Source organism: Trachypithecus francoisi, unplaced genomic scaffold, assembly GCF_009764315.1.
Source record: "Trachypithecus francoisi isolate TF-2019V2 unplaced genomic scaffold, Tfra_2.0 Lachesis_group11, whole genome shotgun sequence".
In the NCBI taxonomy this organism is placed as follows: domain Eukaryota; kingdom Metazoa; phylum Chordata; class Mammalia; order Primates; family Cercopithecidae; genus Trachypithecus; species Trachypithecus francoisi.
The window spans coordinates 85,539,274-85,606,062 of NW_022681456.1; the positions used below are offsets into that span (position 1 = coordinate 85,539,274).

General features: G+C 51.2%; 3 protein-coding genes and 1 long non-coding RNA gene across 7 annotated transcripts; 3 read left to right on the forward strand and 1 right to left on the reverse strand.

The window, feature by feature from the left end:
* Nucleotides 1–6,817: 6,817 nt before the first annotated feature.
* Nucleotides 6,818–16,539, forward strand: RND1 (Rho family GTPase 1). The gene is made up of 5 exons (XM_033222240.1): nt 6,818–7,062; nt 7,857–7,944; nt 10,591–10,700; nt 11,581–11,715; nt 15,439–16,539. The coding sequence occupies exons 1-5, from the start codon at nt 6,943–6,945 to the stop codon at nt 15,682–15,684; spliced, it is 699 nt and encodes a 232-aa protein (XP_033078131.1). The 5' UTR covers nt 6,818–6,942; the 3' UTR covers nt 15,685–16,539.
* A 4,884-nt stretch (nt 16,540–21,423) lies between these two features.
* DDX23 (DEAD-box helicase 23) lies at nt 21,424–42,330 on the forward strand. The gene is made up of 17 exons (XM_033222241.1): nt 21,424–21,520; nt 27,504–27,712; nt 29,362–29,472; nt 31,670–31,763; nt 31,870–31,935; nt 33,688–33,826; nt 34,111–34,244; nt 34,377–34,489; nt 34,732–34,875; nt 34,975–35,200; nt 35,503–35,648; nt 37,289–37,466; nt 38,302–38,544; nt 39,540–39,691; nt 39,925–40,033; nt 40,779–40,953; nt 41,403–42,330. The coding sequence occupies exons 2-17, from the start codon at nt 27,504–27,506 to the stop codon at nt 41,624–41,626; spliced, it is 2,463 nt and encodes an 820-aa protein (XP_033078132.1). The 5' UTR covers nt 21,424–21,520; the 3' UTR covers nt 41,627–42,330.
* Nucleotides 42,331–43,148: 818 nt separating this feature from the next.
* CACNB3 (calcium voltage-gated channel auxiliary subunit beta 3) lies at nt 43,149–58,244 on the reverse strand. Of its 4 annotated transcripts, none has more exons than XM_033222243.1 (13): nt 53,394–55,123; nt 48,578–48,700; nt 48,241–48,363; nt 47,664–47,779; nt 47,295–47,359; nt 47,060–47,079; nt 46,782–46,862; nt 46,531–46,589; nt 46,255–46,364; nt 45,498–45,649; nt 45,237–45,332; nt 44,968–45,117; nt 43,149–44,506 (listed from the first exon to the last, which is right to left on the reverse strand). In XM_033222243.1, exons 1-13 carry the CDS (start codon nt 53,436–53,438, stop codon nt 44,192–44,194), a joined length of 1,455 nt encoding a protein of 484 aa, XP_033078134.1. In that variant the 5' UTR covers nt 53,439–55,123; the 3' UTR covers nt 43,149–44,191. The 4 variants fall into 4 exon arrangements, with proteins under 4 accessions (XP_033078134.1, XP_033078133.1, XP_033078136.1 ...); XM_033222242.1 differs by lacking the exon at nt 53,394–55,123 and adding an exon at nt 52,424–53,374; XM_033222245.1 differs by lacking the exon at nt 53,394–55,123 and adding an exon at nt 58,130–58,244 and having other exon boundaries at nt 43,157–44,506.
* Nucleotides 57,226–60,335, forward strand: LOC117090195. Its single transcript, XR_004439927.1, has 3 exons — nt 57,226–57,281; nt 58,010–59,340; nt 59,714–60,335. It is a non-coding gene; the product is annotated as an uncharacterized LOC117090195 (long non-coding RNA).
* The last annotated feature ends 6,454 nt before the right edge of the window (nt 60,336–66,789 follow it).

A 66,789-nucleotide genomic window follows, 5' to 3' on the forward strand; every position in this document is an offset into this window, starting at 1 on the left:
CTCCTGACCTCTGGTGATCCGCCTGCCTCAGCCTCCCAAAGTGCTGGGATTACAGATGTGAGCCACTGCGCCCAGACTTTGAAGTGCTTTTACAGATAGTTTAGCCAGTCGCAGTGGCTCACGCCTGTAATCCCAGAACTTTGGGAGGCCGAGGCGGGCGGATCATCTGAGGTTGGGAGTTTGAGACCAGCCTGACCAACATGGAGAAACCCTGTCTCTACTAAAATTACAAAATCAGCCGGGTGTGGTGGCACATGCCTGTAATCCCAGCTACTCGGGAGGCTGAGGCAGGAGAATCACTTGAACCCGGGAGGTGAAGGTTGTGGTGAGCCAAGATCGTGCCATTGCACTCCAACCTGGACAACAAAAGCAAAACTCCGTCTCAAAAAAAAAAAAAAAAAAAAAATTGCAGTAGATTTTTTTTTTCTTTTCTTTTCTTTTCTTTTTTTTTTTTTTCGAGAGGGAGTCTCTCTCTGTTGCCCAGGCTGGAGTGCAGTGGCATGATCTTGACTCACCACACCCTCCGCCTCTTGGGTTCTAGTGATTCTCCTGCTTCAGCCTTCCAGTAGCTGAGGCTATAGGCATGTGCCACCATGCCTGGCTAATTTTTGTATTTTAGTAGAGACAGGGGTTTTACCATGTTGGCCAGGCTGGTCTCGAACTCCTAACCTCAAGTGATTCACCCACCTTTGCCTCCCAAAGTGCTAGGATCATAGGCGTGAGCCACTGCGCCTGGCCTGCTTCTTTCTTGTCTCCCTGCTTACCTGTAAACTCCCCCAAGGCAGGACTGTGTCCTTAGAGTGCTCAGTTAAAAGATCAGCAGTCAAAAGGTCAGGTGTTCCCAGGTGCCAGGGACCAGAGACCCCTGAGATCACAAGTTATTGCTTAAGACTGAGGAGTGCAGCACCTGCGTCATATGAAGGGAAGAGGATAATGGGCCTTGTTCTGGGAGATGCAGGTGGCAGCGTGCCTGGGGGCTCTTTGCAAAGAATCCCTAGGGCAGAGAAAGTATGAGGCTTGTGTATTCTCTAGTACAAGTCAGCATGAATTTTAATTTGTTACAACCCTGAACATCTTTGTATATTATGCCACTGTCCCAGATAGGGAACTTATCAAGAGTAATCAGAACCAAAAAAGATAGGGCAGCCCTGAACTTTGAGCATGTGGTATACACACACATATTTGTGCTAGAGGGTATTATCCAGACCAGTAGTTTTATTTTATTTTATTTTGAGACAGGGTCACACTTGGTTGCCCAAGCTGGAGTGAGGTGGCATGATCACGGCTCACTGCAGCCTCAACCTCTCCAGGCTCAAGCAATCCTCCCTCCTTAGCCTCCGGAGTAGCTAAGACCACTGGCACATGCCACCACACCCAGCTAATTTTTGTATTTTTTGTAGATCCAGAGTTTCACCATGTTGCCCAGGCTGGTCTTGAACTCCTGAGCTCAAGCAATCTGTCTGCATCGGCCTCCCAAAGTGTTGGATTACAAGCATGAACCACTGTGCCTACCCTGAATTCACCAGTTTGAACTATACAATTTGATGGTTTTTCAGTCACTCCCCATTTCCTCCTCAACTCCACAGACCTAGGCAACTATGAGTCTACTTTCTGTTTTTTCAGATTTGCCTATTCTGGACATTTCATATAAATGGACACAGTCTATATGGTCTTTTGTGGTTGGCTTCTTTCACCTTGGCATAATGTTTCCAACTATAACCTTGTTTTAAATTTGTTTGATCTTGATAGGGAAGAGGCACCTTTGCTTTTTTTGTTTGTTTGCTTGTTTGTTTTTGTGAGACAGCATCTCCCTCGGTTGCCCAGGCTGGAGTGCAGTGGTGCAATTTCGGCTCACTGCAACCTCTGCCTCCTGAGGTTCAAGCTATTCTCCTACCTCACCCTCCCGAGTAGCTGGGATTACAGACACCTGCCACCAGCCTGGCTAATTTTTGTATTTTTAGTAGAGATGGGGTTTCACCATGTTGGCCAGGCTGGTCTCGAACTCTTGACCACAAGTGGTCCACCCACCTCAGCCTCCCAAAGTGCTGAGATTACAGGTGTGAGCCACTGTGCCTGACCCAGAAGAGCCACTTTAATGTATTAATCTGGCTACATACTTTTTTTTGATTTTTAAATTTTTCTTGTAGAGATGGGGGGGGTCTCACTCCATTGCCCAAGCTGGTCTTGAACTCCTGGTCTTAAGGGATCCTCCTACCTCAGCCTCCCCAAATCCTGGGATTATAGGTGTGAGCCACCACACCTGGTCTTGGCTATGGAGTTTGAAATAAAGTTATTTAAAAGAGGTTTAAACAAATTTGGAGGAGCGAGTCTAACCGCTAAATAATAATAATAATAATAACATCTAGGCTGGGCGCGGTGGCTCAAGCCTGTAATCCTAGCACTTTGGGAGGCCGAGACGGGTGGATCACGAGGTCAGGAGATCGAGACCATCCTGGCTAACATGGTGAAACCCCGTCTCTACTAAAAAATACAAAAAACTAGCCGGGCGAGGTGGCGGGCGCCTGTAGTCCCAGCTACTCGGGAGGCTGAGGCAGGAGAATGGCGTAAACTCGGGAGGCAGAGCTTGTAGTGAGCTGAGATCCGGCCACTGCACTCCAGCCCGGGCGACAGAGCGAGACTCCGTCTCAAAAATAAAAAAATTAAAAAATAAAAATAATAATAATAACATCTAGACCAGGCGTGCTGGTTCACATCTGTAATCCCAGCACTTTGGGAGGCCGAGGCAGGTGGATCACCTAAGGTCTGGAGTTCGAGACCAGCCTGACCAACATGGAGAAACCCCATCTCTACTAAAAATATAAAAATTAGCTGGGTGTGGTGGTGCATGCCTGTAATCCCAGCTACTTGGGAGGCTGAGACAGGAGAATCGCTTGAACCTGGGAGGTGGAGGTTGCAGTGAGCCAAGATTGTGCCATTGCACTCCAGCCTGGGCAACAAGAGAAACTGTCTCAAAAAAATTAATTAATTAATTAATTAATTAACGTCTAAAAACTCCTTCTCTGGTTAAATCCCTCACATTGCATTTAAGGAAATAGGCACCCAGAGAGGGAAGTAACTTACTCAAAGGCACATATTTTATTAAAGGCAGAGCAAGGTCCAAGGCCTAGGCCTGCTAAACTTTAGTTCCATCCTTTTCCTGTTACATCCCTGCCACTTGATCTAACACACACGCTTTCACACACATAACACGTTTTCCACCAAAACTCATAAACATATGACCCACAAAATATCTCTGGAGACACATCTTGGGCCTCCGCCATGGTAGAGGCTGCTCTGTATAATGGTTCGGGCCTTCTGCTACTTGACCCTGAAATGCAGTCACCCAGGGAAGAATCAGTGTTGGCACCAGCTCTCAGAATTTCTGTCTGGGAGGAGCTCAGGAATGGCAATGTTCTTAGAAGCCAGAAGAAGCTGTTTGTTTAGCAGAAACAGTTTTTACTTATTCTGAAAGTTTATTTGGAGTGGTGGATGAATGGTGTGTGTAGGAGGAGGCTGGTAGAGAACATGGAGAGAAGGCTAACTCCTGTGGGGCTGTGATTGGAGGGAACTCAGTTAAGAGTTAAGAGGATGTATGGGGGACTGGGTGAGGCGGCTCACGTCTGTAATCCTAGCACTTTGGGAGGCCGAGGCGGGCGGATCACAAGGTCAAGAGTTTGAGACCAGCCTGGCCAACATGGTGAAACCCTGTCTCTACTAAGAATACGAAAATTAGCTGGGCCTGGTTGCATGTGCCTGTAATCCCAGCTACTCGGGAGGCTCAGGCAGGAGAATTGCTTGAACCCAGGAGGTGGAAGTTGCAGTGAGCAGAGATCATGCCTCTGCACTCCAGCCTGGGCAACAGAGCAACACTCTGTCCCGAAAAAGAAAGAAAAAAAAAAAAAAAACAGTATGTATGGGAACTCTACTGATGCTTCCAGAACTCAGTCCAGATGAGACTGAAGGTAGGGGACAGGAGGATACAGAAGGAGAAGGTCAGGCTGTGGGAAAGGATTCCAGATTGAGGCAGTCCATGATCTTATAGCTGTTCCTGGAACTCTCCCAAACCCCACTTATATACAGCTCAGAGAGGCTGTCAGCCTGCTGGAAAAGGGCAAGAAGAGGACAAATTCTATCAACAGAACATTATCTGAGGGCAGAGGATGAGGGGAGGTAAAGGGCAGAAACCTTCCGAAAGCCTGGGAGAAGAGGCAGCCAGCTAATGGCAACACCTGGATAATGCCCTTTCCACCCTGAAGTTTCCCTCAGGCCATTATCCATCCCAGGGAGTGAATGAAGCTTAGGATAGGGGTGGAGAGCAGGTGTAGGCCTTGGCCCCAGAGCCATGAGGTTTGACTGGAGGAACACTGGCTAGGCTGTATTCTCAAAACAACATCCACTCTCCTACTGCCTATAGTGGGCACTGGAAATCTCACTCTTAGAGATCTGTCCCTTTGGGTCTGTGGAAGGCTTTCAGGCATCCTTTATCACAGGAAAACTATCCCTGGGTGGGGCAGCAATGACTATGAATTAAGAGTAAAGCTCAGGCTGGGGCACAGTGGCTCACACCTGTAATCCCAGCACTTTGGGATTTGAGGCAGGTGGATCACCTAAGGTCAGGAGTTTACGACAAGCCTGGCCAACATAGCGAAACCCCATCTCTACTAAAAATACAAAAATTAGCCGGGCATGGTGGCAGGCACCTGTAATCCCAGCTACTCGGAAGGCTGAGGTAGGAGAATCGCTTGAACCTGGGAGGCAGAGGTTGCAGTGAGCCAAGTTCGTGCCACTGCACTCCAGCCTGGGTGACAGAGCAAGACTCTGTATAAAAAAAAAAAAGAAAAGTAAAGCTCAAGTGAAACAAGTCCCAGGTCATGCTCCAGAGACACTGGGCTTGATAAGGGAAAGGGACTACTCTCAATTTTGCCCATAGTTGATCTTCCTTCAATCACAAATCCCCTGGAATCCTTATTTGGACGGTCTTGATTCCTGGACAATCAGTGGTTTATTTAAGCTGTGGACAGCCCATAGTTCCGTCTAGTAGAGAGCCTCCCCAAAATTCAGGGGCCCCACCGGACAGGGCGCTCAGCTGGGCGCGGTGGCACATGCTTGTAATCCCAGCACTTTGGGAGGCCGAGGCGGGTGGATCACCTAAGGTCAGGAGTTCGAGACCAGCCTGACCAATATGGTGAAACCCTGTCTCTACTGAAAATACAAAAATTAGCCAGGCATGGTGATGCGCGCTTGTAGTCTCAGCTACTCAGGAGGCTGAGACAGGAGAATTGCTTGAACCTGGGAGGCAGAGGTTGCAATGAGCTGAGATTGAGCACTGCACTCCAGCCTCGGTAACAGAGTGAGACTCCACCTCAAAAAAAAAAAAAAAAAAAAAAAGTTTTGTAGTTCATCTCAACCTTAGATTGTCCTCCAGCTTCTAATCCCAAAATCCTGGGTCCAGTCTGAACTTTAACCAGGTGACACAATTAGTGTGTCAGTTTCAGTGGGCGTTAACATGGAACTGGACCTGTGCCTGATTCATCCAGGAAGCTGAGCCTAGGCCACAGAACAAACACCCCTAAGCAGCTCCCGCTAGGCATGGGTGAGAGGCTGTCTGGCCAAACAGTGAGTGTGTTTGCTTTGTCTTCTTCCTCTCTCCCATCTCCACTTGCCAGAGTCCCTCATTTCTCTCTATCCGTCACTGGGTCAGGTGCTGTGTAGTTTTTTCTGGACGACTCTAGAAAGCGCTCTCTCTCTCTCTCTCTTTTTGGTGGTGAAGGTGATTCTTGAAGAAGAGAAGGCTTTAAAGGGGGCAGTGGCTGGGCAGGCATGCTGACTCACGCCTATAATCCCACCACTTTGGCAGGCCGAGGCGGGTGGATCACCTGAGGTCGGGAGCTTGAGACCAGCCTGACCAACATGAAGAAACCCCCTCTCTACCAAAAATACACAAATTAGCAGGGCATCGAGGTGGGTGCCTGTAATCCCAGCTCCTCAGGAGGCTGAGGCAGGAGAATTGCTTCAACTAGGGAGGTGGAGGTTGCAGTGAGCTGAGATCGCGCCATTGCACTCCAGCCTGGGCAACAAGAGGGATACTCCGTTTCAAAATGAATGAATAAATAAACACACAAATAAAAATAAAAATAAAAGAGGTACAGCAGAAGCTGATATTGGGAGGGGAAATAAGGGGAAGCAAGAACTGGTTTGGATGGGAGTTAGAAAAAACAAAAAAGTCAGACATCAGGCCAGGTGCTGTGGCTCATGTCTGTAGTCCCAGCACTTTGGGAAGCTGAGACAGGCAGATTGCTTGAGCCCAGAGGTTCAAGACCAGCCTGGGCAACATGGTGAGACCCCTGTCTCTACTTAAAACAAAAGATGTAAGGAAAGAAAAAAAGAAAAAAAATGTCAGAGAAGCTCTGAGCCACCTCCCCCACCCCCCACTCCTCCAACACACACACACACCTGTCTATAGTCTAAGCAGGTCCTGCTCTTCTAACCCACCCCGGGACAGTCCCTGCAACTCCAGCCTGACCTCACTTCCTGCTTCCATAGCTAGTTTGTTTTTTTGACACTTATTGGTAGACACTCCAGATCATTTCATTTTGCTTCTAGTACCCTTTCCCCTTCCTAATACAAATGCAAAACAACGTGGGAATCCCCTTTCTGGGGGAAGCAACGGTGCAGCTTTAAGAGAAAGGGAAGGGAGGAAGGGGGCGCTGACTCAGATCCTCAGATCCATTGGCTGCTGGAGGGAATCCCACCTCAGGGATTGGGCGTAACAGAGTCCGCCTCCTCTTGTGATTGGCTCAGCCAGAGAAATAAAAGGCGGCTGTGCCGGCCTCCTCCTCAGTTGGAGGGAGGCAGGGAATCCAGCCGGATTGTTGTGGTGAAACGCACCTGGCGCAACCCTCCCTTCTGAATCGAAATTCAAGTCCCGCGGACACTGCAACCATGAAAGAGAGACGGGCCCCCCAGCCAGTCGTGGCCAGATGTAAGCTCGTTCTGGTCGGGGACGTGCAGTGTGGGAAGACCGCGATGTTACAAGTGTTAGCGAAGGATTGCTATCCGGAGGTGAGCTGCCCGCCCGCCCGCCCGGTGGCCGGCTTTTCTCCCTGCCAGCCCGACTTGGGGTAGATTTCCACCTGCCCAGGAGACGTGACTCCCCCAGCCCCAGCCCCAGCCCATCCTCAGCCGCTTTCTGAGGCTTTCCCATCCTCCGCTGCTTTTTGGCTGGAGGACTGCCCTGCCTTAGCTTCCCCTGAGACCTGTTCCACTTCTGCCGCCCCGCTGGCTCCTCCTCATCTCTTCACCCAAAGGCCCCATCAGATCCCCTCCACCTTCCTGCGTGCCTGGAGTCTGCTCCCAGGAGAGGGCACTGGAGGCATTTGAGAGTCTGGGGTTTCTTCTTGACGTAATCCCTGCCTATCCGCTCACCTGCTCCTCAAAGGCTCTATGCCAGTGCCTCCAGGCAGGCTTCTGCAGCCCTCTGTTCACCATACTGGAGGGGTTTGAGAGGAGATGAGCTAGGATTGGCTTTGGCCTGTGGCTCTCTCAAACTGGGAAACACAAATCTGGGGATGGGAGGAATCTGTGTGTGTGTGTGTGTGTCCCTGATCGTCTAGGATATGAGGGGATTACCCCTGGTGCGGTGGTGGTGGTGGTGGGGGGTGTCATTCACATTTCTCACTGCCACAGAGCAAAGTGCACGGTCCTCCACATCCCTTCCCTCCTGACCCAGGCATCTCCTCTGGTTTCTTGTCTCCTGTGACTTTACTGTCTCTCTGGTGAGTGCGTGTGTAGCCAGCACTAACCAGGGGATCTGAGGGTAGGGGTGCCCGGGGTGAATGTTTCCTCTCTTTTCACAGACCTATGTGCCCACCGTGTTCGAAAATTACACAGCCTGTTTGGAGACAGAGGAGCAGAGGGTGGAGCTTAGTCTCTGGGATACCTCAGGTAAAAATTCGACTCCAAATGCCCCTTTCCCACCCCACTGGTCTGCTATGTAGCTGCTGTCTTCTAGAAATTGTTTTCCCCTTTGGTGGGGAGAAATGAAAGAAGAGAATCTGAAGACTCATTAGTTATGGGGAAGGGTGACAGTTGGTCGACTCAGTTGCATGGTCCAAGGGTACAGAGTAGGTGAAGCCCAGGAACCACTCTCTTCCCTGGGTCTAGTTCCACCCTTTAGAGGGCTGGGATGATGAGGTGAAGGGATCCATGAATATTCCTGGGGTGGGAGGGCAGTAAAACAGGACTTCTCCTTTTCCTTCCCTGCCACCCAACGCGTGGGAGCGCGCGCGCGCGCGCGCACACACACACACACACGCACACACACACACTTTTTACTTCCCCAGAGCAAAGCCAAATAAGAGGCAAGAGGCAGTGCTGCTGGAGGCAGTGTGGTTGGGGCGCGGAGACAAGTCTGCTTTGGGGAAAGATTGCTCAGACTCAGTTTCGTCTCCTGCATTCCATCTTGGGCCACTGCTGTCCTCCTGCCGCAGCTCAGCCCCACTCGTCACACTGCTGCAGCTCGGGGATGAAGCGATGCATCATCGATGTTTTGGAGGGTGGGGGAGATGGCCTAATATAGGGCATAGTCAGTTGTGAATAGTGGCCGGCAGGGCAGAGGGGAGGTTGGCTCTGACTGTTTTCCCTCTACTGGGGTGAGGTAGAAGATGCCCTGTCTCTCTAGAATGTAGAAACAATGTTTTTCCAGCCTCTCAGCCCCAAGCCCTTAGTGCTAGGCTATCCTTTGCCTTAATTCTGACCCCTTCCCATTATCTCTTTACCCCATATCTTTTTCAAAAGACTGACTCAGAGTCATAATAAAGGAGTAAAAGCCGGGAATAGGAGAAAGAAAATAAAATCTACCCCTCCCCAAAAATGCATATGCAGGCTGAGTTTTAAAAGGGACCGTAAATCACTGGGTGTTTCCTGCTACATAATAAATATGCTGTCCTGCTCCTCCAACAGTCATTGTTCCCATGCTCCAGTTCTGAGGTCTGAAAAGACTGGGGCTAGGGGATGGTTAGATAGACAATGAGCCTTTCCTCCCCAAACAAAAATTCCCCAACCTGGTGTGCTTTTCCCCTGTTGCAGTTTCAGGGCTTGGGAGGCAGGGTTCTGGTTCTCCTGGGCTGTGCTATGCTGGCTAGATCGGACTAGAATGCAGTTTGACTGCATGATGTATAATTTTTTGGTTGTTCATCAGCTGTACCCTCCCACCTTCCAATCTTCCCAGAATCTTACTGCAGCTCATCTCTTTTCACTACCACTGCCCAAACCCCCTCCCCCTACCTCCTCCCTCCTTCCACAGTCAGAATGCAGCCCTCAAATCCCAAACCAGATCATGGAAAATCAGCAAGTATAGTCTCTATTCCCTGTGTCACACCTCCAACCCCCAATTTCCGAAAGGATAAAGGCTATCAGTTATTCTCAAACTCCCTCTTTCAGATTAGGTTCCCATAAGGAAGGAAGAAGTGGCCGTGGTGTGTGGGATAGGGTTTCCCAATGTTGGGGTCAGGGTTGACCCTGTTCCCATTATTCACTTGCTGGTCTTAAGGGAGGGGGATTGCTTGGAGCCAAAATGGAGGCCTCCTCCCCTCCCCCTTCCCCAATGCTGCAGTGCTTCCGCTCCTCAGTGCTGCAGTGGTAAGACCCCACCTCAGAAGGGGATGGGGGAGGCTTGCTAAAGGAGCAGGCAGCTATCCCAACTCCCCTGTATTCCTTTTTTTTAATGATCAACATCCCCCCACCAGCTTGGATTCCCCCCAGTTTCCATGGCGATTGTGGTGCAGGGAGAGGGGCTGCTTGCTATTCTGAGCACGGATTGTCTGGGTTCCAAATCCGCTACTGCTCCTTCCCCAGGGTGGAGGGGGTAGGCTCAGCCCCTAGCATTCTCTCATATGGGACCACCTGGGTCTGCATTACCTGTTTCCCCCCCAACGAAGGACTCTTGCTCTAGCCTCTAAATCCCCAGCCATCGGTGCTGCTGTCTTTGAGACTGCCTTTCTGAGATGTGCGGGGGTCAGGGGGTACAGCTTTCCTTTTGCCCTTTTCAGTGTAAGCCGATCTGGGTGGGTGGAGAAGTGGGGCACTGAACCCTTGATTCTTTCCCTTCCCTGCTAGCCTCCTAAAGTTCTGACCCCATGGCAAAGCAGCAGCCAGGTTACATAACAGGCAGGTTTGTCTCTTCACTGGGGAGACCCTGGAGCAGAGGGGGCGAAATTGGGCAGCAGGCAGGCTCTAGAAGAGAGGAACCCTGAAATAAGCGCTGTCTCTCTGCCGGGCTGGAAGCATCTTCTGGGACTCAGAAAACTAGTAGATGTCCAATTAAGCTGCTGTAGGAGACCCAGACAGGGCCAAATTATACTCCACCCACTTTATTTTGCCTTCTTTCCCTTTTTCTGGACCAAGGGGGATGATATTCTTGCATGACCTGGCAGATGGTCAGGTCCCAAGCTTCCAGCCATAGCACATTCCCCCTGGGAGATGGGTGGATCCTCAGGGATCATGGGTGGTATTCCCAGGGCTTTAGGGCTTAGGCCTATTGGGGAAGGAAAGCAGCATGGCTCACCATCAACTCTTTCTGGCCTACACCAGGATCTCCCTACTATGATAATGTCCGTCCACTCTGCTACAGCGACTCGGATGCAGTATTACTATGTTTTGACATCAGCCGTCCAGAGACAGTGGACAGCGCACTGAAGAAGGTAAGACTAGATCAACTCTCCAATCTCTAACTCAGCTTGAGGATCAAGAAGGAATCGTGGGGACCTTGTCATGAATGCCCTCTTGTATAACATCAAGAAACGGAAGCCCGGGAAGGAAGAGATTTGCCTAAGGCCACACCATTAGCTACAGCTCTGGGACTGGAACTTGGGTCTGCTTACCCCGCTGCCTCCCACCCTTTTTGTTATCCCATGCTGCCTTGCCAGAGGCCCCACAGGGGAGGGTGGTGTTGAAGACTCAGGAAGCAGAGGACAGAGAGTCAGAGAACCTTTAAGTGATATGGTATGAGGGTCATGCATGGGATCTTTGGAGGCAGCTTCTATATATCCTGGTCCCAGTCCCACTGAGAATGGGCAAGCTAGGCAGGTCTGAGCTGAGCTGCTGGTATGAAATGCTTGGGTCTGGGCAGATCCGCCAATGCTGAGGAGTCCTAGGAAACCTTGTGTATCTAGTATAGTATAGAAGATGCTGGGATCACGTTCTTCCCTTGGGAAGAGACTGGTTGGCTTCCCCCTGGCATTCTGGACTTGTGAGGCCCTTTGGGGTGAGGGGGCAGATCCATGCTCTGTATGCTTGGTAGAGAGTGGGAGGAGAATTGCCCTTGTGCTCTCTCTGGTGACTGGGCCATAGACTGGGGGAACAGGCTCCTGGGTCAGCACTCTGGGGGCCCCAAAGGCCTCATGGGCAGGAAGATGATGTAATTAGTGCAGTGGCGATGCTGTGACTCAGAGGGAGGACTGAGCTGGTGATAAGCGAGGTGATGTGTGTGATGTTGCCAGCCAAGCTTCTCCTGGTATCTATCTACCACTAACTCTCCTCCCTTCCTCCTTCTCCTTCCCTTCTTCCTGCTCGACCCCTCAGTGGAGGACAGAAATCCTAGATTATTGTCCCAGTACCCGCGTTTTGCTCATTGGCTGCAAGACAGACCTGCGAACAGACCTGAGTACTCTGATGGAGCTGTCCCACCAGAAGCAGGCGCCCATCTCGTATGAGCAGGTATGTGCACGTGCAAATGCGTGTTGTAGGGTGAAGTGAGGAAGGCTAAAGGCAGACAGCTTGAAATATGGCCCTGGCTCAAACTCTTCCACTATGGCAAGAGACAACTGCTGTAATAATTAGCAAATGATTCACCTGGAGAGAGGTGGTGGGTACCTGCTTACCCAGATGTATGCTGTCAGTTAGCAGGCGAGTTATTCCTGTGTGTGCCCACATTTCTAAGACTGTATTCTGACCACCTGCGTTAGAATCATTAGAGGTGTTCATTAGAATTTCACCCACACAAAAAAAGAGACCCTGTCTCAAAAAATAAATAAATAAATAAAGGAGGAGGGGCACTGTGCACGGTGGCTCACACCTGTAATACCAGCACTTTGGGAGGCTGAGGCCGATGGATCACTTGAGCTCAGGAATTCAGGACTAGCCTGGCCAACATGGCAAAACACTGTCTCTACTAAAAATACCAAAATTAGCAGGTTGTGGTGGCATGCACCTGTAATCCCAGCTACTTGGGAGGCTGAGGCAGGAGAATCGCTTGAACGTGGGAGATGGAGGTTGCAGTTAGTTGAGAATGTGCCACTGCACTCCAGCCTGGGTGACAGAATGAAAGACTCTGTCTCAAGGAAAAAAAAAAGAAAAAAAAAGAGCCAGGTGTGGTAGCTCACGCCTGTAATCCCAGCACTTTGGGAGACCGAGGCAGGTGGATCGCTTGAGGTCAGGAGTTCAAGACCAGCCTGGTCAACATGGTGAAACCCCATCTCTACAAAAAATACAAAAAATTAGCCAGGGATGGTGGTGCACACCTGTAATCCCTGGGTGACAGAGTGAGACTCTGTTTCAAGAAAAAAAAGAAGTGATCTGCCTAGGCTGGAATGCAGTCGCATAATAGTTGTTTATGCAGCCTTGGCCTCCCAGACTCAAATGATCCTCCCTCTTGTCTCCCTAGTAGCTGGAACTATAGGTACGGGCCCCATGGCTAGCTAATCTTTAACATTTTTTGTAGAGACAAGGTCTCATTATGTTTCCCAGGTTGTTCTTGAACTCCTGACATCAAGTGATTCTCCCACCTTGGCCTCCCAAAGTGCTGGGATTACAGGTGTGAGTCACCACACCTGGCCTGGAATCTGCATTTTTGATAAGACCCCTTGATAATTTCTTTTTTTTTTTTTTTTTTTTGAGACAGAGTCTCGCTCTGTCGCCCGGGCTGGAGTGCAGTGGCCGGATCTCAGCTCACTGCAAGCTCCGCCTCCCGGGTTCTCGCCATTCTCCTGCCTCAGCCTCCTGAGTAGCTGGGACTATAGGTGCCCGCCACCTCGCCCGGCTAGTTTTTTGTATTTTTTAGTAGAGACGGGGTTTCACCGTGTTTGCCAGGATGGTCTCGATCTCCTGACCTTGTGATCCGCCCGTCTCGGCCTCCCAAAGTGCTGGGATTACAGGCTTGAGCCACCGCGCCCGGCCGATAATTTCTTATGTGCATGAGAGCATAGGGTTGGGGGACGGAGTTTTGCTCTTGTCACCCAGGCTGGAGTGCAGTGGTGCGATCTCTCACTGCAACCTTTGCCTCCTGGGTTCAAGCGATTCTCCTGCCTCAGCCTCCCAAGTAGCTGGGATTACAGGTGTCTGCCAACACACCCGGATAATTTTTGTTATTTTTAGTAGAGATGGGGTTTCACCATGTTGGCCAGGCTGGTCTCGAACTCCTGACCTCAGGTGATCCACCTGCCTTGGCCTCCACTGCACCTGACCTGGGGACCTCTTAAGAATACTAATGCTGGCTGGGTGTGGTGGCTCACGCCTGTAATCCCAGCACTTTGGGAGGCTGAGGCGGGTGGATAACAAGGTCAGGAGATCGAGACCATCCTGTTGTAACATGGTGAAACTCCGTCCCTACCAAAAATACAAAAAATTAGCCAGGCGTGGTGGTGGGCGCCTGTAGTCCCAGCTACTCAGGAGGCTGAGACAGGAGAATGGCGTAAACCCAGAAGGCGGAGCTTGCAGTGAGCTGAGATTGTGTCACTGCACTTCAGCCTGGGCACAGAGCAAGACTCTGTCTCAAAAAAGAAAAAAGAAAAAGAATACTAATGCCTTGGCTCTATACCCAGAATTTTTTTTTCCTTTTCCTTTTTTTTTTTCTCCCAGAGACAGAGTCTTACTCTGTCACCCAGAATGAAGTGCAATGGTATGATCCTAGCTCACTGCAGGGTAGAACTCCTGGTCTCAAGGGATCCTCCCTAGTATTTGAGACTATAGTTTTGGGCCCACTTCCAGCGAATGTTTAAACATTTTTTGAAAGTTGTTATTATTTTATTTTATTTTATTTTATTTTATTTTATATTTTTTTTTTTTTTGAGACGGAGTCTCGCTCTGTCGCCCAGGCTGGAGTGCAGTGGCCGGATCTCAGCTCACTGCAAGCTCCGCCTCCCGGGTTCACGCCATTCTCCTGCCTCAGCCTCCCGAGTAGCTGGGACTACAGGCGCCCGCCACCTCGCCCGGCTAGATTTTTTTGTATTTTTTAGTAGAGACGGGGTTTCACCGTGTTAGCCGGGATGATCTCGATCTCCTGACCTCGTGATCCGCCCGTCTCGGCCTCCCAAAGTGCTGGGATTACAGGCTTGAGCCACCGCGCCCGGCCATTATTTTATTATTATTATTATTATTATTTTTTGAGACGGAGTCTGGCTCTGTCACCCAGGCTGGAGTGCGGTGGCCGTATCTCAGCTCACTGCAAGCTCCGCCTCCCAGGTTCACGCCATTCTCCTGCCTCCGCCTCCCAAGTAGCTGGGACTACAGGCGCCCGCCTCGTCGCCCGGCTAGTTTTTTTTGTATTCTTTAGTAGAGACGGGGTTTCACCGTATTAGCCAGGATGGTCTCGATCTCCTGACCTTGTGATCCGCCCGTCTCGGCCTCCCAAAGTGCTGGGATTACAGGCTTGAGCCACCGCGCCCGGCCTATTATTTTTATTTTTGAGATTTATTTTTGTAACCCCAAAGTGCTGGGATTACGGGTATGAGCCACCGCGCCTGGCCGCCTAGGCTGGTCTTGAACTCCTGGCCTCCTTAAGTGATCTTCCTACCACAGCCTCCTGAGTAGCTGGGATTAGAGGCACTAGCCACTGCCCCAGCTATCCCCAGAAATTCTGATGTAGTTTGGCATCAATATAGTTTTTTTTTTTTTTTTTTTTTGAGACGGAGTCTGGCTCTGTCTCCCAGGCTGGAGTGCAGTGGCCAGATCTCAGCTCACTGCAAGCTCCGCCTCCCGGGTTTACACCATTCTCCTGCCTCAGCCTCCGGAGTAGCTGGGACTACAGGCGCCCGCCACCTCGCCCGGCTAGTTTTTTGTATTTTTAGTAGAGACGGGGTTTCACTGTGTTAGCCAGGATGGTCTGGATCTCCTGACCTCGTGATCCGCCCGTCTCGGCCTCCCAAAGTGCTGGGATTACAGGCTTGAGCCACCGCGCCCGGCCGGCATCAGTATAGTTTTAAGAGTATTCCAGGTGATTTATAATGTGCAATCACGCATCGTCTTAAGAAAAAGAGGCATCATCAGACAGGGTGTATGCCAAAAAAAAAAAAAAAAAAAGATAATCGAATAATTGGCAGAGGGTGGTATTTGGAGATTGGCAGCTGGGTCCCCTCTGGAGTGGCCCTGGGGAGTGACACACAAGAGGCAGCGTCCCAGAGCCATTGTGGCCCACTGCATTAATGCCCTCACCCCCTCCTGCAGGGTTGTGCAATAGCCAAGCAGCTGGGTGCAGAAATCTACCTGGAAGGTTCGGCTTTCACCTCAGAAAAGAGCATCCACAGCATCTTTCGGATGGCATCCATGGTGTGTCTGAACAAGCCTAGCCCACTACCCCAGAAGAGCCCTGTCCGAAGCCTCTCCAAACGACTGCTCCACCTCCCCAGTCGCTCTGAACTCATCTCTTCTACCTTCAAGAAGGAAAAGGCCAAAAGCTGTTCCATTATGTGAAGTGGAAATTGGAGGGGGGAGACAACCCCCTACTTCCTCCCTTGGGGTGCAGAGGCACGGGGAGAGGGAGGATGAGACAATTTAGGATACTGGACATGAATTTTTCAGATGGCCACGGTGAGGGCTTGGAAAGAGACAGGAATGGGGCGAGGAAGGAGCCAGGCCCGGCATGAGGACCTGATGCTGAGATAGAACCATTATACCCCAAGCTAGGCACTAGGTTGTGGAGGAGGCGGCTATCCCAGTGCCCCCCCCGCCGCTCCAGAGGAAGGAAAGCTGTGGGGGACGGGGGGCATGCTGGCCTCCTGGGCTTGGGGGCCTACAGCAGCCTCACCTTCAGCATCATGCCTCTTCCACACAGCGTTTCCATGCAGGCCAGGGGATGGGAGGGGTCCCAGAGCCCTTCCCTTCCCCTCTAAGGAGGCAGCAGTTGAACAGAGTGGGGAAGCCGAGCGGCAGCTCCCTTGGGGGTTTAGCCCAGGTGCTTCGTAAATGCAATCGGAAGTGCAGGAGCTGGTCAGAGCCAATGAGAAGGAAACCTCATCTTTGCATAGCCCATGCCTCATGGAGAGGTGACATCATACATTCACATGCTTCTCACCTAAGTCCCCAGGGTCCAAGGGAGAAGCCCCAGACCCCCTTCTCTTGCAGAGTGTGGGGGTGGTGGTGCTGCAGGGGCAGGGCTGGGTGGGGGTCACCAGACTTTTTCTGCCCTTAGGGCAGTACAGCTGGCATTTGTTTTATAGACTCTTGTCTTTGGAATTGGGGGGAGGGGGGAGTGTTTCAATCTGTTACATGTTCTGTGTTTAATGAAGAAAACCTATTTATTAATGAAATATATAATACATATAAAGAGTTTGGCTCCGTATTTTTTTTCTGTTTTCTTTAGTTGTTACAATTGGTATTTGTGTGTGTGTGTGTGTCTTTTTTTTTTTTTTTTTCCTTTTCGTGGAGCATGGGGTCTCCCTATATTGCTCAGGCAGGTCTCGAACTCCTGGGTTCAAGCTATTCTCACATCTCTGCCTCCCTAAGAGCTGGGATTACGGGCATGAGCCACTGTGCTGAGCCCTTTGATTGATCATAATGAGAGAAAAGCTGTCCTGGGGCCCTTTCTGTGGGTTGCAGAGGGGCTGCCTCTACCATTCCCCAGCTCCTCCAAGAAGGAGCTTCTCTACTCCCCCATCCCCCTACCCTAGACCCGCCCAAGACCTGCTAAACCAAGGAAGGGTTCCTTAGCCCTAGAGCAGGGGTACAGGGGTTCTCAACCCTGGAACTATTGACATTTTGAACTGGATAATGCTTTGTTGTGAGGGACTGTCCTATGCAGCCCAAGATGTTTAGCAGTGTCCCTGACATCTAGTGGATGCTAGAAGACAGTACCCCCACTCTCCAGCTATCACACCCAAAAATGTCTCCAGACATTGCTAAATGATCCCTGTGGAAAAATTCTGGTTGAGAACCACTGCCCTGGAGAGTCTAGAGGAGAGAAAAAGGTTTGATGAAATAATCAGTAGAGAATCCAAACTGCTGAGATCCCACCCCACATAGGTGGACAGACTAAGCCAAAGCTGGGGGAGGCTCCTGGGATTCTGGTCTCCTCTGAGTTCAAGGAGAGGTGACATTTGCCTTCATGACCTTCCAATTCTGATGCCTATTGATGGTAGCTCAGGGACCTTAACTCTTCCTTTCTCAGTGACTTATAGCTCTTGTTTTCCAAGTGCCATAGTGTAGTGCTAGTGCTAGAAATAAAGTTAACATGTACTAGGTCGGGCGCAGTGGCTCACGCCCATAATCCCAGCACTTTGGAAGGGTGAGGTGGGTGGATCACAAGGTCAGGAGATCGAGACCATCCTGGCTAACACGGTGAAACCCCATCTCTACTAAAATGCAAAAAATTAGCTGGGCATGGTGGCATGTGCCTGTGAGCTGAGGCAGGAGAATTGCTTAAACCCAGGAGGCAAAGTGCAGTGAGCAGAGATGGCGCCACTGCACTCCAGCCTGGGCAAAAGAGGGAGACTCCATCTCTAAATAAATAAATAAATAAAGTTAGCATGTACTTAATGAGTGTTAGCACTGTGCACTGTGTTGAGGGCTTTATATGATCATGTTTAGCCTCATAAATGATAAGAGCTAACATTTGTTCAATGTTTACTATGGGTCAGGGGCATTTATGAGGTTTTTTTTTTTTTTTTTTGAGACAGGGTCTCACTCTGTCACCCATGCTGGAGTACAGTGGCATGACTACTGCTCACTGCAACCTCACCCTCCTGGTTCAACTGATCCTCCTATCTCACCCTCCTGGGTAGCTAGGACTACAGGAGTACCACAGTAGTTATTTTTTGTAGAGATGGGGTTTCACCATGTTGTCCAGGCTGGTCTCAAACTTCTGGGCTCAAGTGATCCTCCTGCCTCGGCCTCCCAAAGTTTTGGGATTACAGGCATAAGCCACGGTGCCTGGCCCCACTTATGAGTTCTTTCTACATTATTTATTCCTGTGATAACCCTACGAGCCTATGAGGTGCTATTTTTTTTTTTAGACGGAGTTTCACCCTGGCTGGAGTACAATGGCACGATCTTGGCTCACCACGACCTCTGCCTCCTGGGTTCAAGTGATTCTCCTGCCTCAGCCTCCCAAGTAGCTGGAACTACAGGCATGCACCACCATGCCTGGCTAATTCATTTTTTTTTTTTTTTTTAGTAGAGATGAGGTTTCTCCATGTTGGTCAGGCTGGTTTCGAACTCCCGACCTCAGGTGATCCACCCACCTCAGCCTCCCAAAGTGCTGGGATTACAGGCGAGAGCCACGGCGCCCGGCCACTATCTACTTCATTTTACAGAAAAAGAAGACCGAGGTTCAGAGAGATTAGGTAATGTGCACAAGGTCACACAGATAGAAAGTGGCTGAACATGGATACAAATCCAGGCAATCTGGCTGCACATCATGCACTCTAACCTGCTCTGCTGTCCTGTCCTGTGAGGAAAGTGGTACTATCTCTGTTTTGTAAATGAGGAAAGAGAAAAGCCAGAGATGCCATATAATTTGCACAAGATCACAGTACTGGTAAGTAATTGAGCCAAGATTCAAACCAGATCTCACTGTTAACCAAAATCCTATGTACCCCTTACTGGTAGGCATGTTGTACCTAAATAGGTATCTCCAGTTATGGTTCTTACTAGAACACCATTCCTCTGTCTCCATCTCCAAAGATGATGGTTTGGGTGCGGTGACTGATGCCTGTAGTTCCAGCACTTTGGGAGGATGAGCCGGGTGGATTGCTTGAGGCCAGGAGTTTGAGATCAGACTGGACAACATTGCAAGACCCTGTCTCTACAGAAAATAAAACGATTAGCCAGGCGTGATGGGGTGCACCTGTGGTCCCAGGTACTTGGGAGGATGAGGCAGGAGGATCGCTTGAGCCCAAGTCAGGGCTGCAGTGAGCTGTCTGTGCCACTCCACTTCAAACTGGGCAACAAAGTGAAATCCTGTCTCAAAAATAAATGAGTAAATAAGCTGGGCACAGTGGCTCACGCCTGTAATCCCAGCACTTTGGGAGGCCAAGGCAGGTGCATCACGAGGTCAGGAGATCGAGACCATCCTGGCCAACATGATGAAACCCCTTCCCTACTGAAAATACAAAAAGTAGCTGGGCGTGGTGGCACATGCCTGTAATCCCAGCTACTTGGGAGGTTGAGGCAGGAGAATCGCTTGGACCAGGGAGTTGGAGATTGCATTGAGCCGAGATTGCACCACTGCACTCCAGCCTGGTGACAGAGCGAGACTCCATCTCAAAAATAAATAAATAAAATAAAAATACAAACAAATAAGAAAACAAAGATGCACGTTTGTGAGAAAACTAGTGGGGCAAGACAAATAACAAGTATCCTTGAAGCCCTACATGTGTCATGAGAGGTGTGCACAAGTACTAGAGGAATTCTGCCACTACGAACTGGGACAAGCTTTATCACCCTCCAGGAGCTCAATTTACTCATCTTTAAAGAGAGTTAAGATGGCAGTCTGAAAATGGGGAAAGGTAATGGACTCTGAAGTTAAATGAACCTGAATTTTGGCTCCATTCTTTTCTTTTTTCTTTCTTTCTTTCTTTCTTTTTTTTTTTTCCAGTCAGGGTTTTGCTCTGTCACCCAGGCTGTAGTGCAGTGGCACGAGCATGGCTCACTGCAACCTCGACCTCCTGGGCTCAAGTGGTCCTCCTGCTTTGGCCTCCCAAAGTGCTGAGATACAAGCGTGAGCCACCTCACCTGGCCCATTCTTTTAACTATGTGGCCTTTGAAGGCATAATTACTCTTTCTGGGCCACAATCTCCTTAGCAGTAAAATGGAGATAGCACTCATCTCATACTGCTACGAGAACTAAGTAAAACAAATAAGGTAGGTTAAGTGTCCAGCCCAGAGTTGGGCACTTAGAAGATTCTCAACAAAAAGTGGCTGCAGTTTTTGAAGATTCTGGCCTACCATGGTTGGTCTGATTCTTAGTTGAATCTGTGAATCTGTGAGTCGAGCGCCCTCTCGTGCTTTCGTGGTGACTTACACCTAGCAGATCTCAGCTCTCTTCTTTCCCTTCCGTTCTCTCTAGAGTAGAAGCAGGGAGGTGAAAGGCTGCAGATTCTAAGAGAAGTGTGTGTCTCCAAGGGTTACTTCGGGCCATTGTGCATGATGCTCAGGGCTTTAGGATTACTTGGGTCTATCCTGAGGCTTTGCTTGAGAGCTTAAGGCATATTCGGAGAGAAAAGCCAGACCTACAGCCATGTGGAATTCAAGCAACAAACCTGCTGCTGGCAAAATGGGAAGGGAGGTCCAAGATACTTCCGGTTATCCAAACCGTTGCCGCAATTGCAGTGTTTTGTTTTGTTTTGAGGGAAAGAGTTATGAACCCATAAGACCAAAGAGAAACACAAAGTTAACTTACGATTTGGGGTTAAAACAACAACAACAACAAAACTCAGTGGAAGACTGAAGTAGGGGAATCTGGGGGAAGAAAGAAGCAAAAATACCAAGACAGCTCAACAATTGGTCACATTCCAAAGGGCAAAAAAATTGAGGAAACCAGGGTTCTATCTGGAATGTTGAGAAAACAGGTGCTAGAGCCCAAGAGATACCATCCTTCCGGGAGGACTTTAGAGTCCATTGTGTGGGCTCATTTGGAGCTGTAACAATAACTGGGGGTTGTTAAGGCATTCACCCGGCTGCAGGGGCCAAGGTTGCTAAAAGGTCCTCCTAAGCCTGGGATAGTTCCACACACAATGGAGAACTGCATCACCCTCCTTGTGAACCTACTCCTGTAACCTAATCTTTAGTTTGTCCAACTGTAAAATGGGACTAGCCCCATTCTCACAGAATTGTTATAAAAACCGCTTTTCCACGAATGATATTTATTGTTGTTAATACAGTTGTTAGCTATAATTACGTGCTATAGATATCTCAGGATGCCCTTAAATTTCTCCACTGTAAGCCACGGGCAACGATTGTCATCGACTGTAGTTTCTAGGAAGACCAGCCAATTCCAAGAAGGATGCTCGGCGGGACAACCTAATGCCGGAAGCCTATTCGCGAAAAACTCTTCCTTCCCGGACGCTCACGTCTGGCAAACCACATTGCCCGGCAGACCCGGCAGACCCCGCAGCCTGGGGCCGGCGCTCTAGCCGTGCATTCTGGGATTGGTAGTTCCTGGGCCTCAGTGTCGGCCTGTTGGCCCAGCCCCAGGAACTCGCCTTCCCAGCTTGCCTTGCGGCCGGGGATTCATCGCCGCGACCAGGAAACGGGAAAGATGGCGACGGCTCCGCGACGTTGAGGCCGCGTTGGGCGGTTCAGACTCAGGGTGGTGAGTCCCGGGCGGTGGAGGCGGTTCCCACGAGCTTACAGAGAGGGCGAGAGTCGGGGCACAGCGGTGGCCCCTGCCTCCTGGACGAGGCGGGAAAGAACGCCTCAGAAAAGGGGCATGAATCCGGGAAGCTCGGGCGGGCATGAGTGAAGGGGCGCAGGCCCCAGGGGTAGTGTTGGCTCCTCCGAGCACAGGCCACGTCCCTGCACGATATTTTCCTCCCAGGACTCTGCCCACGGGCACAGCGCCCCTGATACCCCCAGTCTGACCTTATTCTTTCATGCTTCAAGTAGCCTTTACTGCAGGCAAACTGGAACTCAGGCTTTTCTCTCGCAATCAGTCCATATTTTCCCGCCTCTGCTCCGCCTCTATTATTTCTTTTGCCGGGAATGACTTCTTTTCCGCGTCCTTAATTACATATCTTCAAATTCTACTTATACTTATACTTAAAGGCTCAAGCGTCATTTCCTCTACCAAGCCTTCCACATCACCTTTTACAAGTGAAAGGAAACGCCTTTGAACACCTGTATTACTACATCTGAGCCTTAATACTCTTCTTGGTATGTGTCTCATACCCCCTATTGTTCTTTTTTTGAGACGGAGTCTCGCTCTGTCGCCCAGGCTGGAGTGCAATGGCGCGATCTCTGCTCACTGCAACCTCCGCCTCCCGGGTTCAAGCGATTCTCCTGTCTCAGCCTCCCAAGTAGCTGGGATTACAGGCGCACGTCGTCACGCCAAGCTAATTTTTTGTATTTTTAGTAGAGACGGGGTTTCACCGTGTTCCCCAGGCTGGTCTCGAACTCCTGAGGTCAGGCATTCCACCTGCCTCGGCCTCTTAAAGTGTTAGGATTACAGGTGTGAGCCACCGCGTCCAGCCTGATAACCCCTGTTGTTCTAAAAACTTGCTGTGAACAGAATTTATTTTTGTGACTCACACAGCACCTAGCACTGTGCCTTGCATACAGTAGATGCTTGGTAAATACGTCATTGAATGAAAAAAAAAAGAATGTGCCCCTGCCCTGCAAGAACTGAGGACCTGAAGATCTGGAGGTTTGAGAGGAAGGCTGCTGGGAAGCACGGCCAGAGTCAGCCTGGTTATTTGGCCCTTGTGATAATAGAACCTGTGATAGAAGTTGCCTGTATTTATCTCCTCGTTTTTCATTCTCTTCCAAACTCATTCCACTTGGGCTTCCATTCCCTCAATGCCACTGAAACAGCTCTTGTCAAGGTCACCAGTAATCTCCATTTTTCCAAATTCAGTGGTTGCTTCTCTGTCCCTTATTCCCTCTCCACTTCGCTGGTACTTGATAACGTTGACCCCTCCCCCCTTGAAACATGTTTTCGGCTTCTTCGTTGCCATGCTTTTCTTTGTCCTTTCTCACTGGCTGCTGGTTTTTTCCATTCTTTTTCTGTGGTTCATCCCGTGGCTAACTCCTGTTAAAGGTGTTCCAGAGCTCAATCCTGGAGCTTCTCTATTTTTTTCTTTCACTATGCTGCCTACTTAGGTAATATCATTTAGTGTCCCATGGCTTTAAAAGCTATCTGTGTATTGGTGACTCAGGTTTTTGTCTACAGACCCTCTTCCCTAAATTCCAGATTTGCATTTCTACTTGCCTTCTGGGAATCTCCACTTGGTTGTCTTACTGACATCTCACACTTAACCTGGCCAAAATGAAATGTTTGATTTCTTCTTAAATCTATTCCTTCCCTAGTCTTTTACAGTTTGTTTGCTATGGCACTGCAAACTATTAGGTTGCTGAAACTATAAATTTAGGAGCTATCTTTGTGTCTCTTCTTTCCGTATCTCCCTTCAGTAAGTCCTGTCAGCTTTGCCTCCAAAATATGCTCTGACGCTGCCTACTTCTTTCCATCTCCATTGCCACCTTCCTAGAACAAGCCACTGCCATCTCTTGCCTAGAGTACCATAATAGCACTCTCAGTGGTTTTGTTTTCACTGTGCCTCTCTGCTATATATTTTCTTGCAAGTCACCAAAGTATTAGATTGCTTCCTGTTTAAAGCTCTTCTAAGATCCCCATTGCAGTTAAAATCCAGTTTACTCTGACTTGTAACACATTTTCATTATCTGACTCCTGCCCAGCTCACTGAACTCATCTTGAATCAGTATTACCCCTGCATTAGTGCTTCCCAGGCTCAAGAAGTCTTCCCGGCCGGGCGCGGTGGCTCAAGCCTGTAATCCCAGCACTTTGGGAGGCCGAGACGGGTGGATCACGAGGTCAGGAGATCGAGACCATCGTGGCTAACACGGTGAAACCCCGTCTCTACTAAAAATACAAAAACTAGCTGGGCGAGGTGGCGGGCGCCTGTAGTCCCAGCTACTCGGGAGGCTGAGGCAGGAGAATGGCGTAAACCCGGGAGGCGGAGCTTGCAGTGAGCTGAGATCCGGCCACTGCACTCCAGTCCGGGAGACAGAGCGAGACTCCGCCTCAAAAAAAAAAAAAAAAAAAGAAGAAGTCTTCCCACCTCAGCCTGGGCTCAGGTAATCCTCCCCAGGCAGGAGCAAAGGAGCATGGGCCCCATAGGTAGTATTGGCTCCTGGGGGTACAAGCCATGTTCCCGGATGATATTTTCCTTTATTTTCCTCCTAGGCCTCTGCCTATGAGCTCTTGAACACTTTTGAACTCAAGCATTCCACCCACCCTCAGCCTCCCAAAGTGCTAGGATTACAGGTGTGAACCACCACACCTGGCTGATTTTTTTTTTTTTTCCTCGAGACAGAGGGAGTCTTGCTCTGTCACCCAGGCTAGAGTGCAGTGGCGCTATCTTGGCTCAAAACAACCCCCACCTCCTGGGTTCAAGCAGTTCTGCCTCAGCCTTCCGAGTACCTGGGATTACAGACGCCCGACACTATGCCTGGCTAATTTTTGTATTTTTAGTAGAGATGGGGTTTCACCCTGTTGGCCAGGCTGGTCTCAAACTCCTGACCTCATGATCCACCTACCTCAGCCTCCCAAAGTGCTGAGATTACAGGCGTGAGCCACTGCACCCAGCCTCCGGCTGATTTTTATAAATGTAAAATTTTATTTTTCAAAATAGACGGGAAGTCTTACTATACTATCCTGGCTGGTCTTGAACTCCTGAGCTCAAGTGACCCTCCCGCCTTGGCCTCCCAAGGTGCTGGTACTACAGGCATGAGCCACCAGGCCTGGCCACACAAATATGTTTTTAACTGACAGATGTGCAGTTGGGCTCACACCTGTAATACCAGCACTTTGGGAGGCCGAGGCAGAAGGATCCCTTGAGCCCAGGAGTTCAAGACTAGCCTGGACAACAAATTGAGACCTTGTCTCTAATAAAAATTTTAAAAATTAGTTGGGGCTGGGCATGGTGGCTCATGCTTGTAATCTCAGCACTTTGGGCACTCAGGGTGGATCACCTGAGGTCAGGAGTTTGAGACCAGCCTGGCCAACATGGTGAAACTCCGCCTCTACTAAAAATACAAAAATTAGCCAGGCGTGGTGGCACGTGCCTGTAATCCCAACTACTCGGGAGACTGAGGCAGGAGAATCACTTGAACCTGGGAGGTGGAGGTTGCAGTGAGCTGAGATCATGCCATTGCGCTCCAGGGTGGGCGACAGAGCAAGACTCTGTCTCAAAAAAAAAAAATTAGTCGGGTGTGGTGGCATGCGCCTATAGTCCCAACTGCTTGGGAGGTTGAGGCAGGAGGATCTTTTGAGCCTGGGAAGTCAAGGCTGCAGTGTGCCATGATTGTGCCCTGCCCTCCATCCTGAGTGAGAGGGTGAGACCCTGTCTCAACAACAACAACAACAACAAAAAAACAAACCTGACAAACATGCTAAGCTAGTTCCTGCCCCAGTTTCCTAGTACTCACATCTCTTCTATCTAATAAGGGTTTTTTACCCTGATCTTTTCATGGCCTTCTTTCCCATCATTCAAGTCTCAGTTTAAATGTCAACTAAAACTTCTACCCTGAGCCATCTATCTGTTGTTCATACCCTTACCAATCATATCATTCTTTTATTCTCTTCATTAGCATTCATTACTATTTAAAATCCTTTCTGCTACACTAGAATTTACGCTTTATGAAGTAGGAGACTTTGTTTTCTTTACTGCTTTGTCTCTATTACCTACAACAATTTCTGGTACCTTGTAGGTGATCGGTGAATATTTGTTGAAAGAATGAATGATATCCAGGATGCTGTACAGAGAAAATAGCCCTCCTTTGGGATTATTTTCTTAGGGCTACAAGTGTTCTTTTTTTTTGAAACAGGGTTTTGCCCTGTTTCCCAGGCTGGGGTGCAGTGGCGTGATCTCAGCTCACTGCAATCTCCGCCTCCCAGGTTCAAGCGATTCTCCTGCCTCAGCCTCCTGAGTAGCTGGGACTACAGGCATGCACCACCACGCCCAGCTAACTTTTGTATTTTTAGTAGAGACGGGGTTTCACCATGTTTGCCAGGATGGTCTCGATCTCCTGACCTCGTGATCTGCCTGCCTTGGCCTCCCAAAGTGCTGGGATTACAGGTGTGAGCCACCACGCCCAGCCCAAGACATAGCTGTTTCTATGTGATATGCATGATGTACTGATACAGAACAGTCAGTCACTTCTCAGGTGATTGTGAGATCAAATGGGTTGTCCTCACATTTTGAAAGTGCTTCTTGTTCATTTTTCTTTTCTTATCTTTATACAATCTTCCTTAAGGATATATGGTGGGGAATGCCATGAGAAAGGGGACTTGTAAGCTAAAGCTTAAGGAACTATTTGAGCTGAACCATCTGGGGATAAAATAAGTTGCAAGAAATGTATCCCAAGTCTTTGGGATGATGATGAGGTGGTTGCAGATTCAGGCTTGCTGCAGTTTTAGCTCCTGGCTGAACTAGATTTCATAGTCCAAAGAATAGTTGACAGTGTGGGAGTGGTGTTCAGTGTCTCCCAGGTAGGAGGGAGACAGAAAAAATTCCTGCTGAAACCTTTCACAAAACTGGGTTATGCAGATGACCAAGGTTGTGAAAATCTGAATAGGGAGTGTCAGTCAGGACTTCTACAACCTCTAGTTTTGGGTATTTAAAAAATATATATTTTGAAATAATTATAGTTTCACAGGAAGTTAAAAAATGTGTGTAGAGGTCCTGTGTACCCTTCACCAAATTTTTCCCATTGCATAACTAGAGGTACATTTCTTTTAATCTGAGTAAAAGTGTGTTTCTCCACTTAAATTCAGGTTTTCCTTGTGGTGCTAATTATAATATGATCCAGATCTCAAAGTTAAACTTTTTTCTCCATTGAGCTCTCTTTATGAGCTGGAGAAATGTCTCTCTCAGATGTATGTGTGCTGACTGATCCTAGTGGGTTGGCAGATCTAATAAACTTCAAAGTAAGCAATGTAGGATGTTTCTAGAAGCGGTACACTATTCATACACTAACACTTCTTTTAATACTCTTTTGCAGTCTAATTACAAAAATATGGTATATTCACTGTACATATCTAGAAATGAATATATAAAAAGGAATCGGCCAGGCACTGTGGCTCACGCCTGTAATCAGCCTTTTAGAGGCTGAGGCAGGAGGATTGCTTGAGGTCAGGAATTTAAGACCAGCCTGGGCAACATAATGAGACTCTTGTCTCTACAAAAAATAAATTAGCCAGGCGAGGCAGGAGGATGGCTTGAGCCCAGGAAGTTGAAGCTGCAGTGACCTATGATTGCACTACTGCACTACTGCACTCCAGCGTGGGTGACAGAGTGAGACCCTGAAAGGAATTACAGGGAGACAATATAGTACAGTGAGTAACAATGGTCTGTGGAGCCAGACTGCCTGCAACTCTGCCACTACCTGTCTGCCCTCAGACAAGTTCCTTTATATACCTGAGCTTCAGACTTCTCATTTGTACGGTAGACGTACTAATATATCCACCTCATAGGGTTGTTTTGAGGGTAAGTGAATTATATATAAGCAATTTAGAGCACTGCCTAGTACATTGTAAGTACTCTTCCTACTCATTACAGATGGCAGGAGAGCTGGCTGACAAAAAGGACCGTGATGCATCACCTTCCAAGGAGGAAAGGAAGCGATCACGGACTCCTGACAGAGAGCGGGATAGAGACCGGGACCGGAAGTCTTCCCCATCTAAAGATAGAAAGCGGCATCGTTCAAGAGATAGACGTCGAGGAGGCAGCCGTTCTCGCTCTCGTTCCCGTTCCAAATCTGCAGAAAGGTAAAGTAACTTTGTGTATTGTTACATGGGAAGGGAGAGTACATTTCAGATTTCTTTCTTCTTGGTTCTTCTGATGCCTCCAGTATTAGGCATTTTTTTTTCTTTTTTTGAGACGGAGTCTCGCTCTGTCGCCCAGGCTGGAGTGCAGTGGCTTGATCTCAGCTCACCATTCTCCTGCCTCAGCCTCCTGAGTTGCTGGGACTACAGGTACCCGCCACCACGCCTGGCTAATTTTTGTATTTTTAGTAGAGATGGAGTTTCACCGTGTTAGCCAGGATGGTCCCGATCTCCTGACCTCATGATCCGCCCACCTTGGCCTCCCAAAGTGCTGGAATTATAGGCGTGAGCCACTGCGCCCGGCCTTTTTTTTTTTTTTAAGATGGAGTTTCACTCTTGTTGCCTAGGCTGGAGGGCAATGGCACGATCTTGGCTCACTACAACCTCTGCCTCCTGGGTTCAAGCAATTCTCCTGCCTCAGCCTCCCACATAGCTGGGATTACAGGCACCCACCACACCCGGCTAATTTTGTATTTTTAGTAGACACGGGGTTTCTCCACGTTGGTCAGGCTGATCTCGATCTCCTGACCTCAGGTGATCCACCTACCTCAGCCTCCCAAAGTACTGGGATTACAGGCGTGAGCCACTGTGCCCAGCTAGGCATCTACTTTTTGTACATTAATCTACTCCTATCCCAGTTGGACCTGCAGGTGTTTTCAGTTTTCCTCAGTGACCCAACTCTTAAAAGTTGAGAGGGAACTTGTAAGATGAAGGTCCGGGTTGTCAAGGAAGGTTCATTTGTGGCCGGGTGCGGTGGCTCATACCTGTAATCCCAGCACTTTGTGAGGCCGAGGTGGGTGGATTACTTGAGGTGAGGAGTCTGAGACCAGCCTGGCCAACATGGCAAAACCCCGTCTCTTCTAAAAATACAAAAATTAGCCAGGTGTGGTGGTGCATGTCTGTACTCCCAGCTACTCGGGAGGCTGAGGCATGACAATTCCTTGAACCCGGGAGGCGGGGACTGCAGTGAGCCGAGATCGCACCACTGCACTCCAGTGTAGGCGACAGAGCGAGACTCCATCTCAAAAAAATAAAAAAGGAAGTTTCATCTGTTCACACATAGTCAATGACCTGTCATTGCCATTAATACTTAACAGTACATCTCTGATCTATAGAAGCTTCTTAGAATTCCCTCGTTATTTCCATGAGAGATACATTCTCTTTTTTTTTTTTTTTTTTTTTTTTGAGACGGAGTCTCGCTCTGTCGCCTGGGCTGGAGTGCAATGGCCAGATCTCAGCTCACTGCAAGCTCCGCCTCCTGGGTTTACGCCATTCTCCTGCCTCAGCCTCCCGAGTAGCTGGGACTACAGGCGCCCGCCACCTCGCCCGGCTAGTTTTTTGTATTCTTTAGTAGAGACAGGGTTTCACCGTGTTAGCCAGGATGGTCTCGATCTCCTGACCTTGTGATTCGCCCGTCTCGGCCTCCCAAAGTGCTGGGATTACAGGCTTGAGCCACCGCGCCCGGCCGAGAGATACATTCTCTAATTTGTAAAACATTACTTTGGCCCGAGAGTATAGGAACTTTCTCAGGGCTGCAGTGAAGCAAGATACCTTGGAAATACCAGTGAATTCTTAAATTTGCGGTCTTCCAGAGAACGACGGCACAAAGAACGAGAACGAGATAAGGAGCGGGATCGGAATAAGAAGGACCGAGATCGAGACAAGGATGGACACAGACGGGACAAGGACCGGAAACGATCCAGGTACATGAAGGAATGAGGGGGCTTTAGGGGAATGCTTCCATTTCTTCTGTGTACCTGAGTTGACTCAGCTTCTTATGAAAGTAGATTTCTCTTAACAGATTCTGTTGGTGGTTATTACAGAGCTCTTTATCTTATTTATTTTTATTTTATTTATTTTTTTAAAGCAGAGTCTCACTTTCTTGCCCAGCCTGGAGTGCAGTGGTGTGATCACAGCTTACTGCAGCCTTGACTTCCCCAGGCTTAGGTGATCCACCCACCTCAGCCTCCTGAGTAGCTGGACTACAGGCATCTGCCACCAGATTTTGGTTTATTTTTGTTTTTTTTCTGAGACGGAGTTTTTGTCCTGTTGCCCAGGCTAGAGTGCAGTGGCACGATCTCAGCTCACTGCAACCTCCGCCTCTTGGGTTCAGACAGTTTTCCTGCCTCAGCCTCCCAAGTAGCTGGGAATACAGGCATGCACCACCATGCCTGACTAATTTTTGTATTTTTAGTAGAGACAGGATTTCTCCATTTTGGCCAGGCTGGTCTCAAACTCCCGACCGCAGGTGATCCACCCACCTTGGCCTCGCAAAGTGCTGGGATTACAGGCATGAGCCACTGCGCCCGGCCTCTTTTGTTTTTTTTTTTTTTTTGAGACGGAATCTCTCTCTGTCACCCAGGCCGAGTGCAGTGGCACAATCTCACTACAACCTCCACCTCCTAGGTTCAAGCGATTCTGCTGCTTCAGCCCCCCAAGTAGTGGGGATTACAGGCACACGCCACCACACCTGGCTAATTTTTGTATTTTTAGTAGAGATGGGGTTTCGCCTGTTGGCCAGGCTGGTCTCGAACTCCTGACCGTAGGTGATCTGGCCACCTCGGCCTCTCAAAATGCTGGGATTACAGGCATGAGCCACTGTGCCTGGCCTGTATACAAAGTTCTTATCAGGCCCTGAAAGTATAGGTTAGAATTCAAGGCAGAGGACAGAATGCTCCTAACAGAAGCTCAGTGCGGTTGTTTGAATTCTCTTGTAGATTAAGCTTAGAGCAGGTATGGGGAAAGATTGTTGGGATTGATAGGAATGAAAAATGATGAGGGAATATAGATAACAATATCTTCTTGGCTTGTGGTGTGGTGGCCATGTAGGCTAAATTCATTGTGTATGAAAGAGTTAAGGAGGGACGGGCACCGTGGCTCACACCTATAATCCTAGCACTTTGGGTGGCCGAGGTGGATGTATCACCTGAGGTCAAGAGTTCGAGACCAGCCTGACCACCATGGTGAACCCTCGTCTCTACTAAAAATTATAAAAATTAGACCGGGTGCAGTGGCTCACGCCTGTAATCCCAGCACTTTGGGAGGCTGAGGTGGGCAGATCACGAGGTCAGGAGAGCGACACCATCCTGGAGAACATGGTGAAACCCCGTCTCTACTAAAAATACGAAAAAAAATTAGCTGGGCGTGGTGGCGGGCGCCTGTAGTCCCAGCTTCTCGGGAGGCTGAGGCAGGAGAATGGTGTGAACCTGGGAGGTGACAGAGCTTGCAGTGAGCAGAGATTGCGCCACTGCACTCCAGCCTGGGCGACAGAGCGAGACTCCGTCTCAAAAAAAAAAAAAAAAAAAAAATTAGCCAGTGGTGGCGGTATGCACCTGTAGTCCCAGCTACTCGGGAAGCTGAGGCAGAATTGCTTGAACCCAGGAGGCAGAGGTTGCAGTGAGCCGAGATCACACCATTGCACTCCAGCTGGGGCAACAGAGTGGCACTGCGTCTCCAAAAAAAAAAAAAAAAAAAAAATTAAAACAACCACACCTGGCTAATTTTTGTGTTTTTAGCAGAGACAGCGTTTTGCCATGTTGGCCAGGCTGGTCTTGAACTCCTGACCTCAGGTGACCCACCTGCCTTGGCCTCCCAAAGTGCTGGGATTACAGGCATGAGACACTGCGCCTGGCCTAGAGGAAATATTTTTGACATCAGTAGTAAAGTCCCACTTCCCAAAGGAGATTAGTCTCAAAAGGAGATTTGGGTAGAAAGGGGCCAAGACAGGGCCATAATTAGGTTTCTGAGCTGGCAGAATGACCATGCCTGCTAAGAGAGTTTCAAGACATGATAGATGACCGTGGGCCAGTCTTGCCATTCTGTTTTTGGGGCTTAACTTGAACCTCATCCAGGGGCTGAAGTAAGAGTGATGTGGACCTTTCTTGTTCCTTTTCCTCAAAGCTTATCTCCTGGCCGAGGAAAAGACTTTAAATCTCGGAAGGACAGAGACTCTAAGAAGGATGAAGAGGATGAACATGGTGATAAGAAGCCTAAGGTGAAGGAGAGGAAGGATATTTTTCATCTTCAACTTGTGCGTTGCTTTGTTGATCTTTAAAGGGAAGAGAGCCTTTATAGACTAAAGTTCTGTGTTTTATGTTCAGGCCCAGCCATTATCCCTGGAGGAACTTCTGGCCAAGAAAAAGGCTGAGGAAGAAGCTGAGGCTAAGGTAAGTACTTGGGGGTCTCCATTCATCTGCTCAGGCTGCCATAACAAAATACCACAGACTGGGTGACTTCAACAACAGAGATTAATTTTCTCCTAGTTCTGGTGGCTGGAAGTCTGAGAGCGGAGTGTCAGCAGGGTTGTTTCTTCTGAGGCCTCTCTCCTTGGCTTATAAAACTGTCTTCTTCCTCAGCTCTTCACATGGGCTTCCCTGTGTACACATGTACCCCTTGTATTGGATTAGGGCTCACCCTAAAAGGCCTTTTTTTTTTTTTTTTTTGAGACAGAGTCTCACTCTGTCACCCGGGATGGAGTACTGTGGCGTGATATCGGCTCACTTCAACCTCCGCCTCCCAAGCTGAAGCAGTCCTCCCACCTCAGCCTCCCAAATATCTGGGACTACAGGTGCGTGCCACAATGCCCAGCTAATTTTTGTATTTTTTGTAGAGTCAGGATTTCACCATGTTGCCCAGGCTGGTCTGGAACCCCTGGGCTCAAGTGATCTGCCCTCCTTGGCCTCACAAAGTGCTGGGATTACAGGCATGAGCCACTGTGCCCAGCCTAATGGGCTCGTTTTAACTTAATCACCTCTTTACATGCCCTGTCTCCACATACAGTCACATTCTGAGATACTAGGGGTTAGGGCTTCCACATACGAATTTTGAGCTGGGTACAGTGGCTCACACCTATAATCCCAATATTTTGGAAAGCCAAGATGGGAGGATCACTTGAGCCAGGGATTTTTAGACCAGCCTGGGCAACATGGTGAAAACCCATCTCTATAAAATTTAAAAAATTAGCCATCTGTGGTAGCACGCATGTGTAGTCCCAGCTACTTAGGAGGCTGAGGCAAGGATATTGCTTGAGCCCAGGAGGTTGAAGCTGTAGTGAGCCATGATGACACCACTGTACTGCAACTTGGGCAACAGAGCAAGAGTCTGTCACAAAAAATATATATAACACATGTATTTTTTGTTTGTTTGTTTCTTTTGAGATGGAGTCTCGCTCTGTTGCCCAGGCTGGAGTGCAGTGGCACGATCTCGGCTCACTGCAACCTCCGTCTCCCAGGTTCAGGCAGTTCTCCTGACCCAGCCTCCTGAGTAACTGGGATTACAGGCACGCGCCACCATGCCCGGCTAATTTTTTGTGTTTTTTAGTAGAGACAGGGTTTCACTGTGTTGGCCAGGCTTGTCTCGAACTCCTGACCTCGTGATCTGTCTGCCTTGGCCTCCCAAAGTGCTGGGATTTATAGGCACAAGCCACTGCGCCCGATCACATTTTTTTAAAGAGATAAGGTCTTGCTTTTTTGCCCAGGCTGAAGTAGAGTGGTGCATTCACGGCTCGCTATAACCTCAAACTCCTGAGCTCTTATGATTTTCCTGCCTCAGCCTCCTGAGTAGCTGGGACTATAGGCACATGCCATCATGTCTGGCTGAGTTTTTTTATTTTTGTAGAAACAAGATCTTGCTATGTTGCCCAGGCTGGTCTTGAACTCCTGGCCTCAAGCAATCCTCCCATCTAGGTCTCCCAAAGCACTGGGATTACAGGCATGCGCCACCATGTCCAGCCTGAAAAAACACAGAATTCTGTAGGGGACGTAGTTCAGTCCATAACCGAGTCCAAGGCCTATTTATGTTTTCCTCAACAGGCTTAATGCTTGAGCAAATGTTTTTGGGTTCCGTGCCATCTCCCCATCAGTGATGTGATTGTACCCTGCTCCCAGATCCTTTGTTGACAGTTCCAATCTGTTTTGTAGCCCAAGTTCCTCTCCAAAGCAGAACGAGAGGCTGAAGCTCTAAAGCGACGGCAGCAGGAGGTGGAAGAGCGGCAGAGGATGCTTGAAGAAGAGAGGAAGAAAAGGAAACAGTTCCAAGACTTGGGCCGGAAGATGTTGGGTTCGTTATTCTACCCTGTGTAGCCCCTAGATGGAAGAGGAAAGAGTGGGATGAGATACAGTGTCTCTTAGGAGAGATAGAAACCTGTTCACTCTGGAGTTTGGAAAAGGGAAGGATGGTGGAAGTTTATGAGAAAACATTTTTCTGTTAGATCTCCATTTACCCCATATCATAAGTCTAGCCCTTTTTTTCTTCATTTGATGTTCCTCGTCTGGATTCCCTCCATTCCCTCTCCTATTTTCTTCCATGAGCTCTTCTGCAGCTTTGCTTTCTTTGATCTGCAGAAGATCCTCAGGAACGGGAACGTCGGGAACGCAGGGAGAGGATGGAACGGGAGACCAATGGAAATGAGGATGAGGAAGGGCGGCAGAAGATCCGTGAAGAGAAGGATAAGAGCAAGGAACTGCATGCCATTAAGGTGCAGGCCTTGGATCCATCTTCACTTCTCTCCCACACACAAAAATGAGGTTTAGTTATTTGGCCATTGTGATCTCTGCATGTGAGAATTGGGCCTCAAGGCTCATGTGCTTTGTGTTCCCTCCCTGGGCAGGAACGTTACCTGGGTGGCATCAAAAAACGGCGCCGAACGAGACATCTCAATGACCGAAAATTTGTTTTTGAGTGGGATGCATCTGAGGACACATCCATTGACTACAACCCCCTGTGAGTGGCTTCAGGCCTGAATTCTAGGTCTTTTCCTCTAGGCAGTCCTAGAGAGCTGATGACTACAGAGGTGGAGGAAGTAAGACAAGCCGGGATGGAAAATTGGTAGACTGGTAGTCAGCCAGCCCTCTGGTGGAAGAAGGACCCTGTCCAGGAGGAACTGTTTCATATTAGTAGTCTGCCCTTCCCTCCTACTGCTGTAACAGCTCCTTCTTTTTTCGTTTCCTCTGTCTTAATCCTAGGTATAAAGAACGGCACCAAGTGCAATTGTTAGGGCGAGGCTTCATTGCAGGCATTGACCTCAAGCAGCAGAAACGAGAGCAGTCACGTTTCTATGGAGACCTAATGGAGAAGAGGCGAACCCTGGAAGAAAAGGAGCAGGAGGAGTGAGTGATCAAGGCTAGGGTGGCTGGACAGAGCCCAGAGGCTCTACAGAAAGGAGTTGGAGGGCACTGATTCTACTTACTCCTCACACCTTGCTCCAGGGCAAGACTCCGCAAACTTCGTAAGAAGGAAGCCAAGCAGCGCTGGGATGATCGTCATTGGTCTCAGAAAAAGTTAGATGAGATGACAGACAGGGACTGGCGGATCTTCCGTGAGGACTACAGCATCACCACCAAAGGTGGCAAGATCCCCAATCCCATCCGATCCTGGAAAGACTCTTCTCTGCCCCCACACATCTTGGAGGTCATTGATAAGTGTGGCTATAAGGTAAGGAGGGGTATATTGGCCCAAAAGATCTGAAATATTCCTGCACTAGTTTGGGAATAGAGAACTTTGTTCCTTGACTATTTGGAGCCATCACTGCTAGTGGGTACCAATGTGACCTTTTCTGTCACTTTCTGGTAGAAGCGTCAGCTTTTAGCGATTATGTTTCTTCTTGGGGTCCCCATTTCTGTGAACTGTACTTGGCATCCTTCCATTGCACTAGCAGATGTGCTTACTACTATCAGTGGTAGCCCAGGTTGTATAATTCTGCCTGTACCTATTACTCTTTCTCGGGGTCACTGCAGGAACCAACACCTATCCAGCGTCAGGCAATTCCCATTGGGCTACAGAATCGTGACATCATTGGCGTGGCTGAGACTGGCAGCGGCAAGACAGCAGCCTTCCTCATCCCACTGCTGGTCTGGATCACCACACTTCCCAAAATTGACAGGTGGGGTCAGCTGGCACCAGCTGGAGTGGGTTTGCCTGGGTAGGAAAAGGTGAAAGTGGCAGAAGAATGTTTGGTTTTTGTTTCACATCTATAATCGGAAGCTTGCTTCTTTATTCTTGGTTCGATCTTAGGGAATAATTGGATCATGATATCAAAGAAGTATATGTTGCTGGCAAAGACCTGGAGAACTTTGCTATCCTGGAGTCTCTGATTTTTATTTATTTTATTTTATTTTATTTATTTTTTTGAGGCAGAGTCTCACTCTGTCACCCAGGCTGGAGTGCAGTGGCACGATCTCGGCTCACTGCAACTTCTGCCCCCCAGGTTCAGGTGATTTTCCTGCCTCATCCTCCTGAGTAGCTGGGGATTACAGGCATGTGCCACCACACCCAGCTAACTTTTGTTTTTTTGTTTTGTTTTGTTTTTTGAGATGGAGTTTCGCTCTTGTTGCCCAGGCTGGAGTGCAGTGGCGCAGTCTTGGCTCACTGCAACCTCCTCCTCCCAGGTTCAAGTGATTCTCCTCCTTCAGCCTCCTGAGTAGCTGGGATTATAGGCACCCGTCACCACGCCCGGCTAGTTTTTTTGTATTTTTAGTAGAGATGGGGTCTCCATGTTGTTCAGGCTGGTCTCTTAACTCCTGACCTCAGGTGATCCACCTGCCTCAGCCTCCCAAAGTGTTGGGATTACAGGCGCGAGCCACTGCGCCCGTCCTTAATTTTTGTATTTTTAGTAGAGATAAAGTTTCACCATGTTGGCCAGGTTGGTCTCAAACTCCTGATTTCAAGTGATCTGCCTGCTTTGGCCTCCCAAAGTGCTGGGATTACAGGCGTGAACCACTACACCTGGCCGAATCTCTGATTTTTATTTATTTATTTATTATTTACTTTTGTTTTTTTGAGATGGAGTCATGCTTTGTTGACCAGGCTGGAGTGCAGTGATGTGATCTTGGCTTACTGCAACCGTTGCCTCCCAGGCGCAGATCCTCCCATCTCAGCCTCCCAAGTAGCTGGGATTACAGGTGTGTTCCAACATGCCCAGCTAATTTTTGTATTTTTTGTAGAAACAGGGTTTCACCATGTTGCCTAGGCTGGTCTCAAACTCCTGGGCTCAAGCGATTCACCCACCTCGGCCTCCCAAAGTGTTGGGATTATAGGCTTGTACCATCTTGCCTGGCCTCTGGACTTACTTTTTTTTTTTTTTTTTTTTTTTTGAGACAGAGTGTCTCTGTCAGGCTGGAGTGCAGTGGCACGATCTCAGCTCACTGCAACCTCCATCTCCTGGGTTCAAGCGATTCTCCTGCCTCAGCCTCCTGAGTAGCTGGTATTACAGGCGCCAGCCACCACCCCTGGCTAATTTTTGTATTTTTATTAGAGGCAGGGTTTCACCATGTTGGCCAGGGTAGTCTCAAACTCCTGACCTCAGGTGATCTGCCTGCCTCAGCCACCCACAGTTCTGGGATTACAGGTGTGAGCCATAGCGCCCGGCCCCGGCCTCTGATTTTTAAGTGAGATCATTGCATTCTTTTCTCATCATCCTCCCCATTCCCATCGCTTCCCATAAGAGTGACTTTGTCTTGCTCTGGCTTGTGGTTGGATAAGAACTAAAGCTCACAAAGCTGTGGGATGCCCCATTTACCACAGAATCGAAGAATCAGACCAAGGCCCTTATGCCATCATCCTGGCTCCCACCCGTGAGTTGGCTCAACAGATTGAGGAAGAGACCATCAAGTTTGGGAAGCCGCTAGGTATCCGCACTGTGGCTGTCATTGGTGGCATCTCCAGAGAAGACCAGGGCTTCAGGCTGCGCATGGGTTGTGAGGTTTGTTTTTCTTTTTTTTGAGACGGAGTCTCGCTCTGTCACCCAGGCACTAGCAGCCAGCCTGCTGTCTGGGAAGGCTGTCTTGGGGCTTTGTTTCTAGTTTCTGGAATAGATGTGCAGTAGAATGAAGAAAGGAGCTGGTTTATATATATGTGCTATTTATTGAGAACTTATGCACCAGAGTTTATATTACAAATAGTATATATCATATATATTAGCTCATTAATTCTCACAATAATATATGAGAGTAGGTGGTGGTATTTCCTTGTTATAGATCAAGCTGAGGTTCAGGTTAATAACTGCCTGAAGTCACAAAAGCTGGCAGTGGGCAGAGTTGAGATTCTTATCCATAGCCTGTTACTCTTTACTCTGCCAGACCAAATCTTTGACTTTGTGCATTGCGTTCATCTCAGGAAAGTGGAGGAGAGCTTTTTATGAGAAATCTGCTGTACAAATTTAGTCTTTTTACATTTTTTAAAAAAAATTTAGTCTTTATACAACCCCCTTCATAGTATCCCTTAGTCTCTCCCATCTAAGAAAGTTCCTTCTTCAGGATCTGAAATGATTTGCAAAAAAAAAAAAAAAGTTTCTACTGATTTTGCCTCCTCTGTCTAATCCCTGCATCTTACTCAGAGACCTCATTCGTTCCTGAGAAAATCCAGGCAACAAGTGATTTCATGCCGGTTTGCAGGAGCCTTTACTGCTAAACATAACCAGAGGTTGGGGTCCAAGTTCCTCAGCATTGGAGGTCTGTCACCCAAGTGGGTGGATAGTTCACAGGAAAGAAAAGAAGGGGCACCTGCTGGGCTGTAAATGATTATACTGTGCTACTCAGATTGTGATCGCTACCCCTGGGCGCTTGATTGATGTGCTGGAGAACCGCTACCTGGTGCTGAGCCGCTGTACCTATGTGGTTCTGGATGAGGCAGATAGGATGATTGACATGGGCTTTGAGCCAGATGTCCAGAAGATCCTGGAGCACATGCCTGTCAGCAACCAGAAGCCAGACACGGATGAGGCTGAGGACCCTGAGAAGATGCTGGCCAACTTTGAATCGGGAAAACATAAGTACCGCCAAGTAAGGCTGCTTCCCTGGGCTGGGAAAAGTGGGACAGGCCAAGGCAGGTGGATCACTTGAGCTCAGGAGTTTGAGACAGCCTGGCAACATGGCGAAACCCCATCTCTACAAAAATTACAAAAATTAGCTGGGCATGGTGGTGTGCACCTGTGGTCCCAGCCACTCCGGAGGCTGAGGTGGGAGGACCTCTTTTTTTTTTTTTTTGAGGCGGAGTCTCACTCTGTCGCCGGGGCTGGAGTGCAGTGGCCGGATCTCAGCTCACTGCAAGCTCCACCTTCCGGGTTCACGCCATTCTCCTGCCTCAGCCTCCGCAGTAGCTGGGACTACAGGCACCCGCCACTTCGCCTGGCTAGTTTTTTTGTATTTTTTTAGTAGAGATGGGGTTTCACAGTGTTAGCCAGGATGGTCTCGATCTCCTGACCTCGTGATCCGCCCGTCTCGGCCTCCCAAAGTGCTGGGATTACAGGCTTGAGCCACCGCGCCCGGCCTGGGAGGACCTCTTAAACCTGGGAGGCCGAGGTTGCAGTGAGCCGAGGTTGCAGTGAGCTGAGGTCGTGCCACTATTCCACTCCAACCTGGGCAACAGAGTGAGGCCCTGTCTCAAAAAAAAAAGAAAAGTTGTACAAGTTTGCCAACCTCCTATTGGGCCTTTTTTGCCTTAGGTGGGCTCAGAGTACATGTTTCTAGAATGAAGTGTGCCTAGGTACGGTCCTCTGACAGTCCTAAGGATGGAACCATTTGGCTTAGCCCTGGAAAAACGATTCCAAAGACTTAAGCTGCTACCGGGACCACAGGTGCTAGCAAATGCTCACAGGCCTTCGATGAACGGGTACTGGGGAAGGATGGGAATTCAGAGGACACTATTTTCTAAAGTGGTGGCTATCAAAGCCTATACTGCGGCACATTTTAGATTCTTTAGTCTGGGCTGGGTTGGTGACAGTGGGATATGTAATTATGCCTGCCTGGGTGCAGGGCTGAGCCTCTTGTTTTTGTAGACAGTCATGTTCACGGCTACCATGCCCCCAGCGGTGGAGCGTCTGGCCAGGAGCTATCTTCGGCGACCTGCTGTGGTGTACATTGGCTCCGCAGGCAAGCCCCATGAGCGTGTGGAACAGAAGGTCTTCCTCATGTCAGAGTCAGAAAAGAGGTATGAGGGCACCTGAGCCAGGGGAAACAGGGTGGAGAATGAAATGGTTCTCAGAACTTTTTTCAGTGCAAGTGCAGGGCAGGGCAATTGCTTTGCTGTGTTGAGCTGCTGTTTTCTTGGGCAGAATGTCATGGGCATTGAAGACCCTGAAAGTGGTGTTCACAGATCAGGGTTGGGCATTTCACTTGGAGCGGGAGGTATTATGCATCTCGTCTTTCTCCTCTTCCCTCCAGGAAAAAGCTGCTGGCAATCTTGGAGCAAGGCTTTGACCCACCCATCATTATTTTTGTCAACCAGAAGAAGGGCTGCGACGTGTTGGCCAAATCCCTGGAGAAGATGGGGGTGTGTCTGGCAGGGGAGAACAAAATCTGGCCTCTGTGGCACTGCTTTCTGAATCTAGCAATGCCTCCTAGGCTCTTCCTTTCGATTCTCACCCTTTCTTTAACCTGTCCAGCAATCAGCAAGTCAGGACCAGGGTAAAGGGTGGTTTGAGGGAATGAAAAGAATGGAGTCAATTGCTGGGACTCCCTGTCTGCTGCAGTAATGCCAGCCAGAGCTGCCTTAGGTCTTCATCCTGGTGAGGTGGAGCCAGGGAAAGGTTTGAGTCTGAGGATGTAGAAAAGAGTAGGTAAAACTGTGCTTAGATATGTTGAGGAGAGGAGGTGATGGGGTCAGAAGGGAGCTGATAATCAGTGTCCTTTACTCCTGTTACTGGTGCTTGAGGGGAAGGGTGTGTCCCTGCCACTCAGCTCTTCAGCTTCCTTAAACTTCTTGATCCCTGCTTTCTACCCTGATCTTGCCCCTAATTCTCTGAGGACTTCTCATCTGTCTGGCTCCACAGCTCTCCCAGCTGCTTTGCCTTTGACCTTACTCTGTGTGTCCCTGCCACACCACACCTTTTCCTCTCGTCCATCTCTTCAGCTCACTTGTTCTCTCCTTCCTTTCACTGCAGTCATTCTTTCTCTTGCTCCCTTCCCTTTCTCCTACCCTGCTGCCCTCTCCAACCCTCCCTCTGTGTCTGTCCCATTCCTCTGAACTCCTGTGTCTCTCCTTGATCACATTGCTCACTCTACCATTCTTCCAACAGTACAATGCTTGCACACTGCATGGTGGAAAAGGCCAGGAGCAGCGAGAGTTTGCATTGTCCAACCTCAAGGCTGGGGCCAAGGATATTTTGGTGGCTACAGATGTGGCTGGTCGTGGTATTGACATCCAAGATGTGTCTATGGTTGTCAACTATGATATGGCCAAAAATATTGAAGGTAAATTCCAGGGAAAGCAGCTTCAATCCAGGGTGAAGTCAGATTCCTTATGGTGTCCCACTCGAAGTCAGGGTGCTGTCCATGGAAGGCTGTTACTGCCTTCCTCAGCTCCAAGTCTGGGATTGTTTGCTCTCATGAGAAGTGCTCCTGTCTTTTATCTTACCTGGGTTTGTTGTCCCAGCAGCTGGGATGATACTTGTGTCCTCAAGAGTGTGAAGAATGAAGCTAGGCAGCTGTGGGTCTTAGTGTGGTGGGGACTACAGTCAGTAGGAGGACAGGGGAGATGGGCACCTGGAGAGGGCACGGTGGGCACCTCAGGTTCAGGCAGCATGTGCTGTATTCCCGCCTTTGGAGATGGGGTGGGAAGGACGCCTGTAGAAGTAGAGGCATCAGATACAGCTCCCCCGGGCATCTGGGCTGTGCTGAGTGACGTTCTTCCCATTCCCCAGATTACATCCACCGCATTGGCCGCACGGGACGAGCAGGCAAGAGTGGGGTGGCCATCACCTTCCTCACAAAAGAGGACTCTGCTGTGTTCTACGAGCTGAAGCAAGCCATCCTGGAAAGCCCAGTGTCTTCCTGTCCCCCCGAACTAGCCAACCACCCAGATGCCCAGCATAAGCCAGGCACCATCCTCACCAAGAAGCGCCGGGAAGAGACCATCTTTGCCTGACACAGCACTTTTCCTGTGGGCTGAGGGCGTCTCCGAAGCTACCTGATGCCTGTTCTTCAGAAACCTCACATCCCTCTTTCCAGGTCCTCATTCTTGGGTTATGGGGGCTTAGGAAAACAATCAGACTCTCTAGCCCAGACCCTCAGGTCGGGAGGCCTGCGTGTGGGGCTGCAAAAGGAGAGGACAACGCTGTCGGAGGCACGGAGAGGAAATTACCACAGCTTTTTGGCCCAGCTCTGCCCTTCTTTGCTTTGGGATTGCACTGGGCCATCAGCTCATGCCAGGCTATGGGGGCAGCCATTTGGCATTGCTGCCCAGACTGAACAGAAGCCTGGCTGCCTGACGGGACCTCCTTTGGCACAGACTTGACTGTGTAACTGTATAAAGTGCAGCAGCATCGTTGCCCTAGATGCCCCAGGGGACCTGGCACCATGAGGATTACGGACAGTGGAATCTTACTGTCATCTGGACAGCTGTTTTCCTGCTTAAATGGTAAAGAAAGTCGAGCACCTTTAGACCTGTGCACAGCCCCGCACCAAGGGGTGCTGTGTGCTCCAGGCATCCCTCCCCCAGGGGATTTTCTGAGTAGATGGGGGACAGGGTGAACTGGCTGTGTCCACCTTTGTCACTGAGTGAAATCTCTGTTTTCTATTCTCTGAGAAGATAAGTTTGTATGTTCTGAGAATAAATAACGTGAATACTAAGACTGTGTCTAGTTCTAGCTTATTTCCCAGCTTCTCCCTGGCAGGAGGGACACCACTGGGTGCGGGGTGGGTTGGCTTGGAAAATGAGAGACAGGCACATTATGAGCAGAGCAGAGGGTCTCTGCTGATAATCTTGAGTGCATAGGTGGACTTGAGGGGAGATGCAGAAGCCATGCAGGACTGTAATGCATCTTCTGCCCCTGCTGTAGCCTGGCGGAATGTGTGGCCCTGGCCTGGACACCCGCTCGGAAGCTTTAGGCCAAGGGGAGAAAGGAAAGCAGTTGTGAAATTTTGGCAGGTGAGGCAGTTGGAACCACTCTGCCGCTGTGTGCCCAAGGCCTGGTCTCAGCATCTTTGCTTGCAGCTCCCTAGTTGGACTCATTGCTCCTGGGAGGGGATGGTGCAGGACGGGTGGACTCAGCTGTATCAGGCTGTGGTGATAGGAACGCCGGGCTGCAGTCCTCCCCCCATACCCCTCTTGTTCACATGCTCTTCTTACCCCACAGAAAGAGTTGGCCTAGTACATGGAGTTCAAGTTGTAGCTGCTTCTAGGGCCTTTTTGGCCTGGCACAAGGATAGTGTAAAGCCGTGACCAAGCGTCTTCTTCCCCACATCCCAGGACAAGCCCCTTTCATGCTGCTGGATGTCTCCCTCCTGTCACCTGGGCATGAGGAGTGGGGATGCCTGGGAGTAGAGTGCCTCCCCAGCTCTGCCTTTGTCCCCTTCCCGCTGTACAGATTCTCTGAGAGAAGGGCGGCCCGAACACCTTTCCCTCCACCAGACTTGGGCCGCATCACAGACAGAACAGAAGCCTGAGGGACTGTGCATGATGTTTATTAGTGATGACAGTGAGGTGAGGCAGGGGCTTGTGGAGCATGCTCTGTAGGTCACACACTAGAGCCATGAGGCGAGAGTAGCCAGGGAGACAGGTCCTCTGTGCCCTGTCTCTCCCCATCTAACCCTAACCTAACAAGCGGCAGCTATGAGTCAGGGAACCAAGTCTGGAGCCCGGTTCTCCCAGGATGTATGAGGGACAAGAACAGAAATGACAGGATGCAGGGCCAAAGAATGAGAAAGGCAAGGAGGCCCCCATAAGTTCTCTGCTACACACACCCTCCTTCCCCAAACCCCCATCCAGGTTAGCTCCCGTCTGCCACTTGGCTTCACCATGCTCCTGGCCCCTGGTCCTGTCACATGTTAAGAAGCTTCCTGGCAGAGTGAGGAGAGCCCTTCCCTCCAAGAGCTTCGGCTGTGAGCTCTCTCTGGCCCAAGTGTGGCCAGCCTGCTGCTCCAGTCTTGGATGTGGATGCCCCACCCCAGCAGATGGATAGGTGTGCCACCCCGGGGGGGCTTTGATTGTCTCATTTCTAATATGTGGCAGTGAGGTGACTGGAGGCCCTCGGATGCCAAAGCAGTCCCTTGACTGTCAGGACTTGTGCCTGCTCAGGGACCTTGTTTCTTCCTCATGCCATGGTGCCCACACCCCACCTTTTGTCACTTTGATGGGGCATCCCTTCCCTGAGTCTGGTGGGAAGGCCCCTGCTAAGGGGATCCTGGCTTGAGGGCACTGCCCAGTGGGGCAGCTTCCTGTGTGGGAGAAGAGGAAGGTGCCAGGGGTACAGAACACACAGCTAGTACCTGGAATGGGAGCCTAGTAGGGGTCACTGCCCAGGAGGTGAGGGGGGCCCCCTGTTTCTCCCAGAACCTTGGGACCACAGGCAGCCCTGAAGCTGGGGCTGAGCAGGGGGTTTTGGGGGCTGAGCCTAATGCCAGCCTAATGCCAGTCTAACGCCACCCTGCCTGGAGTGGGCCCCCCGGCCAGCTGTGCCTGTGCCTGCCAGGGTAGGGCAGCAGGAGGCTGTCAGTAGCTATCCTTGGGCCAAGGCCGGTTGCGCTGCCAGTTCCGGTCATTGTGGTTGTGCTCCGAGTCCTGGGCTAGAAGCCGGTCTTGGGGGTCATGCCCGTTAGCACTAGGCAGCCCTGAGGTGTGTTGGCGGTGAGGCTGGTACAGGTCCTGGTAGGCATCTGCATAGTCCTCCTCCAGGTGGCGGGAGCTACGCTGCGAAGATCCTGTCCAGGCTTGGCGGGAGCTCTCGCTGGCCTCATCGGAAGGCATCAAGCTGTCCCGCTCGAGGGGAGAGTGCTCCTCGCCACGCTCCCCGAGCAGCTGCTGGTTCTGGGGGCCACACAACAGCTCTGAGTGAGGCAGTACAGACCTCACCTTGTCCTCTGGTAAGGTGCGAGATTCTTCCCCCCTCAACTCTCAATTCCCTGGTACAGGAATTAGTGCAAGGAAGAAGCATGCTGGAGCATTTTTCCTCTTCCGAGAGAGAAAACTGGAGCTTCGACTCCCGCAAAATTCAGGCTCTGCCTTCAAGGCAGCCGGGGAGAAGATTTGGAGATTGTGTTTCTCTTGACCCCCAGGAAACTAATCTCTGATGTATCCATCTCATTGATTGATTCCCTCTCTCCTCAGGAAGCTCCTTTGCCCGTCTGCACTAGCTCTGTACAGCAGAGCTGAGAATTCTATAATCCTTTGGCATGCTGAACTGGAGGCCAAGGACAGTCCTCTGAGCAGGGAGGGGCAGTGCTTTGGCTGGCTTAGCTTGAGCATCTCTGCCCACTGGAAATGGTTACCTGAAGTCCGGGGATGACACTGGGAGGACCCAGAAGTCCAGAGCCAGGGGCTGGGTGGTGCGTAGCCCGCCAGTAAACCTCCAGGTACTCGGCCAGGTGCTCACAGGCATCCTCCAGCTGGTTCTCATCCAGAATCACATCAAATGACTCCTGAGGAGGGGGAGGAAGGCGCAACATTGGTTTCCCTTCAGCAGCAGCCCCCAACCCATCTCTGTCACTGCTGCAGCCCTGGGGGAGTGGGCACAGGAGGAGGTGACCCAGGCACTCACCGGTGGACACTGAACCAGCTTATCGTATGCCATCATCTGTACGGTCAGGTGCTTCATCTGTGACTTCCCCCGGGAACGAATGAGACGCTGGAGTACCTAAGCGGGGAGGGCAGAGCTAGGCCTGGAGTCTCTCAGGACTCTGGGTACAGCTAGGCATTTCCTCCACTTGTGGCATCAGTAGCAGGGGAGGATGACTCAGAGTTATCCTACATTCTAGTAGGGTAGCCCTGTGGGCCTCCTCCATGACCCCAGCTGACTTACCTTTGGTGAGGACACTTTGACAAAAACGATGATGGGGGCCAGCGAGGTCTTGGCCAGCTGTGCTGGGTGGTTGATGGTGTCAGCGTCCAACACTACTAGCTGCAGGGATTTGGCCAGCTCAAATATGCGCTCGATCTCACTCTGTACTTCCGCTACGGAGGGAGGCAGCAGCAGCAGTGCTCACCAGGAGCTCTGCCCACTGCTCACTCCAGCAGGCTTTGAGGGCTCCCAAATGGTGGACAGGAAGGAATTGGAGGGAAAGGGCATTGATCGAAGCCTGGGCAGGCAGAGGAATGGGAATTGAGGAGGAGGGGTGTGTTCTTGCCAATCCTGGGGGCAGGTAGAGGAGTTGGGCAGAAAGACAAGGAGGCAAGGAAGAGAAAAGGAGGAGGGGCCAGGCATGGTGGCTCATGCCTGCAATCCCAGCATTTTGGGAGGCCAAGGTGGGCCAATCACTTGAGGTCAGGAGTTTGAGATCAGCCTGGCCAAACCCTGTGTCTACTAAAAATGCAAAAATTAGCCAGGGATGGTGGTGGGCACCTGTAGTCCCAGCTACTCAGGAGGCTGAGGTGGGAAGATTGCTTGAACCCAGGAGGTGGAGGTTGCAGTGAGCCGAGATCTCACCACTGCACTCCAGCCTGAGCGACAGAGTGAGACTCCATCTCAGAAAAAAAAAAAAAAAAAGAAAGAAAAGGGAGGAAGGGGGTTCTCACTGGTGCTTGAGTGGGCACAGAAGCAGGTGGCGGGGACTTCTCACCAATGCTAGAGCGGGCAGAGGAGCGCTCAATGATGGTCCTCTTGCCAGGATTGTTGAGCACAGATCGCTTTGCCAAGGAGAGGTCGGCTGTGACTCGAGTGATGGAGATCCTGGGGTGGGAGTGGAGAATCCCAGCTAGCTTCTAAACCTGTGCCTCAGCCTCTCCTTACCCAGCTCCCACTAACTCTTCCCTTAGAGAAGACTTGCTACAGCATCTGGAAGTAGGCCATGAGCTTCTCCTTGGTTCTCAGGCTACCTCAGGCCAGGGCAGCTTACCTGCCATCAAATCTGTGTTTTAGGAAGTCAAAGAGAGCCTTCTGCATCATGTCTGTGACCTGGTGGGTGGACATGGCACTGATGAAGGGCCCTTTTGGAGAGAGGCAGCCTCCCCACGCATGGCCCCAGAGTGGACGTCCTCCACATACAGACCCTGGAGGGGAGGAGATAGACCCCTTCCACTTTCCCTAGGGACTTCCTGTGGCAGGCTTGGTAGAGGTGACTCTTTGGGGTCAAGGACCTTCCCTCACCTCATAACCTTTCAGAGAGGGTCCAACCAACACCACAGGCCGCATGGAGGGCACCACGTCATATGGGGGAACATGTTCCGCCTGCAAAATGGACATGAGGTCAGTAGAAACCATGGCCCTGGTGCCTGTCTCATGCCTGGTTGGTGTCAAGGCAGATCCAGAGGTTCTGGGCTCCCTCCCTTCTCTGTTCTGCCCTCCAACAATGACTGCCTAGAACACTGTCCCCAGAGCCATAAGCCATGATCCCCCCCCAGCCCAGGTCCCGTTCCTTGACTCACCTGCTTTTGCTTCTGCTTGGCTTTTCGGAAAAGGAAATACAAGATTAAAGTTGGTGAAGGGGGAAAGGTCCCTGGGGGCACGGTATCCCCATCCCCAGGGAGATACTGGCTTCTCCCCACCCCTTCTGATCCCTCCACAAAACCCCTTCCCACACAGTTCACTTGGCAGAATCCCCCCTTTCCCTGTGTCTTAGCTACCCAGCTACCCAAAATGGGTGGGTTGAGGGGAGGCTACCTAGAGATGGTGGAGGGGAGCGTCGGTTGCCAATGTCACTCAGGCTGGAAGGGTTCCCGGATCTCCTGAGAAGAAAGGGAGGCGAGAGAGAGGGAGAGAAGAATGTGTCGCTGTGTACGTATGTTCTATGCATTATTTAACAATTGTACACATTTCCATATGGTTTATCTAGTGAGACAGGTGTACATGCAATATGTGTGCATTCGTGTGTGTGTTTGTAGATTTGTTTAGTGTGAGTGTGTAGAGCCGGGCATTTGTGCATGTGTATTTCAGGGGGATATGCATGTGTGTGGCATGCATGACGACGTGTCCTGTGGGTACAGTTCAAGTGTTCGGGGTGTGTTTACTGAGTCACAGCCCAACTCTCACCTGGCCTTCTGCTCCTGTTTGAGCCGGATGCTCTCCAGGCGTTGGGGGCTGGGGATGAAAGCGATGTCCCCGCCCTCTTTCACTAGCCGCCCGATCCACCAGTCATTGCTGTACTTCTGGGGGTGGGTGGAGCAGGAAGGAGTGGTGAGAGGAGCGCCCTGCCCAAGTCCTGGTTCTTCAATGTGAAGAAGCCAGCGAGGCAGTCACTGAGCTGGTCTAAGGAATGCAATGCAAGGGGCGGTGGGCAGAAGGGGCCGGGGAAAGGGCAGCCAAGTTCGGGCCACCCAGGATTTCTGAGTGAGGCACTGCAGCTGTCATAGGGGACCTCGGAGGCAGCTAATCTAACTGCTCACTTGATGGACATGGAGACTGAGGCCCAAGCCAGGTCTCAGAAGGATGGAGACCCTGGGGATGAGGTCTTAGATATGAGGGGTGGACAGGTGTCTGTTAAGGAGAAGAGCTGATTAGCTTGGGGAATTAGACTGAGGACTGAAGTAAGAAGCATTGGGATCTGGGGCAAGAGCAAGAAAATGAAGTGTCAGAGGCTTAGAAGTGTTAGAGCACGGGGGTCGATCACCTCTTTAATGTGCAGAAAATCTTTGGCCTCAAAGTTGACTCCAGAGCCCTGGACTGGGCACTCCTCATCCAGTACGCCACAGTAGCTGACATTGGTCCTCACCGCAAATGCCACAGGTTTGTGCTGGAGAATTTGGCCATTAGTGCAAGTGAGAGAAGCCTCGGAGCACCCCTTCCAGCTTCAGTGCCCCAACAGCAGAAGGCAGTGGCCTCTGCCCCTCACACGCACCCTCTCACGCTCAAGGACATCTTGCCCAAGGAACCCTTGGGACTTAGGACCAAGTGCAGGTTTCCACCTAGTTTGGCCTCCTGTCTTGCCCCATGCCCAGAAAGTATACCTTGGCCCTTTCGAGCTGCTGCTGAGCCTGGCTCTCTACTTCACGCCGGGCACTTTCCCGGTCCTCCTCCAGGGAGACGTCTGAGTCCAGAGATGGGCGGCTGGTGTAGGAGTCAGCTGAACCCTGGGTTGGGAAACAGGCTGTGACTCCCAGGCTCTGGCGTGAAGGACGCTATGGAGGCACCCTCCTCATCTTACAGTGTTGCCTCTATTGCCGTTTCTCCATCTCCAAGGGGGTGGCTGGGTCCCTATGGCCCCTCCTATCCCCTGAGAAGGGCCCTGGTGCCTCTGAGGCTACAGGAAAGCTGGCCCCATCTATAGGTGCAAAGATCTGGGCCCCTCCTCCCCCAAGCCTATTAATACTACAGCTTTGAATAGAACCTTCACTTCTCTCTTTCCTCCCTTTTCTCCCCTCTAACATGTCCTCTGAGCTGAGGGAAGGGAGGAGTGCTGAAGATGATGTATTACAAATGATTCTGGATCCAGGAGACCCAGCCCTCTTGTTCACAGCAGCCTGCAAAGAGCAGCCTGGACATCATCCCTTTAAGATGCCTGGCAGGAGTCCAGCCAGCAGTAACAGTCAAGAGACGCTGGTTGGCACAGCACCAGTCCTGAGTGTGGGGATCCAGCCATCTGCCCCCTAAGATCCCACTTTCCCTACTCCAACAAGGCTCTGAAGGCTCTCAAATGGTGAGCCCTTACCCTTCCAGGATGAAGAGGAGGACACAAAGCTGCCAACTCCTAGAAGCTACCTCCCCTTTGCTCTCCCCACCCCCTACTTTTCTTCCTCCCACACCTGCTGGGGCAACTGGCCAGATGTAGGCAGCAAACAAGACACAGACCGAGAAGAACACAAAGCTGTCTCCCTGGACGTAGGTGAGGTTGGGCCATGCCTACCACTTGGCCTACATCTCCCCAGTCCTTTCCCAGGCCCAGGGGACATTGGCCCTAGAAGAAGGCTATGCTGGCCGGGCGCGGTGGCTCAAGCCTGTAATCCCAGCACTTTGGGAGGCCGAGACGGGCAGATCACAAGGTCAGGAGATCGAGACCATCCTGGCTAACACGGTGAAACCCCGTCTCTACTAAAAACTACAAAAAACTAGCCGGGCGAGGTGGCGGCGCCTGTAGTCCCAGCTACCCGGGAGGCTGAGGCAGGAGAATGGCGTGAACCCGGGAGGCGGAGCTTGCAGTGAGCTGAGATCCGGCCACTGCACTCCAGCCCGGGCGACAGAGCGAGACTCCGTCTCAAAAAAAAAAAAAAAAAAAAAAAAAAAGAAGAAGGCTATGCTAGTGCCAGGCAACTCAGCTATGGAGCAGGACCCTGGGGATGTGGGGAGTGGGTAACATGAGCAAGGAGAGTCTCTGAGTCCTGCCCATAGGAAAGGTCTTAGGCAATGAGGGTGCATTTGAGGGTCACAGAGCTCAGCTTCAAGGCCATGAGGGAGAGGCACAAATGAGTAAGGGATGCTGGACTTCAAGACAAGAGCCCAGAGGTTAGGATGTCTGGGTTTCCTCCTCTGCCTAGGGAAAGAGTCTTTCGTTTCCTGTCTCAGTATTCCCTCTCTGTGGGGAGAAGCCTCAAGTGATACTTCCCACAATTCTGAGATGCCAGTGGCAGAGAGCAGGGATAAGCCTAAATAAGGGGTTCATGCAGGAGTGTGTGTGTGTATAGGGGAAGGGGCTTTAGAATGTCCTTGGGTGGAGGAATATTCTCTCAAGCTCACTGGGCACGACCACCTACAGAAGGCAGCAGGGGCCAGACTCTCAGAGGAGAAGGCAAAATCACATACCTGCTGTCCACTGTGCCCTCTACCCCCACCCTGCCTTGGGCAAGAGGGCTGTTCAGCTAAGGGTCAGCCCAGGCTCTCGAGCCTTAGGCTAAAAACAGTGTCTATAGTACACCAAAGGCCTGAAGATAGCACAAGGGGGAAAGATCTTTCGTTTTACAGAAGAGTAGAGTCTGCCGGCTGTCCCTCATTTCTCCTGAGAACAAAATGAGGCTGGATGGCAGCAGGAAAAGTGGGGGTTGAACCCCAGAAATAATCTTGGCACAGGGTGAGGGACCGCCTTCCTAGGGGTCTTAGGACACAAGAGAAACCTCTGTGGGATGCTGGTATCTGAAGCGACCAGACAGGGGCCAATAGGCTGGGAGGCAGAAGGCAAGGCAGATGACCACTCACTTTGGTACAGATACATCGGGTACCTCCCAGAAGCCCAGCACCATGCTAAAAGAGGAGTCTGACCTTTTCTGCCTGTGCTCCAGACTCCCAGCCCAATTTAGTAATCTTTATTTTTATTATTTTATTTATTTACTTAGAGATAGGTCTTGCTCTGTCACGCAGACTGGAGTGCAGTGGCACAATCGTGGCTCACTGTAGCCTTGAACTCCTGGGCTCAAGCGATCCTCCTGTCTCCTGAGTAGCTAGGACTATAGGCATGCACTACCATGCCTACTAGTTTTTGGTAGAGACAGGATCTTGCTATTTTGCCTAGGCTGGTCTCAAACTCCTGGGCTTAAGCCATCTTCCTACCTTAGCCTCGCAAAGCACTGGGACTATAGGCATGAGTCTCTGCGCCTGGTTTAATTTAGTAATTTTTTTTTTTTGAGACGGAGTCTTACTGTGATGCCCAGGCTGGAGTGTAATGGCGTGATGTTGGCTCACTGCAACCTCTGCCTCCAGGGTTCAAGCATTTCTCCTGCCCCAGCCTCCTGAGTAGTTGGGACTACAGGCATGCGCCACCATGCCAGGCTAATTTCTGTATTTTTAGTAGACACGGGCTTTCACCATATTGGCCAGGCTGGTTTCCAACTCCTGACCTCAAGTGATCCGCCCGGCTCGGCCACCCAAAGCGCTGGGATTACAGGCCTGAGCTACCTTGCGGCCTAATTTAGTAGTAATAACGCCTGGGGCATCTGGGGTTACCTGACCTCTCACCCTGGGATGGGAATCACAGGATCTCTCCCTAAACATTTAATGAGTTGTGCTCAGAATGGAAGCCCCTCTCCATTACTCCCAAGTCCTCCAGGCTAACTCATCTCTCGTGCTCTGGTATTACTTGGGGAGGCCAGGGCTGCCCGGCCAGGCATGATCTAGGGCCTTACCTTTCCTGTACCCTGCTACGCCAAAAGAGCCAGAGTGTCAGTACTTTGGAGCTGCCAAGAGTTGGCACAGTGCCCTGGTGGTGCCCCCCTTGCCTAGTGAGTGTGTGGGCAGGCTGCAGCTCCTCTCTTGCCTGGCACGGGGGAAGAAGAGGAGGGAGATGAGCCGTTGGATTTATTTAGAGCCTGATCTCCCTCCTACTGCTTCAGAGGGGGCCTCAGGGAGAGCAAGGAGCCAGGCAAGAGAAAGGGAAGTGGGGGAGGGTGATCAGGAGCCAGAGAGAGATGGGAGGGAGCAATGGGTCAGCAGGCTGCCCTCCAACACCATCCACATGTCAGTCTGTTACTTGCAATAGCCCTTGCCTTCTCACCAGGGATGGGAAGAACCTCCTAGGGCCCTCCAGCCCCACAGAGAGGTTTGTTCTCAAGCTCACCTTGGCACCCTGGGCTATACCAGCTGTTCCTTCAACTGTCAGAAAGAGGTGTCCACCAGAGCCTTGAAAATGATCTGCTCTAGCAGCCATATAATTACCCCAAAGGCCCCATGGAGAATTGGGCCCAGAAGGAACCCAGTCCCAGAAACGGACAGTTGCCTATTCTGAGCATCAGCACTCATCTATCCTGGGCCTGGCAGCAAGTGATGGGAGAAGAATGGAACATACTCCTCTTTCCGACCCAGGGGTGCTCCAACCTATTGGGTCCCCTTCCAAGCCATCTACTGGTCCAATCCTAAGGAGGCCTTCTTACAGGACATTTGAGGGAAAGCTGGCAGCTCCAAGGGTCTGAGCAGCTGCTCTGCATTCTTGCCCCATCTTTCCAGGCACTCTCCCTGCTGTCTGAGCTCCGGGAATCACTGCTTAATGAGCTGATTTGTCTCAGTGGGTCAGGAGATAAAAGCAAAGAGGAGAATTAAATATTTATTGGTTGCCTGTTTCTCTGAGCAAAGCGCATCCTCTCCATCCCCAGGCCCTCAGCTCCTCTGGCCTCACCTCCAGGCCCTCCATGCTGGGCAAGAGCTCAGGATGCCCGCTGCTCAGAGGAAGCCTCAGCAGGGGGCTGTGGAATGGATGGGGCTCAGTCACCTGGCCTACCCATGTGCTGGGTGCCCAGGTTTCAGCCTGAGAGAGAAACTGGGCTAAAGAAAGGGTGAGGAGATGAGGCAATGCGCAGAGATGGAGAGGGTAGAAGGGAATAATGGAGCTCCTCAAGTTTTAGGATCCCTCTGTCTAAAGAGGCTGGTCCCTGGCTCCCTGGTGTCCTCTCAGCTCCCTAATGTGTTGTTTGCTTGAGGCACAAGAGGTCCGGAATGTCTGCCTCCCCAACTACCTCGGCGGCTCTCCTAGCTGTTGTGTTCAGACCCCAGAAATCCAGAATTTGGAACTCCACACTTGGCGTGTTCCCTCTCCAGAGCCTCTGTGCCCTCGGCCCCCAGCCCTGCCTCCTCCCACCCCTCTTTCCTGGGCCTTGGAGCCACCTGCTTGAGCCCTTTCCCTATACTGCCCCCTCTCTGCACACACCCGATGCCCCAGGGTCTGAGTCTGGGTCGCTAGGGAGCGCTTGGCATGAAAATCCATCTCCCCACGTTTTTAGAGCGCCCCCCTACACACCCTGCCCTGCCACTGAGGCGTTTTTCAAAGTCCTGAACTGGGGGAAGGGTTGAAGGGAGAGGAGGTGTCACCCCAACTTCCCTGCCCCCACCCTCACCGTGGGCACTCACCGCCTCCGAGTCCTCAAACCCGGGCACGTAGGAGTCGTCATACATGGGGGAGTCCGGGTGGGGGAAGCGAGCGGCGCCGGGGGCGGGAGCGGCCCGGAGGCAGGGGCGAGGACTGCGGGCCGCGCCCGGGAGATGCCACGGAGCCCCGCAGCCCTGCGGGCGGCGGCGGGGAGCGAGAGAGCGCGAAGGAGGGAGCGAGCCGCGAAGACCAGCTGCTCGGAGCTCAAATCACCGCTCCCCCCACCCCACCCCCCCAAACCCAGCCGGTCCCACCCCGAGCGCGGCTGAGGAATCTGGCGCCCGCTCCTACAACAATAGTGCCCGCCCACCTGACCCCCTCCCTGGGAGAAGGCGGGGGTGGCGGCCACCGGGGAGCCCGGGCCAGGCCGGGAGAGGGGAACGGACCCGTGCTGGGTGGAAGGTGGGTCCCCGAGCACCTACGGGGCCTTGGCGGCAGGGAGGAAGGGGAGGAGAGGCTGCGGGCGGGGCGGATCCAGGCAGGGAGGAGGCGGGGCGAGGAGAGATGCGGAGACAGAGACGCTCGGCAACCCAGGAACTACTCCGCCGGGAAACAAAGGGCTGCGGCGGGGGAGGGAGGGGGCGCTGAGACCGCGAGGAAGACGCGACCCGGGCGGAGACTGGAGAGGGCGCAGGTGTCGAGGAAGCCGGAGAGAGAAAGGCAGAGGGAGGATGAGGAGGACAGGAAAATGGGGAGACCCTGGGAGACAGAAGAGGCGCGGGAACAAGCGGCAGACAGGGGAGGGGTCCCAGGCGACAGCAGTGCGGATCTGGGCCCGTGCGTCCCGGAGGCTCCGAAAGCAAACCCCGCAGTAGTCCCGGGGAGGAATGGGCTTAGTGCCCCCAGGCTAATGCCAGGACGGCAACTCCTGCCCCAGCAGGTGCCCGGCCCCCTCAGTACGGGAACGCTGCGGCAAAGGCGGTGTTGCCTAGCCCTTGAGAAGGGGGGAACTTTCCGTGAGCTGGGTAGGCCTCCCCACACCTGTTGCACAGATAGATTTCGTCTTAGTCCGGCCAGGATGGGGGTTCCCTTCCCCACTTCCCTGCCAAGGATCGTGCCAGACAGTGCCAAGGCATCCGTGGGAACTGGGTCAGAAAGGGGCTGTTTTAGGTGAGCCTAAAGGGAGGGGAGAGAAACCAGAGGGTGGTGGTAGGGGATAGTTGTGGGTGGGATCCTGGCTACACTGGGATTGGGAGAGGAAAGGGCCAGTCTCCTCAGAGTCACTAGGGTAAGGCCAGATTCTCCCCTCAGCAGAAGGGCTTGTACCACTGTGCACCACTCAGTCTCCTTCACAGGAACACTGAGATTTGAGGTAAGAGAGCCGCAGCCCTTATATCGAGGAAACTTTCCCCAAAGATCCACCTATTTGAGCTCTCTCCTTTTTTCATCTCCTGAGCAAAATTCCTTCTTTGATTTTTGACTGCCTACCTTTGTGCCCCACAAGGAGGACGTCCATAGACAGGGGTACACTTGGAGGCCCCCTGGTGCCCATGCCCTTGGCCCTGAGCTCAGTCCTTTTCCTTTCCCAATTTCTCACACCCGGGAGTTCAGCAATCTGCTCATCCCTCCTAGGCTTGAGGAGAATCAGACATCCAAAACTCTGACATAGCTTAGTAAGATTTATGGTAGAAGGCACTGTGCATGGGAGAGAGAAAGCCCACCCAAACCAAGCGGCTTCCCACCTGTGTCACTTATCGGTGTTATCTTAGCAAGAAAAAGAAGAGGCATCGGCCGGGCGCGGTGGCTCAAGCCTGTAATCCCAGCACTTTGGGAGGCCGAGACGGGCGGATCACGAGGTCAGGAGATCGAGACCATCCTGGCGAACACGGTGAAACCCCGTCTCTACTAAAAATACAAAAACTAGCCGGGCGAGGTGGCGGGCGCCTGTAGTCCCAGCTACTTGGGAGGCTGAGGCAGGAGAATGGCGTAAACCTGGGAGACGGAGCTTGCAGTGAGCTGAGATCCGGCCACTGCACTCCAGTCCGGGCGACAGAGCGAGACTCTGCCTCAAAAAAAGAAAAAAATAAAATAAAAAGAAGAGGCTTCATCTTCAGACTGACATCTTTAGTCTGTCTGCTGTGGGTGGCCCAGAGTAGCCCTGCCCAGCACCTTCCTCATGCTGGGTTTGACAAAACAACTTTGTTACAGCCCCTGTGGCTGAAGGGACGTCGCTATTGGGGGAGGCAGTCAGCTTTCACAGTTGCCTCTCCTGAGTCCAGCACCAATTGGGGTTTGGTCATATACTGGATTCGTATTGGAAGTTCCCAGACACTGTCCACTTTTGTGCCCTCACCCAGTTACTCAGTATTCCTTGTATCCCCCTCTTTCATCCTTTCTTTTCAATTCCTTCTGTCTTTCAGGGGCCCAGAGAGGTGTCAGAGAGTAAGACCCTCAAGGTGCTTTTCTCCTGGGAGATGGTTCTGATGAAGAAAGCAGTGGCGGAGGCAGCTGCTTCTCTTCCCATCCCTGCATCCACTCTCTTGGCCTCTCCTTTTGGGACTCTCCCACCCACAGAAGGTCCTGGGGCTGTAGGTAACAGCGGATCTGCCATGGGCAGCACTCCTTCCTCACACTCCTTGTAATCTCCTGCCACAAGGTTGTCTAAGTCTGCTCCTGAGGCATGTGTTGCCATGCCAACCATCCCCAGGAGATGGGTTCAAGTTCCTCATACCTGGCCCTTCCCCTGGGTCCTGTAGGAGCTTCAGAACTTCCTTCCTTCTCCTCATATCTCTGGGTTGCTACCCAATGCCCCTTTCCTTTCTCATCTCACCCACATCTGCCTACTCCAGTTCTAATGCCAACTTGGTGACTTCTTGTCCTGTGACACGACATGTGCCTGTCAGTATCCATGTAGCGCTAACCTCTTTTCTTTTTCATAGCTGGGCATAAAGGGAGAGAGCTGAGGGCAATAAAGGATCAGGGGAGAGGATCCTCCTGCTGATTCTTTCTAGGAGAGAGTTGTTAGACTGGCAGCTGGCAGGTACCCAAGTCATGGAAGTAAGACATAAGAGGAAAACCCTGAATAATCAGGTTTGGGAGCTGGAGTTCTTGGGAGGTTTCAGAATATATTCTAGCTTCTCCTGTAAGTGCACCAGGAAGCTGGGCAGATCCCAGTCCCTGGGCACTGAATGGGGAAACTGAGGCAGAAGCTAGGCCTTTTGGGAAGACTTAAAGAATCCTCCCCAGCAGTTTTTAAGATCTGGACCAGATAGAGGCCCCTACCATTCTGGCTGCTAGGGAACTCGGGGACAGGCACTAGGGGAGCTTGGCAGAGCCCTTCTTGTAATCTAGCCCCTTTTTTTCTGGCTTCCCGGTCAGTCCTCTCCTCCCATCCAATCCCAGTACTAGGAAGCTGCCAGCTCTGGCCACTCCCTCCTCTCTAACCCGGTGCCTCTTCCACCCCTGGTCTCACTTCGTCCGGTTTCCCTCCCTCCCCGTCGGTGCAGTCTCACCCAAACGCATGCCCCCTTCCTAGCTTGGAGCGGAGCTCTCCTCCCATCCAGTGGGGAACCCCCCTCCCCCGACCCCCTCCCCCCACCACGGTTACCTCGTTCAGCAAGAAGGTTGCACTGGAGTCAGAAAAAGACATAGACCAGGCTAGCGGCCTCTCCCCCTCCCCCGGGCCAGGGGCTCCGAGGCGGGAGCAGAATCCGGCCGCTGCTCTGCACGCTGCTCCCGCCTGTACGCCTGGCCTCGCCCCACGCCCGCCCGGCTCCGCCGCCTGCTCCCTTCCCTCTCTCCTGGTTCCCTCCCTCTTTCTCCTCCCTCCTCCCTCCCTCCCTCTCCCTTCCTTTCTCACCGCCTCTGTCAGTCTCTGGCTCTCCCTGACTTTCAGCCCAGCCTCTTTCTCCACTTCCGTCTCTCCTAAGGTCTCCGTTCTGTTTTTCCGTGTGTCTCCCACTGTCCTTCCATCCCCACGTCACACCCTCGCTCCTCAGCTTCCCCTGCCCCTCTGCTTCTTCCCTAAAGTCCTCCCGAGAAAGGGTAGGGTCTCTGGAGCTTCCGCCGCCGCAAGCAGAAGGGCAGGAACAGCTCCAGGGCTGGCCCAGCACCTGAGCTCTTGGCGGAAGCTTCTGCGCCCTCCCGGCCCTGCTCTGCGCGCTGGGCGCCCATCCTCCGGCAGCGCCTGCGACCCCGACCTCGGCGGGGAAAAGGACAGAAAAGCAAGAGTGCTGGTGCTCGGCTCGCCTTCCCAAGCGTCAAGGCGCCCATCTACCCCTCCCCGGCTCGGCCCTGTGTCTCCAGCGGGATCGGCATCCCTGTGGAGACAGCCCAGCTGGGATCGCCCCGCGCCCGCGGAGTCTCTGCTGTCTCTCTCTCTCCCGAGTTCTGGTGCCCCGGGTCTCAGCTCCGCGAAGGGGAAGGGCGAGGCCAAGCGACGCGGCTCCCTCTAGACCGGCTGCAGCGCCCTGGGTTCGCTGGCCCGGCGGCTGCACGCGCCCTCCAGGTGGCGGCACCGCCTGGAGTCCGGTCCCAGGGCCGCGGGGTCCGGCCCTGCCAGCAGGCGGCGCTGCTCGGGCCAGAGCAGAGGGGACGCACCCTGGATCCAGACACCGCCCAAGCCCAGGACGAACCCCTCTCCCCCTCCTTTCTCCAGGAACTGCAGTCCCATCTCGAGACCCCCAGTAGGAGTCCCCAGGCTGCCCACTACTTATCCCCACCCCGTAGGGCAGCTTCGAGACACCCGTGCCCCTCCGGGACCCTAGCCCGTCCCTACCTCCATCCTGGTCTCGAGGGGCTCCCCAACTAAGCCGGGCAGCGTCCTGGCCGGGACTGGGCAGCAGGGAGTACAGAGTCGCGGGACCGCTCCTCGGGTCAGTACCCCTCCCGCCCCTTTCTGCGGGTGCGTCAAACAGGACAAGCCCAAGTTCTGGCGGGGGAAGGGGGAGCGGGGGTGTAGTCCCAGTTGGCTGTCTCTCTGGACCCTTCTGAGCGGACAGACCGCTCATTGGTCCCTTCACATCCCCAACGCCCCCATGCTGGACCCTTTTCCAGACCAAAGACAGCACCTGGGGCGGGGAGCGACGGACCCCCTTCATGGAGACAGACACACGCTGACCCAGGTCCCCAACTTCCTCTCAGCATTAACTAGAACTCTCTCCCCTTTCCAGTGGAGGGCGTCCCACCCTTCTTCCCGGCCCTTCTTTTAACCCACTTCCCCTGGGAGTTCTCCGAACCCCTCCCCTCAATGCTCCCATCCCTGGGATCTCGGGAGATTGTTCCTCTCTGCTCAGCTGACCCTCCACTTGCCCCCATTTCTGAGGGAGCTAAGTTGGGGGAGAGTAAATTCTCTCTCCACTCCCGGCTCCTCCCGGGGCTGGATTTAACCTGGAAAGTGCTTTGGGAAGGCACCTCCTCCCCTACTCCCTCTGCAGTCTAGTCTAGTGGATCAGGGAGCCTCTACCACCCACCCATCCCCAAGTTGCTCAGCTTCGACCATTCAGAGGAGAGAAAGAGGTTATGTGTGTGTGTTAAAAATGTGCGTGGAGGTTTTTATGGTTTTGTTTTGTTTTGTTTTGACTCTAGTAGAGGGAGCAAACGCGTTGCCTTTCATTTGGCAAGAAGACCTGGAGGGAGAGAGGGCCCTCCCCACCTACACTCCCCTGCTGACCACAGCTAATGGACTAGCTCCTCTGGGCCCTGCGGCAGCTTAAGTTTCCATAGGAGAAGGGAGGTGCGGGGAGAGGGGATGTTGGTCCAGGCAAGCAGTTGTCCCTGGCTTCCCGCTCCTTCTCTCCTTCCCTCCCTCCACATTCTCTGCCTGAACCTATAGCCTAGAAAGCATCTCTCCACCTTCCACTTTATTTTTATTTATTTATTTATTTATTTTTGAGACGGAGTCTCACTCTGTCGCGTAGGCCGGAGTGCAGTGGCGATCCTTGGCCCACAGCAACCTCCGCTTCCCGGGTTCAAGCGATTCTCCCCCCAGTAGCTGGGGCTACAGGCGTGCCACCATGCCTGGCTAATTATTGTATTTTGGGTAGAGACAAGGTTTCACCATGTTGGCCAGGTTAGTCTCCAACTCTTGACCTCAAGTGATCCGCCCGCCTCAGCCTCCCAAAGTGCTGGGATTACAGGCGTGAGCCACTGCTCCCACTTTGAAATAGAAATATCAATTACTTCTCCCTGAGGCTGGCGCCGAGGCTCACGCCTATAATCCCAGCACTTTGGGAGGCCGAGGCGGGCAGATCGCTTGAGGCTAGGAGTTCGAGACCAGCCTGGCCAACGTGGTGAAATCCTGTCTCTACAAACAATATAAAAATGAGCCCCCAGGCATGGTGGCACACGCCTGTGGTCTTAGCGACTTAGGAGGCTGAGGCAGAGAATTGCTTGAACTCAGGAGGCAGGCCTAGACCGTATCACTGCACTCCAGACTCTGGGGGACAGAGTCTCTGTCTCAAAAAAAAAAAAGAAATTACTGCTCCATGAGCCTGTCACAGGACATCTGAGGTGCACAGGGGCAGTTCCACACCCCTTACTTGTCTTATTTCCACCCCAGCTGCTGGACCACAGGCTCCTTCTCCATCTTGGTCGGCAGGGAAGGTAGGAACTTCAGAGCTGGAGCCAGCAGCCCAGCCTCCAGGTCCCCAGAACTGCCCTCTTCCAGGCCCTTCTCTGTGACGTGACTGGCAGGATTATCCTTCTCCAGGGCCTGCCCAAGACACATATCCTCTTCCTCCCCACTCACACTCCCTCAGGGCTCTCATCTTTGGCTCAGACCTCATAGTGTCTGGGCAGGGCACCCTGCTGAGAGGGGCCTCTACCCTGGATCCATTCCGAGGAGCTATGCCCTCTAGCTTGGCCCATATAGGCCCTGAGCTCAGCAAACAGGCCCCCAGGACTTCCCAGGCAGCCTTCATCCCTTCTCCCTGCTGACCTTGTCCTCAGACCCCCAGATTGTCAGGACTTGGAATATCTGGCAGAGCCCCTGCAAGCCACTCTGGCTAGTCTGTACAGACACAGCTCTGCAGCAGGAGGTAACTGATCTAGAACTGGATTTCAGTCTCCATTTGCCTCCTCAGCAAGGCATAATCTGCACAACTGTGCTTAGTGGCCTTGGTATTTGAAAGTCTGTATACTACAAAGATAGCGATCACCATGTCCATCCCTTTTTATCTTTTCTACCTAGACCAGAAAAAGGTACCTACCCCTTCTCTTCTGAGAAAATCCTGTGGAAGTAGCTTCCACAGGGAATCCCCATTGCCAGTTCCAGATGTAACATCTGGGGGAAGTTCCTCTCACATCAGACCTCAGTGCCTCCTGCTGCAGTGCCTGCTTTTTCTGGGCTCTGCCTCTGGACTCATGGTGTTATTTGATGCTTCGAGGCACTTTCAGATTCCATCCCCTGATGCAGCGTTTGCTATAAATATGTCTGAAGGGTTTCTTGCTGACAGTGCCCAGCAGGATTGCACCCTCCTTCCCAAATCAGGCCTCTGGAGGAACTGGGGAGTCAGCTACAGGTTCAGGACCTAACTCTTGCTCACCCTGGGACAGACAGTATGACTTCTGTGTGCATTTGAGGGCTCCTCCTGGTACCTGGGAAGGAGGGGAAGGTGAGAAGGCTGAGGTGATTGGCTTCATGTCTTGTTGCCCAGAATCCGGCTCAGCCTAGCACATAGTAGGTGCTTGATAATGTGTTTCTTTTAGTCTTAGATCCCAGTTTCCCCTCTGGGTCTGCTGATGCACGTGATAGGTGATTCCAGTCTCACAGAATGGATTGCAGTGAGCAATAAGCCTGGAATATGAGTGGAACTCTAGGGCTGCCCCACATGGAGGAAGGGGCATTGGTGGCAGGATCTCTATGGGGGGGCTGGCCTAGAATTTACCACCTTCTCTCCCTCACTAGAAGCAAGGAACTGCTCTTGCTAAACTCCTAAAGCTTTAGGACTCTGAATCACAGCACAGCCCAAGGGGTCAGTTCAAGTCCTTCCTCCACCCCCACACGTTTACAAGCTTTGTAAACATCAGAGGTTAATCTGGGAAGCTGGGCTGAAAAGAAATGGAGGTGGGGGTAAGGATCCTTGGAAGAGGTTCTGCGATGTTTGACTCAGATTACAGGCACATGTGGTGGGAGTTCTTTGGGGAAAGAGTTCCTCAAGTAGGGGCAACTGAAACATGCCAGCTGGAGCAGAGAGGACTTGGGCCTTTAGAAGGGTGGGGCTGCTGACAAGAGGCTGAGAGTGGCCTTGAGAAGGTCAGAGCCGTGAGGGAAGAGGCTGACCCTGGCACGTACAGCTGGAGGGAGTGGGAGTGAGGCAATGTGTTTGGATTCTTCCTCTCTGCCCCTCTAGCTCACGGCAGTTTGTGCGTTCCTTTATCTCACAGGACCCCTGCTCTGAGCCTAGATCAGAGCCCCTCTCTAACAAAGCGGTGCCAGTGTCTGGCCCACAGGCTGAGTACCTTTCTACTTGCTCCCACTAGCCTCTGCCCCACCCTTGACTCCCACCCTTCTCAGTTTAAGGATCTGAGCTGTGGTAGCCATCTCTAGCTCAGGGTGAGGGCATGGTGCCTGCAACCTCCCTGGGAATGAATTATTGAAGGCAGCGTAGTGCTAGCTGTTCACAGCTTCTGCCCCTTGGGCCCACCATTGCCTCTTACTGTGCTTCTCACGGCTGTAAGGGGGTATGAGTCCTGGGGCCTGGGAAGAGAATACTGGGGAGAGGCAGGGACTAAATAAGGTTGAGGAAGTAGGCGTTGGAGAGAAGCCTCCTGGGATGCAGGGAGATGGGCTGGCAAAGACTTGTGGCCTCTCATCATGGATCAGGAGGGTGGTCATAGGACAGAGGGAGCTGGCAACCACTTGGTTGCAACCAGGTTGGGAAGTGAGACGGGAAGACTTTTTTTTTTTTTTTTTTTTTTTTGAGACGGAGTCTTGCCCTGTCTCCCAGGCTGGAGTGCAGTGGCACGATCTCAGCTCACGGCAAGCTCCACCTCCCGGGTTCACGCCATTCTCCTGCCTCAGCCTCTTGAGTAGCTGGGACTATAGGCACCCGTCACCATGCCCGGCTAATTTTTTGTATTTTTAGTAGAGACAGGTTTTCACCGTATTAGCTAGGATGATCTCGCTTTCCTGACCTCATGATCTGCCTGCCTTAGCCTCCCAAAGTGCTGGGATTACAGGTGTGAGCCACCGCGCCCGGCCTGAGACTGGAAGACTTTTGACCGGAGTGGTTTCCCGGGGTTGGATGTCTGGACTCTCATATGCTTCTGGGGTAACACAGAGCCAGAAGGAGTCTGGGTTTTTCCTTGAATGACCTGAAGTTAGCATCAGTAAGGGTCATTCAGGGATGCTCTGTGCAGAGAGGCCTCTGTCCCTTCCCTGCAAATAAGGTCTTGCATGTGTGGTGTGAGGAGTGCAGTTAGTATCACGGTCCTAGACAAGCCTCATCTGGCACCTTGGAAAGAACGCAGGATTTAGAGCCTGAAGACCAGAGGGCAAGTCCTAATTCTGTCATTTGCTGGTTGTGAGCAAGCCATTTATTATCTCAGAAACTCAGTTTCTTACTTTTATTTTTTACTTAAAAAGAATTTTTTAAGACTAGTTAATTGCAATAGTGAGAAGGGGGCAAAGGTAGAACAAGGAGTTTGATCTGTAACTGACTGAACAATCAATTCAGATTGCTCACTACCTTTGGACTAGCCTCAGTTTCTTTTTTTTCTTTTTTCTTATTTTCTTTTTTGAGTTGGAGTCTCACTCTGTCTCCCAGGCCAGAGTGCAGTGGTGTGATGTCAGCTTACTACAACCTCCACCTCCTGGGTTCAAGGGATCCTCCTGCCTCAGCCTCCTTAGTAGCTGGGACCACAGGCTCCTGCCACCATGCACAGCTAATTTTTGTATTTTTAGTAGAGTTGGGGTTTCACTTGTTGGTCAGGCTGGTCTCAAACTCCTGACCTCGTGATCTGCCTGCCCCGGCCTCCCAAAGTGCTGAGATTACAGGTGTGAACCACCACGCCCGGGCTATTTTTATTTTATTTGAATAGTTTTTGGGGAACAGGTGGTTTTTGGTTACATGAGTAAGTTCTGTAGTGGTGATTTCTGAGACTTTGGTGCACCTGTCACCCAAGCAGTATACACTGCACCCAATGTGTAGTCTTTTATCCCTCACCCTCCAACCACCCTTCCCTGCATGGCCCCCGTACAACCTCGTTCTTTTCTTTTCTTTTCTTTCTTTCAGACAAGGTCTCACTCTGTCTGCCAGGCTGGCTGGAGTGCAGTGGCGTGATTTCGGCTCACCATAGTCTCTGCCTCCTGGGTTCAAGCAATTCTCGTGGTCAGCTTCCTGAGTAGCTAGGACTAAAGGTGCATGCCACCACACCCGCCTAATTTTGTATATATTTAGTAGAGATGGGGTTTCACTATGTTGGCCAGGCTTGTCTCAAACTCCTGACCTCAGGTGATCTGCCTGCCTCAGCCTCCCAAAAAGTTGGGATTACAGGCGTGAGCCACCTTGCCTGGACCCCACAACCTGTTTCTTACTTTTATTTTTTTATTATTATGTATTATTATTATTATTATTATTATTTTAGAAGGAGTCTCTGTTGCCCAGGCTGGAGTGCAAGCTTGGCTCGCCACTGCAACCTCCGCCTCCTGGGTTCAAGCAAATCTTCTGCCTCAGCCTCCTGAGTAGCTGGGATTACAGGCGTATGCCACCATGCCTGGGTAATTTTTTGTATCCACGCCTGGGTAATTTTTTGTATTTTAAGTAGAGACGGGGTTTCACCATGTTGGTCAAGCTGGTCTCGAACTCCTGACCTTGTGATCCGCCCGCCTTGGTCCCCCAATCTTACTTTTAAAACTGGAAAAGAATAATGGTGGCTTAACAAGAGGTTCTGTGAGAATTCAAGAGGAACACTTGCGCTTCATGAGATGTAAATTGCTGTACCAAAGTTAGTTGTTTTGCAGGTAAGAATATCATAAACAGGGAAGCAGCACGTAGTGGAAAGAACGTGCACAGGGTCAGTGGCCTAGGTTTTGGCACCTGCCCTGTGACTAACCCACGGAAGAACCTCTTAGGTCCCTTCCACTTCTGAGATTAAATGACTTCTCAAAGGCCACAATTAGTCAATGCTTGGATCTGGATTCAGACCCAGATCTTCAGAATCTACCTCCTGGGTTATTTTCCATTACAGTCGGTGGGCTGAGTACTCCACCCTGACCTTCTATGGGCTCAGCACACTGGGACCTCCCCGGAAAGTCCCCCACACCCAGAAGCCACAGTGATTAGCATTTCATTCCTTTTTATTATGCGTGGGAGGAGCATAGTACAGGCAGATCCTCCCACCTAAGCCTCCCTAGTAGCTAGGGACTATAGGCACATGCCACAATGCCTGGTTAGTTTTTTTTTTTTTTAATCTGTTATTTAATAAAATAACAAATGGGGATTTACCATGTTGCCCGGACTGGTCTCAAACCCCTGGGTTCAAGCAATCCTCCTGCCTCGGCCTCCCAAAGTGCTGGGATTACATTCGTGAGCCATAGTGCCTGGCCAATTTTCATTTCATCTAATCCTAGTCTATATTTAAATCTCCCTGGTTGGCCCCAAAATGTCTTTTTTTTTTTTTTGAGACGGAGTTTCACTCTTGTTGCCCAGGCTGGAGTGCAATGGTGCGATCTCAGCTCACTGCAACCTCCGTCTCCCGGGTTCAAGCCATTCTCCTGCCTCAGCCTCCTGAGTAGCTGGGATTAGGCACGCACCACTATGCCTGGCTAATTTTTGTATTTTTAGTAGAGACAGGGTTTCACCATGTTGGTCAGGCTGGTCTCGAACTCTTGACCTCGTGATCTGCCCTCCTCGGCCTTTCAAACTACTGGGATTACAGGCATGAGCCACCATGCCTGGCGGGCAGCCTACTTTTAAGGAAGAGAGAGAGAGAGCATAGAAGTCACAGTCTTTTTGTAACCTAATTTTGCAAATGGCATCTGATCACTTTTGCTGCATTTTATTTCTTAGAAGTGAGTCACTAGACCCAGCCTATGCCCAGAGTGTGGGAGTTACACAAGGGCCTGAATATCAGCAGTCAGAGATCATCGGAAGCTATTTCAGAGCTGCCTACCAGTACATTATAGGTAATATTCCATATTTTATCACATGGGAAAATACATAGCAATTTATTTATATTATTATTATTATTATTTTTGAGATGGAGTTTTGCTCTTGTTGCCCAGGCTGGAGTGCAATGGTGTGATCTTGGCTCACTGCAACCTCTGTCTCCTAGGTTTGAGCGATTCTCCTGCCTCAGCCTCCTGAGTAGCTGGGATTACAGGCATGCACCACCATGCTCAGCTAATTTTGTAGTTATAGTAGTGACAAGGTTTCTCCGCGGGTTAGCCACAGAGCCTGGCCTATTTTTATTATCTTTTTTTGAGATGGAGTCTTGCTCTGTTGTCTAGGCCGGAGTGCAGTGGCACAATCTCGGCTCACAGCAGCCTCCTGGGTTCAAGTGATTCTCCTGCCTCAGCCTCCCAAGTAGTTGGGATTACAGGCACGCACCACCATGCCTGGCTAATTTTTGTATTTTTAGTAGAGACAGGGTTTTGCCATGTTGGCCAGGCTGGTCTCAAACTCCTGACCTCAAGTGATCCACCTGCCTTGGCCTTCCAAAGTGCTGGGATTACAGGCGTGAGTCACTGTACCTGGCCAGATACATAGCAGTTTAAAAGGGCCTTTCATATATATGTTATTTGAACTTTAACAACTCTGTGAAGGCAGATACTGTTACCTCCATTTTATCAATGAGAAAACAGCCTTAAAGAGAGCTTCTGTTTTCACCCTCCCTCAAGTAGGCCCCTTCAGTTAGCCTTTATCACACATTAATTTCCTGCAACACAGTTTTTTTAAAATATATTTTTTTTTTTTTTTTTGAGACAGAGTCTTGCTCTGTTGCCCAGGCTGGAGTCAGTGGCACAATCTCAGCTCACTGCAAGCTCCGCCTTCCGGGTTCACGCCATTCTCCGGCCTCAGCCTTCCGGGTAGCTGGGACTATAGGCGCCCGACACCACACCCGGCTAATTTTTTTGTATTTTTAGTAGAGACGGGGCACCCCGTCTCTACTAAAAATGGTCTCGATCTCCTGACGTCATTATCCGCCCTCCTTGGCCTCCCAAAGTGCTGGGATTACAGGTATGAGCCACTGCGCCTGGCAAAAATAAATTATTTTTTAGCAGGTTTTTTTTTTTTTTGAGACAGGGTCTCACTTTGTTGCCCAGGATGGAGTGCAGGAGTGCAGTCACACCTCACAGCAGCCTTGACCTGAGCTCATGCAGTCCTCCCACCACAGCCTCCTGAGTAGCTGGGACTACAGGCTCATGCCATCACATCTGGCTAATTTATATATGTATTTTTTGTAGAGAAGAGGTTTCACTATGTCACCCAGGCT

Coding starts and splice junctions, on each gene's coding strand:
- RND1 (XM_033222240.1), top strand. CDS start 6,943: ATGAAAGAGAGACGGGCCCCCCAGCCAGTCGTGGCCAGATGTAAGCTC. Junction 7,063..7,856: donor CGAAGGATTGCTATCCGGAG/GTGAGCTGCCCG, acceptor CTCTTTTCACAG/ACCTATGTGCCCACCGTGTT. Junction 11,716..15,438: donor CGCCCATCTCGTATGAGCAG/GTATGTGCACGT, acceptor CCCCTCCTGCAG/GGTTGTGCAATAGCCAAGCA.
- DDX23 (XM_033222241.1), top strand. CDS start 27,504: ATGGCAGGAGAGCTGGCTGACAAAAAGGACCGTGATGCATCACCTTCC. Junction 39,692..39,924: donor ATGTCAGAGTCAGAAAAGAG/GTATGAGGGCAC, acceptor TCTTCCCTCCAG/GAAAAAGCTGCTGGCAATCT. Junction 40,034..40,778: donor AATCCCTGGAGAAGATGGGG/GTGTGTCTGGCA, acceptor TTCTTCCAACAG/TACAATGCTTGCACACTGCA.
- CACNB3 (XM_033222242.1), bottom strand. CDS start 52,477: ATGCAGAGCAGCTGCTCAGACCCTTGGAGCTGCCAGCTTTCCCTCAAA. Junction 46,863..47,059: donor CCAAGCAGAAGCAAAAGCAG/GTGAGTCAAGGA, acceptor TCCATTTTGCAG/GCGGAACATGTTCCCCCATA. Junction 45,650..46,254: donor CTCTGCCCGCTCTAGCATTG/GTGAGAAGTCCC, acceptor CTCCCTCCGTAG/CGGAAGTACAGAGTGAGATC.